General features: G+C 39.7%; 1 long non-coding RNA gene across 1 annotated transcript; it reads left to right on the top strand.

The window, feature by feature from the left end:
* Positions 1 to 36,804: 36,804 nt before the first annotated feature.
* On the top strand, positions 36,805 to 59,575 carry LOC111768424 (uncharacterized). The gene is made up of 3 exons (XR_002800789.2): positions 36,805 to 36,872; positions 52,883 to 52,962; positions 53,842 to 59,575. It is a non-coding gene; the product is annotated as an uncharacterized lncRNA (long non-coding RNA).
* Positions 59,576 to 72,089: the final 12,514 nt, after the last annotated feature.

The following is a 72,089-nucleotide window of genomic DNA, read 5'->3' on the forward strand; positions in this document are numbered from 1 at the left end:
TGGCAGCCCAGGGTTTTGCCAGTTCGGATCCTGGGTGCAGACATGGCACCGCTCATCAGGCCATGCTGAAGCAGTGTCCCACATGCCGCAACTAGAAGTTCCCACACCTAAAAATACACAACTATGTACTGGGGGGTTTTGGGGAAAAAAAAGAAAAATAAAATCTTTAAAAAAATTAATAGTTTTGGTGGGCAAAGAATTTAAGTTAATGGTTATTTTCTCTCAGTACATTGAAGACAATACTCCATCAGCCTCTTTTGCTGCTAGTGAGCAGATTGCTGTTAAGATACACAGCTATTCCTTTATAGGAAACCTGCCTTTTCTTCTGGTTGCCTTAAGACCTTATTTTAGTTTCAGATTTTCTACAGTTTCACTAAAGTGTGCCTGGTATGAATATATTTTTATTTATCTTGTTTGGTTTTCATTGTGATACCTTAATCTGAAGAGTCTTATTTTTTATCAATTATGGAAAAAATTCTTAGCCATTTTCTTTTCTATTATTACCTCTCTTCCACTCCCCCTCCTTACTCACCTCCTTTTCTTTCTCATACTCCTGTTAGGTCTATTTGTACTTTCTCATTCTACTTTCTATGTCTCTTAATGTCTTTTTCATATTTTAAAAATTTCTTGTAGTCTCTCAGTTTAGCAGTTTTGGTAATTTACTTAAATATGTATTCCTGTTCACTTTTTTTTAAAGTTGCATTCATGTTCTTATTAAGTTGCTTTATAGTACAAAGTAATTGTATGTGTGATAGGATGTTCACTGGGATTTGTGCTTGCCCTGGAATGGCCACTGAAGGATAAAAACTGATGAAAAGGAGGCATCAAGTACCTCACATTCTAAAGAGAGCTCCCCAGCAACTGGGCTTATTAGGGAGAGTCTAACTGGCTCTGCCATCTCCAGAAATACCCAGGAGCTTAACAATACAACCAGAACACGAAGGAGAAAATGAAATCATGGGAAGCATGAGTCATCAGTCGAGTGGAGAGTGCTCCCCTGTCCCTCAAAAGCAAGTGATGGGGGAAGCACCAAGCAACATTGGCATCTCGTTCCCCAGTTGGGTAGCAGACTTGCTGATGTGGCTTCGTGCCTTCCTGAGCAGGAGGTGAAGGGAATCTGGGAAAGATGGCAGGATGGAGCAGCATGGGGGCACCAGGAGGAGCAGAAGCCTTCTTCACTATTTGGTGGGTCAAATTCACTTTCGTCAAGTAGACACTGTGGAAAGTAGTCTTGACTGAATATTTTTCCAGATGCCACCTGAAAGGGAAGGCCACTGGGTGAGGAGACAGCAAGAGGCAAGAGTCAAGAGGCTGTGAGATGGATCTCCCAGGACAGAAGGTAAGATGAGTATTGAAAGATGATGACTCACCCTCAGCTGTTCTACAGAGGGTAAGGAGCCCCACAGGGCCTTCTGGAGAAGTCACTAATTCAGCAGTGCTTTGCCTTTCTGTTCTTCTCTAGAATCTTTTGTTTTTTTCTTTGATCAGTAGTTTTAAGGTTACTGCATTAGGGTAGATCTCTTTTCTTGTCTTTTTGCTCTGGGTGAATACATTTATTGCTGTTTGCTGTTCTTCACTATTTTTTATTTATTTTGTTGCCCTGTTAATCTCAACACTGGCCTTTTAACCTCATTAGGTGTATTTTGACATACCGCTCCCTGGTGTTTGATGTGATCCTTCATATTTCACATTAAAGCGAGGCTGCTTCCGTTCATCCAGCATCTGCTGCTGGCTTCCTCCTCTGTATCCAGGTGCCCGGTCACCACCCTCTCCTGCACTGACTGAGCCCTCCTTTGCCACTGTAGCCACTGTGTGTCCTGAGGCTCCTCATCACCAGCCCTCACATGCTTTCTGCGCTCCAGTGAAGGGGCCACTTGTGCAATCAGGTAGGAAAAGGTCGATTTTTCCAGAGTGATTTATACCCTCTGATAATTGAGCTATCATCGGTGACACTGCTGAGCACGCAAAAGAAAGCAGCACCTTCGGTTACAGGAAGAGCTCAGTCCTTGGAAGCATCTGGAAATGGTGACAGGATGATCTGGATATCAAAATAAAATTCTAGCATCATCAGGGGCCCTTGGGCAATATATGTGAATTTACAACAAAGAAATATTCTATATTCAAGGAAAACTCTGCTAATGAGAACTGAGCTTTAAAAAAAGGCCATGGGCAAAGCCAAAGAGGGAGTCTTGAGCCTTGCTATTAACCTCCTGTTTTTGGTGCTTCTTTTTATAAACAGCTTGTTAGGAAAGACGATGTGCTGTCCTCTCCTGTGGACTAATTTATAACATCTCAAAGTACAGAGACACGTCACCGACCATTGCAACACTGTGCAGCCCATCAAGTGCTCAGGAGCGTTGGACTTGACAATCAGAGAGGCTTGGGTTTGAATCTCACTGTTGCTGTTTGCTTGTTGTGTGAGCTTGGGCGAGTCACTCACCCTCTCTGAGCTTTAGCTCACTCTTAATAATATCTATCTTACAGAGTTGTGGTAAGGATTAAGTGTGAAACACTTGGCACCTGGCCTGTAAAGCCGTATGGTTGGCTCATGAGAATAAAACCCACATTGGAATGAACTTGGCTTTATATTTCCTTTCTCTCTGCTTTTTTATTTCCATTGACTAGAAAGTCATGCAAGTCAAATTGTTAGACAAAGGTGTGATTGCTAAGTTTTATAAATGTTAAAGATAGAAATTTAAACAGAAGTTGCAAGAAGGCCATCTTCTGTGTAAACAATGAATCATGGGGGTGGATGGACCCTTTCATATTTTAACAGGGTTTCTAGGTCACGGGTCTTCTATTTATTGTCTTACCTTAGGCTGACCCCGTTTGATGACAGCACTGAGAATGATGATTTCTTTATCCCCAGAGCAATTGAAGACAGATGAAGAAGGAGTAAATCTCTAGATTAGAGCTTTTCAGGTGGGGGGTCATCTGCCCAGGGTTGTCTTCCTGGATGGAGATATATGTAAAAGGCCAAATAGTAGAAACTTGAAACTTTGAGTTCCCTCCCCCATTGCTGGTAAACCCCACCAGCCCAGAACCTTGGGAACCTTCCTGTCTTCCCTTGCGCCCTGCAGCAGAGCCTGAATGTGGTTTAGAATGGAAAGGTCGGAGTATAGAGTATGGCTTTAGAGTTGGACAGACCTGGATGTGATCTTGCAGTGTGGACAGTGCCCTGTAAATAGTGTCTATTATTATTTTCACTCCCAATTCAGCTTTTGTACTTTAGTCACATTGATCCTTAATCTTCCTTTGAATGTTTCTGTGTAGAGGAGCCTTTAAGTGATTAGTTTTGGATTCTTAGCTTTTATATTCTGCATTTTGAATTCTGTCCATGTAGCCAACCTAGCTGTGCTAATTGCCGCCCTGTCAATAAGAAGACGTTTCTTAGATACAGGGTCTATTCCAGAGCATTCAAGGAGGATTGACAGGTCATTCTGGGCTGGGCTCCATTCTACTTTCCAAATTTAGTTGTTCTTCTGAACCTGTTCAGGAATCTGTCAATTTAAAGACCCTCACTTTAGTAGCAGGGTTTTATGTAACAATCCCCCTCCTCCCATATATTACCCAATTTGGCTGGGGAGTCTTACAGGAAGGGGTCAAGGGACTCTGACGGCTGTTTTTGAAAATGTACACATTAGTGCTTCTCTTGTCTTCATATCTGTTGATCAGAGCTTTGCCACCCTATAGCTAAGGACTCAGTTAGGATTTTTGCCAGCCTTTGTGTTGTTTCATTTTGGCATCCTTCTCAGAAGTTTCCTTTTCTCTCCCTACCTGTCATGTTTTCTCTTGGTGGACACACTTTCCTGGCCATATGTCAAGTCATCCTTCCTTTGGGATGAGATGTCATCACCAACCTAATAATAATTTCAAAGATGTTGATAATAGTAATGGGTAGGATTTACTGAGCATTCACCATATATTAGACACTGTTATAGCCACTTTCTATATGAACACATTTAATACAACTACCCCAGGAAGTAGATACAGTTATTAGCTCCAACTTAAAAATGGGGAAACTGCCACAAGAGAGGGTCAATATCTCGTACAGCTGCAATAGCTTGGCCACAGGTCTGCCTGGACATTCGGGAGCTGACTGGACAATTTCCTCTGCAGGTACCTCTAGGCTCTGGACACCGATGTCCAGGGTCCCAACTCAGACAGTCCTGAATAAGGTGCTCTCACCATCAGCAAGAACACACCGTAAAAACATTTCCTACAAAATTTACAAAATGCTGGAATAATGTGTCATTTCTGCAAATCTCTCTAAAAGCAAGTCTGCCAGACAATGTTTATGACATTACCTTTGTACTCAGAAAAAAATAGTATTATGAAGCAATAAAAAAATACTAAAATAAGGTTACCTCCCTCCTCTTAGCACAGGGCTAAGATATTTTTAGAGCTTGCTTTCCGAACAAAGGAAGTTGAGCTGAAGAAGTCGCTTTCATTTGAAAATCAGGTAAAAGTCAACAATATTGCTGCTTCTAAAAATTAAAAAACAACAATGATAATTCCCCAGAAGAGTACCTTCAGATTTAAACTAATTTCTAAGGTAAAAAAAACCAGACAAAATTCAGTCCAACAACAGGTAATTTTGAAAAGACTCAGTTGAGGAAATACCCACTAAGGAGGAGTTAGAAGGCTGCAATTACTTTTTGGTTTATTCTAAAACTGACTTGTGTAGACACAGCCTAGGCGGGGAAAGGGAACCACGATTTGAAATGTGCCACTGCCAACCGAACAATGAAATGACGAGAACAATAAACAAAGGCACCCTTTCCAAAGGCTCCCTTCATTTACATTCTGAGATTACTGGCCTCGTCTCTGCTGAAATAGCCTGGCGTTGCCGGCCGGCCAAAAGCATAATCAGGTGCTAGCGGGAGCTTTTGCTCCAGAAACTGTGCGAAGAATATTTGAATTCTGCCGAGACTATAGGTGCCTGTTTCAAGTTGTCACAGAATATGCTATAACGTGTCATAAATAAGGGAGGTATATTTATAAATCTGACATTAAAAATGTGTTCCTAAAATATCTCGCGTGTTCCCTGGCCATGTCAGCATAGAAAGAATGTTTAGTATTTGTTTATTTTACTGGACCACCCCATGAACCTGGGGAAACATGTTAGAAAAAAAATTATAGCTACGCCAACTATTCTGGGAGATACACGAGCCCTCCATGTTTATCAGGTTGAGGGCACTGTATTTTGATGTCAATAAGCAATTTTTCCAGCCCGGTCTCCTGCCCGACCCTTTTAATCCATCAATATATTATTAGAGATAAAGTTGGTGGATGCCTGCTGCAGTTAGAAGATAAATGACATCTCTGAAGTCAGGCATTAAAGACTAGATTAAGGCCTTGTGACACCGTTTTCAGTGCTCATCTGTGCACTTCTGTTCAACCTATCACACTGAGTGACAAGAAAGAAAAATAATGAACTGGGCCAGGGGAAGAAGAAGGAAAAAAAAGGCAGAAAAAGAGAGAGATTTTTTTCCCCCTAACACACAAACTACATCAGTTCATACTCGGGATTAGACTGCATTTAAAGAAAGGAAAAAAGAAAAGAAGATGGGGAATTGGGAAGGACAAGGAAGGGGCTGTTCCATAAAGATGAAAATAGGCAGGCAAAGGGACATTAAAGCCAAGAATTCCATTTCCGCCTGGCCCATGTGGCTTTTGGTCCCCCCACCTGCCTCCCAGCTTCTCCCATGCAGGCGGCTCCCAGTTGGCATCCAGCTTCTCCAGGAATCTGCTCCATCCCGTGAGTTGGGAGTGCTGACATAAATCTTGTTAAGAGACAGTGCTCAGTTCTAAATCTTAGTGAATCATGTTCTTCCATCTCCGCCAAAGGGTTTCCTTCATGCTGCTTCCATTGGTCTGGTTGAAGGCATTAAAGATTTTTGTATCTGTCTTCTGATAGTGATTTGAATATGGCTCCTGAGTTGACAAAAGAAATGTTGCATTTTCTCCAGTTGTGTAGAGAACAGCAGACCCAAATAAAACCGCCCCCCTCCCCACAGGCCATGCCATGTTCGTGAGGATAGAAGGGACACCTTCCTTGTAACCTCTTTTGCTCCCAGGGCTCCAACAGTCCTTATTAGCATCCAAGTCCATGAGACATTTTTGTGGATCATGGTGTTCCTGACATCCCCATGGTGGAGCACACAGATGCTGGTAACACACTGTTAACCCCCAAACACCTGTCTCTGACCCCATCCTCCCCCCCAAGCTCCTACTGCATGTCTCATATAAATTCTTCTGCCATCAAACACCCCCTGTTTCCAATTAAACATTAAGCTTTCTGGCCCTTGGCAAGATTCTCCTGCTGTTCATCTCATCATCCAGGGTCAATATGTTCCATCTGTTTCCAAGTCTTGGCCTTTTCTTCCCTTTCCCTCTTGCATGTCCCTTGTCCTTCCTCATCCCTTTCTTCAGTCCCAGTTTGAGGCCACTTTGTCCCAGGCTTTATCTCCCAATTCAATCTCTGTCCTTGAAATCTGTCGTGCCGGCTGTCACCAGATTGATCTTCTCCAAACTCTTCTTTGACCATGACATTCCCTGGTCAAAATCTCCCACCATCTAAAAAACAAAATTCAAATTCCTTACTGTAGCATTAAGACCCTCCAGAATGTGATCCAGCTGCTTTTCCAGTCTTTTTCTCTTCCTCCTTTAAAATGTAGGATTTAGAAAAGTAGCTCACATGTTTCAGACATGGTTATCATTTACTCATTTCTCTCTTATTGTTGTTCCTTTCTTTGAAATTTCCATCCTGGACAACTCCACCTGTCCAAATACTGTGCCTCCTGGCTCACTCTCCTCTTTTTCCATGTGGCTGTCCTTGTCTTCCCTCAGTAGGACATGGTTTTTGCCTCCTCTGTGATGCTATGTCTCATGTTGGCAGAACACTGTTAGTTGTAAGTGGCAGAACCTAGCTTGGCTCAGAAGGCCACTGATTAGAAGTCTTGGTGATCGTGGAAAAGGCAGGGTGCATCTGGGTCTCAAGGAATCCAACCAGAAGATCAGCATATCCTTAGCACTCCCTTTGTTTTGCCTTTACCTCTTTGTAAATGTTGAGTTCATTCTCTCCAGATGATGGCAAGATTCTTCCACATCAAAGGTAGGCTTGTAGGGTGGGTAAACACACTGCTGATGGCTCTAGTTTCATATTTTTCTCAGCAGAGACAAACTGATACTTGGGCTATCTTTCTCCAAAGGGAAAAGTCCTGGGCAAGATAACTGATTAACCCAGCAGTTATCAGATGTCCATCCCTGGACCAAGAAAATGAGCCTGGGAGTGGGGGATGAAGGTACTATGATTGGCCCAGCCTGGCCATGTGCCCTCCGATTTGGCCAGGGAGTTTGTGGTAGATTGCAGAAGTAGCCATGATCTTTCATGCCTCCCTGTAACTTTCTTACTCCTTCCATCAAGAGGTAGAGTCTATTTCCCCATCCCTTGAATCTGGCCTGCTCTTAGGTCTTGCTTTGGGGTCAACAGAATGCAGTGGAAATGATGCTGTGCTAGTTCTAAGCCTAGGCCTCAAGAGGCTGTGCACACTTCCACACTCTCTCTTGGAAACCTGCCACCAACATGTGAAGAAGTCCAGGCTAGTCTGCCTGATAATGAGAGACATGTGGCCCAGTAATCCCTGTCACCCCAACGGGCAACCAGCAACCACAAGAAACAGAACTGCCTAGTGCATCATCCGTACCATCAGTGCCCAGCTGAGACCAAAAGAACTATCTTGATGAGCCCAGACCAAAATGCCAACCCACAAAGTCATGAACTACATAAATGGTTGTAGCTTTAAGCCACTGTTTTGAAATGTTTTGTTATATAACAAATCTAATTGGCACAAAAGTGGAATCTGTAATGATAGCTGCTCCCCTCAGAACCAGAATTTAGAGTAGAATATTTTCTAGAAGCAAGAAAGTTGTGTTCTGGGCACGCAAAACCATGGAGGGCATGGACAGCCACTTGCCAGCACTTCACATGAGACTACTGCATTCTCTTTTCTCTCCAACTTGACAGAGGGCTCCTTAGGGCAGTGTCCAATACTGTTCATCTCCTCTGGTGACTAGTAAAAGCTAGTTAATCTTAGTGAAATCCTCAGTTAATCTTAGTGAAATGAGTAACTATATGGGATGTTATCCTACCATAATTCTAACTTGTGAGTGCATAAGATCTAAAGATTTATCATTGACTTACCATTAAACCTTAGAACTCTGAGGATATTCCTGAAAAAAAATCTTCCATGTGCTACATAAAAATGCAAATTTGGTGCCATACCTCAGCAACTGTTCTGATAAAATTCAGGAGTAAACTATCTCATAGAAAGGAAATACTTCTAACAGTGCTCACAACACAATTTCATCCATTTCCCCACAGAAATGGAGCCTACACTTTGTCCATCACTGATGAGACACCCATGGCAACCGTTGTTGAGCATCCGCCATAAGCCAGTATCTTAGTCTGTTCGGACTGCTTAACGAAAGTACCATAGAGTGTGTGGCTTAAACAACAAGCAGTTATTTCTCACAGTTCCAGATGTTGGGCAGTCCAAGATCAAGGCACCAGCACCTTCAGTGTTTGGTGAGGATTTGCTTCCTGATTCCTAGATGGCTATATCCTTGTTGTGTCCTCATATGGCAGAAGGGATGAGAGAGCTTTCTGGGGTCTCTTTTATAAGGGCATCACTCTGATTCATGAGGACTCCACCCTTATGACCTAATCACCTCTCTAAAGCTTCACCTCCAGATACCATCACATTGGGAGTTAGGATTTCAATGTATGAATTTTGGGGAGGATACAAGCATTGGGTCTATAGCAGCCAGGCACTGTGCTTACCATTGTATGTTATCTCATTTAATTTAATCCTCAAAATAGCCCTGTGAAGTGATTATTGTTTTCATTTTACAGATGAAGAAATTGAGGCTCAGGGAAGTTAAGTATGATTGGTCAACTTTACACCGGTAGTAAGTACCCAAGCAATGATTTGAACACATGGCTCTTGTACTCTATAGACCTTTCCACATTTGGATAGTGCTGCTGGGGGATGGAAGGTGACTTCCAAGTTGAGACAAAAATCTCTCCGTATTGGTCTCCTTCTCACTCTTGGGGCTATATATTCACTGGTTTCTTCATTCTATGTTTCCCTTCTTCTCTTTTTTTTCCTTTTCAAATGTGTCTTGGAGATAATTATTTGATTTAGTTTCTCATAGCCTCCAAAACACAGGGACAATCACCTGTTTAGAGTCTTGCTCAGCCATGAGTTGGCTATGAACTGTAAGTAATAGTACCCACTACTAACATGCTTGGAAAGTTATATTTAAGATATTCAAACAGATGCAAAGCTTCAATCACTACCCTTCTGCATGTAGTGAGCACTAGCTGTGCAAGTTGAAGAGGAGATCATAAGATATGACCTCTGCCTTCATGGACCTTAGAGACTGGTGGAAAACACAGACGTGGACACACTGCCCTATCAACAGGGGTGTGTATTGAATGCTAAGGGCATAAATCCATATACAAGAGTGTCACAGAGGAGGAAGAGGTGACTTCCATCTGCATGCACCAGGGAGTGTTTACAGAAGAGATGGGCACTTCAGCTGAGTCTTTGAGGACAAATGGGAGTTAGAAAGGCAGAGCTGGTGTGGCGTTCTAGTTTAGTGCTTCAGCTCAACAATTCTTAATATATCCCAGAGAGAGGAGGAGCATAGCATTATTGCCTTAGTCTTCATTACCATCAAGCATTGCGTGAGAAGGGTAGTAAGGGTGGGGGTGAGGGTCATGGCAGTGGAATAAGGGAGTGTTACAAGCTCAGGGGCTGGAAACTGGGAGATCCTCCAAGATGTTGGTTTCTGGGTCTCAGTGACAGTGGCTAGTTTAGACTGGCATATTCTGGGAGGACATACACACGTAGGCTATTTCAAGGTATTTTCTTCATTATAAGAAAGATATTTTCAGTTCTGAAAGTATGAAATAGGAGACCTATTGAAGAAACATCTAATTACAAACATACAAAGTACTGAAGGCAAATTTTAAGGAAACAAGTTTTATTAGACATAAGAAACCAATTAAAAATATTCTAGAGAGAAAGTCCTAAAAAACCCCATATATTTCTTAAGAAAATGTGGGAGGATTTAAAAAATCCTATCTGTTAAATTTAAAGTTAATGTGTGCTCTGCTTTAGTTGCTATGGGAGGTTAGAAAAATCTCTTAAATAACTGGCAATTATATTTTGAAAATGAGGCAAACAGATTTTAAATAAAGCCAAACAGTGTATGATTGTAGTGGGTTGAGTAGTGTCTCCTCCAAACTCAAGCCCGTTGGAACTTCAGAAAGTGACCTTCTTTGGAATAAGGATCTTTGAGATGTAATTATGGTAAAGTTACAGATGAGATCATACTTGATTAAGGTGGGTACTAAATCCTTGGACTGGTGTCCTTAGAAGAAGAGAGGAGAGGACACAGAGGCACACAGAAGAGGAGGAGGCCATGTGAAGACAGAGGCAGAGAATGGAGTTATGCTGCCACAAGCCAAGGAATGACAGGAGCCCCAGAAGCTGGAAGAGGCAAGGAAGGATCCCTCCTCGAATCTTCAGAGAAAGCACGGCCTGCCAATACCTCGAATTGGACTTAATCCCTCTGGAAGTGTGAGACAACAAGCTTCCGTTGTCTGAAGCCATCTAGTTTGCGGTACTTTGTTAGGGCAGCCCGAGGAAACTACCCCTGTACATTGATACCCCTGTATATTGATTAACCATCAGGCTTCAGGGAAGGAGGAGACCTGGAGCAGGCAGGGCTTCTTAGAGGAAGTCAGGCTGGGAAACAGAAGGGTTTAGGGAAGGGAAGAGGAGAGGGAGGGGTTCCCTGGCAGGAGGAACAGCAGTAGCAAAGGCACTGAGGCAGGAATGGGCAAGACTGGGGAGACTTCAGCATGGGGACGGAAATTGCCTTGACTTGTAGCTGGTAGGTGTCTCCTGGATTTCTTTTCTCTGGATACAGATACATCACTAGAAATAGTCTCATATTTAGCAATTATAAGGAGATTTTTGGTTCCCAGGTAGACCAAAGATGGAAAGAGAAAACTAGTGAGAAAGATGGTGAGAATCGAGGAGGAGGGTTTCCCAACAGGGGAACAAAACGAGGACAGTTGTTAAAGCAAATGTTGGTATATGTGTGTGAAAAGTATTTCCTAATATTGCATATCAGGATACGTATAAACAAACAAACTAAATAAGGAAAAACAAGGGAGTAGTGAGAGAGAGAGAGAAAAGAGTGGATTCAGCATATGTGCAATCTCTGGGTTGGGTAAGAAGAGGGAGGAAGTAGGGAAGAGAGGTTGAGTTAAAACTACTGGGTTAGGGGGCCGGCCCCATGGCTGAGTGGTTGAGTTCGCGCGCTCTGCTTCTGCAGCCTGGGGTTCCAACGGTTCGAATCCTGGGTGCAGACATGGCACTGCTCATCGAGCCATGCTGGGGTGGTGTCCTACATGTCACAACCAGAAGGACGCACAACTAAAAATATACAACTATGTATTAGGAGGTTTTGGGGAGCAAAAGGAGAAATAAAATCTTTAAAAAACAAAACAAAACAAAACACCTGCTGAGTTAGAGCTACTGTTCCTGGCTCCAACCACCAGGTGGCGTCATCAGTTCATGACAGCTTGGTTGCGGCTCAGAATGGCTAAGGTGAGGAAAGCGCAAGCACCTACATGCAGACATTTGTGAGCTGTGGATTAATGCAGGCTATGTACCTATGATTTAGGGAGAGCTCTGTAATGTACAAATGTTTCCTAAACTACCTGGTCTCCAATTTTGCAAAAATTAAAACTGGTTATAGATTTTCCAACTGACTAACAGAAAAATAAGGAAAAAAGAAGGTTTATTACATTTGTAAGTTAATGTGTATTGCTCTACATTATTATAAAGTCATGAAAAATTTTAGGGTTAGGAAATCTTTAGTTTACTCGTGTCTAATTTTCTGAATATTGGCTTAAGTCCTTGGGTAGATAATCCTGAAACCCAGAAACTGTGAGTTATTCGTTTTTGAACTTTCAGCAGGCACAGAATATAGGTGCTTAATCAGTCTTTGTGGAATGAATGAATTCTGTAGAATTCTGTAAATGAAACTGGGAATATGGTCAAATATGCTGTTCCTAATAGTGATGTGGTATTGCTAAAATAATTTTTATAAAGAGGTGGAATATAGGAAAATTTCACTGAAGGAGAAATCTTTGAGCTTGTATGATAAGCTTCTCAGATTTAGGATTTATTACTGCCCCCCGACTACGGGGCTTTCAATTGGCTTCTGGGGGTGCTTATTTAGATTGGTCATTCTCTTTACCTGACCTGAAATGGGATCCTTGATTGGTAAGGACTCTGCTGAAATGGGGGCTCACCTTGCTGTCTATATTCCTAGGAAGGGTCTCAATATTTCTGTGAAGGGGGAGGAATTGGGGGATAGGAAGAGAAGCCTCAAATGAGGCTTTTGGTGTCTCCTGAGCTGCAAGTACCGTCCTGCCCTGTCCCAGGATTAGTCCTAATGACCACCATTCTCTGATGTTTTGGACCAAGAGTAACTTACTGAAAAGCTCAAGGTGGTGATGGTGGGTCTTGGTGTGGCCCCATCATGGGAGAGAAGGAAGGAAAAAATAAAATTTTGTGCTGGCTTAGATCACATCACACAAATCCATATTCTGTAAATCATCCTCCGTAGTCCAATACTTCATGAGCCATGGCCACTGTGGCCCTTGAGAACATGCTGATATTGTCCCAGCCAAACATGCACACTTTAGTTCAGTATGTCTACACCAAAATAGAACATTAACCTCCCCCTAAGATGGAAACCTGGAAGGACAGCTGTGCTCGTCTGAAAGGTGGGAGCTATAAACTAATGGAAGCCAACTTCATCTATTATGCCTTTCAGAATTCTTCCTGCTGGATTTTCAACTATCTCATCTCATGCGTTCATGTCCTGGATGCTCCATGATTAGCTTACTCTGGAAGAAATGAGTTCTCAGTTGACCATGGAAGTCTTGCACACTTTTCATGAACTGAACTTGTCATTGATCGTGGCCCCTGTCCTAGATAACCTGAGTCATCAGTACCTATGTGGCAGAGAGCTGGAATTAAGGCAGGACCATGCTCAGCAGGGCAGGAATAGGGTCCTTCACCATGAATCATTTCTCTGGACAGAGGTAATTTTAACAACTAGTGCCAAGATTCCAGCAACAGAGGCAGCCTCTGCAAGTCAGTGAAGGGCAGGAGAGACCTCTTCAGAGGAGGAATGAAGCAAACATAATCAATCCTTCCATAGGCAAAGACCTTTCTAGAGCCAGTGTGTTTGGTTTGATCCTTCTGCTCTGTCAGTTCCCAGCTGCATACAAAACTGGAAACCTCTTCTGCAAAATGGGCATAATATCAACTGCTTCGCAAGTTTGTTGTGGGGATTAGAGAAAGTAATTCATTTTAATGCACTGGAACATGACAGGTTATTAACACATATTACTTCCCTTTCCTTTTCCCCTCCCCCCTGCCCCAAACTAACCCTAATTCAATCAACAGGTATTTATTGATTCCCCACTAGAAAAATAATCTCTGGAATTTGGGTATATAGAATAATTACCCTTACTATTAGGATAAAGGAACTCAGGTGCTTTGCTCTTGGGAGCTCAGACTTTATAAAATCAGAAGTAGGGTTGGGCCTCTACAGGGAAGACAAAGCCAGAAGAAGCCATTCCATTTCTCTAGGCCAAGGGGAGGCAGCCCACCACACTGCCCAAGGCAGGGCCCCCCCTTTCTCCTCTCTACCTGCATCTCCTGGGGGCCCCTGGAACCAGTCACTCTATTGTTTTGCATCTCAGTTTTTTCATCTGCTTGATTGGGAACTCAATAATGTTGACCTCATGGGCAGGAATACTAAGTAATTTTCATAAAGACATGAAAGCAAGACAGGTACACCTAAAATCCATGCTATTTGTTTTCACAGCTCTTTACAGTGCTAACGTGGCTGTGTGTGTATGCCCTCCACATGGCTTCTGATCATCGGTGAGCTTTATCTCTCGTGTCTGGCCACGGTGAGTTAGAGCAAACACACCCTCAGGTTCCCCGGCTGACATAGTCTCCTTCTCCTTCCAGCGCCTTCATCATCACTGTCTCCTTTTGAAGATTCTTTTTCAACTCTCTCTTTTTCAAAAGATTACTTTGTCACAATTATTCAGGAAAGGGTTTTGCGCCTGTAGGAAATATTAATAGACTATTATGAGGTCCTACAACTAATTTTTCCACACATATCATCTGTCTTTGCATGGTTATTAAACTTCAACAATATTTCATGCAATGCTTCCCTGCTAAATTAATTTGGTTCCTTCTTTTCTGGCTTCTTCTTTTCTGTCCACAAGCTTTAAAATTAAATTGAATCTTCATAATTATAGCTTTTTGTTGTTCTCCTTCATATCTTTTTCTTTTTTTCAATTTCTCTATCAAAGGAGCAATAAAGACATAAAGAAGCAAAATTATAACTCTAAAAGACCCAAATGGTCTGGAGTTTGATGGGTTTGAGGTTGGGTATCTTTTAAGTAGGAGGAGAGAGGGTGAAGAAATTCAGGCCTGCCTAGAATGTAGATAAATTGGCTTTGATTTATCCCGGGGCATTGGAAACAAATGAGAATTGTTCTCTCAATCATGAAAGTTTCATGGGTGCCGTACTGTTCTCATTTGTGTCAAGTGATGCTCTCATTTTTTTAAGAGTAAATATTCTCTCTTCTCTCTCACACACACACACATATTTTCACTTGTTAAATTTTCCCAAAGTGATTTGTAGCTATTAAACCTCTCTTAAAATCCTTCTCTTGGGCACCAAGGGATCTTCACTTTTACGTTGCGTATCTTGAAACTGGGGGATGAAGAATTAAAACAGCCTCAGTGCTTGGGAGTGATCCAGTTAGGGCACCAGCCAAGGGGCTAGTGGGAAGTGCAACTAGGAAGGAGACTCTAAGAGGAGGCCCTGAGAGTCAGAAGTAAGAGCCAGTTAAAGGCCATTAGGGAAGCAAACACCTGGGAAGGCACTCTTTAATCCCCCTCCACCTGACTTCTACCGCTTGGCTCACTGTTTTACCAGCTCCCCCATAGGAGAGAGGAAATTGCCAACCTGATAGGTCAGATATGTCTATCTGATTGGGCCCTGTTTCCCAGTAGGTGGGATTTCTGTGATTCAAAGGCCAGTGCTCATGCTTGGCCTTTCCTTGGAACAAAGAAGGGCCTCCTTGGGCAAGCCAGCCATCCTTGTGAGTCTACCCTTTGCATCTAAACTGTTCATTGGGTACGGAGGGGATCCAAGGCCCATCTTTGGGCTTAGCGCCACTCTCTCTCCCCATTTCTCCAGCCAAAAAGCCTCTTTCTTCAAATGAGCTTCACAAAGGAGACTTGTATTTAGAAGTATTGGCGCTGACTTAGTTATTAAGAAGGAGGTACTATGATTCCTGTTCTGTTCCTGTGGCAAGACTGAAAGGCAGGGCAGACTTTCGGTATTCCTAGGACTCTTGCCATAATGTCATAATACATCCACCATCTTGCCTCTAAGCCATAGACAGACAGCAAATATAAATATGGAATCAGGCAATATTCAGAGTTGGACAGAGATATAAATAATGGGAGGCCAGATATAGGACAGGGTTGAGTGTCCTGGACCATTACTTTGAATGTCAGTAGCTATTTGCATTTCACAGTAATGGGCTGTAGGTTTTGTGGCATGTGACATGTCAGCTGAGTTAAGGTCCAGAAATCTTCTCCATGAAAAAAAGAGTTTATCAAACAAACAATAGTGTAAATCAAATCTCAGACAAATGCTTAATTCACTTAAGAAAAGAAATTGAAACAAGGATTAAAAAACTCCCAGTTTCCATCACACTTGCAAACCAAGAATTACTATCCTCATCACAGAGGAAGGAGAAACTAGAGATGACTACTCCATTCTTCTCACATGATGAAGAAACGGAGGCCCAGAGGAGTTGGCCGGAATCAAGACCCCAAACCCAAATATATCCTACACGGCTTCTTCCCAGCACCACTCTTCTTCTCCAGCTCCTTTAGTCTGCATTTGAACAATAGCATTGTATTTCCTTCCCAAACCTCCAGAATTCAGAATTTTTACTAGTTCAGCTTCATCTGGATTAGTAAAATACTCACTAATGAAAACTACAATATTACACTCTAAGGGAAATGGCCAAAGAGGTGAGAGACTAGAGTTATTTAGAAGTTGATTTGAACAATCATTTCAATATCCTGGGTTTCTTTTGTAGTGTTTTACTTTTGAGATAACCCAGAAAAACTTCTAATGATCTAAGTAGCTTATTTGCCATGCCTGTAAATTAGAAACAGGTATAATTTCCCCCATTTTATATATGGACAAACCAATTTTTAAAGCAATTCTGTTGTTTCCAAGAGGAGGGCCATTCTACAGTAAGATGGTGGATCACCCGTAAGGCTATCTCTACAACCTCATTAACCCAATGAAGGCCATGGTGCAATCACAAGGCAGTGTGTCCAGGTAATGGATCACTCAGAAGAAGGAGTGACCCAACCCTGGGGCCCATCTGGTCACACTCCACACTGTGAGGTCGGAGCTACAGGTATGGATATCTGATTGAGAGGTAAAAGATTCAGTGCAGAGATGGAGTAGGAGGGGGCCATCAGTTACCAACAAATTTGTTAACCCTCACTGAACCCAAATCAGATGGATTTAAAAGTTCTATCAGTTTGATTCAATGGACATGGATCAAGTGTGTCCTCTGGATTGAGCAGGGGACTTACCCTGGAAGATGACCCAAGTCCTACCCCAGGTCGCTCCCCCTGCCCCTGCACCCACACCAGGCCCTAATCAAGGCAGACTGTGAGTAGTGGTACAGTAGGATTAAGTAATAATATTCTAGCCACTACTTATTAATTGCTATGTAGCAAACATTTTTCTAAGTCTTTGGACTAGATCATTTTGTGTGACAAAGAGAGAAGTGTAGGGGAAGAGAGATGATAACACACATTCATTAGCTCATCTGTTCATTCACCAAACATTGCCAGACCTGCCACTCTCTTCCAAGTACAGTAGTAAGCACTGAAGACATAAAAGTGGATAGGGCAAAGTCGATATTCAGTACAGAAATGTGTTGTGAATCGTAAAATGCACTACAAGGTTAAACACTTTGTGGTGTATGATTCTGGTGGTGGCTCTGGGAAGGAAGGTGCTTTACTGGAGGACTACTCTGGCAGCATTGGACAGGAGTGGCAAGGGCACGAATGGGCAGCGGGGAGGCCAAGTGCCCTGGAAGGCAAAGAAGCATCCTGGGTGAGAGTCTTGGATGGCTACATCCCAAGGGCTGCCTGGGAGGCACATAAGGGGACCTGGAGGCTGAGCAAGCAGTGGGGGGTGGTTGTGGGGAAGGGAAGGTTCAAAATCCCCCAATGGTTGTGAGCAGCACACGTCCCTGTCTCCACCGTCTCCCTCACCAGTTCAGACCCTCATCGTTTCTCTCCCTTTCTTCCCGTGCCAGCCACCGTCCTCTCTGCCACCAGCTTAAACTGTCTAAAGCTCAGCTCCAATCACACTAATAATAGCTAATACTTACAAAGCCCTTATTCTGTGTACGATTCTAAGCTCTTTACAGATGTAGAAACTAATTTAATCTGCACAACCCTAACAGGTAGGTACCATTATTATCCCCATGCTATAAATGTGACAACTGAGACCCCGGATGTGCCTTTCTCAGGTCACAGGGGACGGGAGAGGGGAGAGAGGAATGGAAACCAGGCAGCCTGGCTCCAGAGTCTGCACTCCCAGTAGTCAGGCCCAGCTCCACTGTCTCTTGTCATCCTCTAGTTCAAAAACTACCCTGGTTCACTCTTCATTACCAGTAAATCTAAACTTCGGCTGGTAGCCTGGCTGCACCCTGTAGCCCTGCCTCCCGCTGCCCACAGTGCTCAGTCACCCCACTCTGGCAGGCCAACAGAATCCTTGAACATCCATTAATTTTCTTGGCTTCTTATCTCTTTGCCTTTGCTTTTCTCCCCTGCACCTGGAATGTCCTTTCCTTTCCTTTCCAACTCCAAATCCTACCCATACTCAACAGGCAGCTCAAATGCCATGTTCTCTCTCAAGATTTCCTTGATTCCTGAGTTGAAAAGATGTACTCCCTCCTCTGAACACTCATAATGTTTTTCATTCATACATTTCTTGACATCCTTATATTACAGAAACTTGCATTCCTTATGATACAGCTAAGGTGCACATGCTTTATTTTCACTTGATTTGTGAGCTCCATGAGCCCTCTCCCCCTACTCTCCCCCCTCCACCCATTGAAGCTGCCTTAACTGGTCCCCACTTAAGCCCACCCCAACCCCACCACCGACTAACACTCGCTTTCATTTGGCCAGGCCCATGACACAAGGCACACTCATGGCTAATCGTCAGATGTCCTGGCTTGCTCAGGACTGTGCTGTTTAACGTCTGTGGTTTGGGTGTGGAATGGTTTTCAATGGTGGACCCTCCCACGTTCAGAGTGTCACAGTTTGGAAGACAGATCATGGTTACCCTGCTAAAGGCCACTCTCTAGACAGCGCAAAGTGGCACTGTGGTTAAGAGCTTAGGCTCTGACGTCAGACTCCTTGGGTTATAAACCAAGGTCTGCTACTTACTGGCCGTGTGACCCTGAGCAGGTGTGCCTCGGAACCTTCTGTACAGTGGGTATACCAACTGTTCCTCATTCTAGGATATTATCGACTAGGAGGATCAAATGAGTTAACCATGTAGACTTGCCTGCATGCAATACTAGCACTCACCGACAGGCGGCCCATGTGTTTGGGCACACACTAGTCAAGCTGTACTATACCAAGTGTTAATTGTCTTTGTTCATAAATCTATGTGTGACAGTTTGTTTAATATTGTAACCGTGAAATTGAATTAAATGTTACATAAACTGATGATAAGTGTGAAAAGAAGAATTGTTGCTTCTTTGAACATTAAATTGAATGCTTTGGACTCAATAAAGGTGAGTCACTAAGAAATAGCTGTTGAATTAGATGTGGGAAAAGCCACTATAAAAGACTAGGGGAAAAATCATAAACATCTAGAAAGTTTCTGCACTTAGATTGCTTCAAAAGTGACTTTAAGTTCTTGCTGTACTTTAGAGCGAATGAAATTGGAAACTGGGGGTGATGTGTTTCTACGGGTGTGGTTTGTACAAGAAAGGGAAGGCGAAACTCCGTCAGTGCATGTACGTTAAAAGAAAAGATCTTGGCCCAACATTGAAATAATGGTGAATAAATGTACATTTGTGTGCTTTAGTTAAAATAAAACCTGGAAGGTATGTTTATGAACCTTTCTTTGTTAGAGCTTCAGAGCTTTGGTGGATTGTTTTCAGTAAGCACTATCTCCTGTATGAAGAGCGTTAGATGAGACATCTCTGAGCACTTTTGGAATGAATGAGTGAACAAATGCATGCGTTAGAGGGTGGCTGAAGAAAATGCTGTTGGCTCTGGTCGTTTTCTCTTGGCCCTCAACTCCATATGTCAAGCCTGCTTACTAGGAATACGTCACACTTTCCATGTGAGAGCTTTCATTTCTGGCTGTGGGAATCACTCTGCTCACGCACAGGGCAAGTCAGGAGTGAGTGTAGGGGAGTTAATACCCAGAAATCAGCCCTCCCAATAACAGGCAGGGACTCAGCTTCCTTGCCCAGTGTGCTATCTCTGAGGCATATTCTACAGGCTCCCAGAGGTCCTCAGTTGCCCACAGTGTAACTTACTGAATAATGCAGCCTCTACTGGCTGCCTCCCCTTCTGTGCCTCACTTCCTGACTACTTTAACCATGTTCCTGGGATCATCTTCCAAATAAACCACTTGCTCTTGAATTCTTGTCTTAGTGTCCGTTTCAGGGGGAACCCAAACTAAGATGGACTCCCAAGTCTCATGGCCTGGGACAATGCCCTTCGCAGAGAACATGTACCAATGTGATCAAACCAAAAAGTACAAATTTACTCAGAACAAGTTGAAAAAAAAATCACCTGATTTGATTAAGATTGAAACAAAATATTCAAATTTTTAAGTCAACAAAATGTTACCATTTCAGTTACCAGACTAGTTACCAGACTAGTTTTTTTCTTTTTAAATCCAGTCATTTTTCTGTGTACGTGCATGCAGCCTTTGACAAGTTCAAGCTATAAGAATTAAGCTTTGGAGGCAGCCCTGAGAAAGTCCATAAGCTCCGCTTTATTTCCTGCCCTCCTTTGTTCTGTTCAAACAAGGGGGCTGTTCTCCAGGGGGTTCTGCGTGGGCCCCCTCCAGCCTCAAGTTGGTTGAGAGTCAGAGCGGTGGAGAGGTCCCTACAGGGGCCCCCTGGTTCCCAATGATGGGCCATACGTCTGGGACATAGAACTCTCTCTCAGGCTCAGTAGCCTCTTCTGATAAAAAAAAAAGGCCAACCTGAGAGGTTCTGGTGTTTATAAAAATGTTTGAAAATCTCTCACTAATTCCCCAGCTCACCCCAACCCTACCCTGAGCACATAGCTTAGATTGTGTATTCCAGGATGAGCATAAGGCCCCAGGCGCCATGCCAGGCCTGATGAGGTCTGGAGATTCATGCGAGCGGCAGCAGCTGCCTGGGAAGTTATCCAATGATCCATCAAACCTCAACAACTGTCCTGGGATGGTCGTGCTGGCTGGGATTGCCCCCTGCAGCCAGCAGAAGCCCATATACACCTGTGGTTAATCCCCCAGAGCAACAGCTCTGACCGATGAAGAGCCGGCGACATCGGGGCTGGGCATGGAAAGGTGAACAAACATTGCCCAGTGCTCTGCCAATCGCCAGTCCCCTTATTCTGGTTTTTTTTTCCTTGAGCAAATTTGGTTTCCTGAAATTAATTATTCAACAGGAGGTGACAGCCGGTGTATAGCAGCACTGTTGGAACAGAGAATAAAGAGGCACATTGGACACAGCAGCTGCACCTCCCAGACCCTGAAATTTAAGATCTTTATAAATGATCTGTTAAAACTATAGTGACGATAAGCTTATGAATCATGATCTATATTAATCAGGGCTGCTGATATGGAAAGATTAATTGAAACGTGCAGTTCTACACAAATGATAAAGTGGTAACAATTTAATATCAGACAAGAAGAGTGAAGAAATTACACTCCAAGCTTCATGCATCATTACTATGGATATTAATATTTTACCCAGCGCAACAGCATCGGGAATCATAATGAAAATCCATAAGTAGTGCACAGACATGATTAAATACAACAGTCTTTAGGAGCTGTTTGGTGGCGGCAGTTGGGCCATATTTCACTCGGTGGCTGGTGATTCCAGTGATAGAGTCTAGACGAGGGTGATTAAAAATTGTTCCTCCTAAAGGCTGTTAACCTTTTACTACTAAAATGAATTTCTTTGATTTTTAAATTATGTCATTCTCTTTGCTCTTTTCAAAACCAGACTTGATCTCAAACCCTGACAGGATGCTGGGTCCTTGGTATAGCGACAGTCAAAGCAAACTTTCTCAGCTATAGTCTCCTGTCCTAGGGTGTGGAATTAGCCAGGCCATGGAGAATGGAGGGTCGTTGTCTATCTTTTTGAGGGCTGGCTGGGAAGAGTGAATGATGAACCATGAGGGACTCTTGGGGAGTTCCCGAAGACCAGGAGTTGAGAAGACTGACTTCCTCTCCCAACCTTATTGGAGTGGGGATGGAAATGACTTCTTCAGAGATCTTGGTCTCATTGATTTAATGAGTTCATTTATTCAATCACTCATCCTACCAACAAGCAAAAAACACGCATCCACACCTGGGAAGTGAAAAAATCTCCACCAACAATCGCTTGCTCCAGTCTGAGGAGATAAAAACCCTAATCAGTGTGATGGCTTCAAGATTGGAACGAGAGAGAGTCAAGAAGAACTTCTTTGCCTGACTGTTTCTTCCACTCTGTGAAATCTTCACTCTCACTTATAAGTCCGGAGACTCTCCTGACCCCTTTTATCTTCGCTGAAACAGAGAGGTCAGTGTATATTTGCAGTAGTGGAATTTGTCACCACCTCAGGCGGTAATGCAGTCTAGTCTCTTAAGGACATTGTGTCCATTTCTTCAATGTTCTGGTTTCTCAGGTCTCTAGAGCAGTGAATCTCAAATTTTAGTGCGCACAAGTTCAACTAGCCGATGGAGGAGGTTGTTAAAAATGCAGTTTCTAAGACAGGCATGGAGATTTCTAGAATTCTTTTGCTGAATAGCTCTCTCCTTTCTGAAACTCTGCCCTGTAACTTCCAGCCGCTTCAACCTCCCCGAACTCTTTATCTCCTCAACTCAGTGACACCGCGTGCTCAGCTTGGGATCCGCTTTGCTGCTTTGAGGTCTGGAATGTGTTTTCAGGCAAAGAACTAAGGTGATCATAGAGCTCATTGTATTTGTTTTCTTTCTTACATGGATCACAGTTCTGTGCTGCTTGTTCTCCAAGGTCTGAAAACGGTCATTTCACATATTTTGTCCTAGTGGCCTTTGTTTCTGGTGGCTTATGGTGGAAGGGTAAATCTGGCCACACTTACTACTCCCTTGTAGCTCAAACTGAAAGTTGCTGCCATCACTTTTTTATCTCAGATACCGCAATGGTGTCTATATTTCCATCCCTGCCAACTTTTCTGTCTCACATTCTACCACTCTCCTCCTTCATTAGTGAGGTTCCAGCCAAAAGCCAATTTTCTTCCATCCCTTAAATACAAAGCATCATTCAAATGAAGGGCTTTACACTTACTTTTCTTTCTGCCTAGAATACACTTTTCATTCAGGTTTCAGCTCAAATATCACCTCTGAAGGTCTACCCTGACCACTTAGCTGAAGTCAGCCTCCAAGATCCCAAACTACTATATCAGACTATTTTATTTCCTCATCAACTTCATCACTACCTGAAATTATCTTGTGTATTTGCTTACATGTTTACTGTTTATCTCCCATGAGAATGAAAGTTCCATGAAATGGGAACCATGTCTGCCTTATTTACCATGTATCTCTAGGGCCTAGAACAATGTGGTAATGCTCAAAAAATACTTATTGGGTGATGACTGAGTGAATGAATAAATGTGGGAAGGTATATGATGAAGAAAATAAATCGAGGATGAATGGTGTGATGGCATTTGATAGAGAACCAATCACAAGGACAGAGAAATCTTGTTCTGGTAGAGAAACAAATTAACCTTACAATTTTGGGACTCTGGTTTAGCCAGACATTTGAGATTTCCACGGCCTTGTAATGAGATGCTTAAGAGCGTGAATTTTGAAGCTTGGATGAGTTGAGTTTCGTTCTTGGCTTTACTATTTAGAAACTGTGTGTATGAGCCTCAATTTCTTCTTCTGTAAAGAATAACTCATTAGGGTCACTGTGAGATAATGTTTGTAGAGCATGTGGTACAGTGCCTGGCTCATTATTGGATTTACCAGACACAGACCTTAAAGTAACTGTTTGGTAGGCTCAAAGAGATAAAAAGCAAGATTGAGATTTTTTTCACAAATAACTAAAAACAATTCCATATGAAATTTATAGAACTGAAAAAATTTAGTAATCAAATAAAGAACTCATTGGATAGGCTTAATATCAGAGTACACACATCTGAGAGAATCAGTGGATTGGAAGACAGATTAGAAGAAAGAAGCACTAGTGAAACATTGAAATATAGAGGGACAAGAATATAGCAAATACGGAAGAGCATGAGCGAGAGAGACAATATAGTTAGAGATTCCGACCTATGTATAATTGGAATCAGGAAAGGAGAGAATAGGTCAGAAAAAGAGCTCGCCAAAAACTGGTGAATGACATTGAGCCACAGATTTAAGATGCCCTGCAAACCCTGAACCAGAAGAGAAATCCATACCTAGGCATATAGCAAAACTGCTCGAGACCAAAAACAAATCAAACTACACAAGCTGCCAGAGGAAAAAAAGATGGATTCGTTTCAAAGGACCAACAATTAGACTCACAGCTAACCACTTAATAGAAATAATTGAAACCAGAAGACAGGGAAATGATACGAAAGTGTGAAAGAAAATAAATGCCAACTTAGAAAATTCTATATCTAGTAAAAGTATCTTTCAATAATGAAAGGAAAATAAAGACATTTTAAAACAACAAAAAAAGTGGAGAATTTGTCCTCAGGAGACCCAGTAGTAAAGGTGCTCTTCAAGCAGAAAGAAAATGATCCTAGACAGAAGCATGGAGAAAAAGGAAGAATGAAGTGCAGTGAAAATGATGTGGGTGAATAGAAATGCACACTGACTGTATAAAACCATTGTAATTCATTGTTAGGTTTAAAATATATAGAACATTAAAGTCCATGACACCAATGATATAAAATTCAGGGAGGATATGTAAATGTAACTAAAGAGTTCTAATAACCATGTAGTGCCTGAGTAAAGAGTATAATATCAATTAATATTAGACACTTGTAACTTAAGGATGCATGTGGTTATTTCTAGTGTTATCATTATAATAGTATCGTGATGCATGATTTCCAAGATAATAGTGAGAAATAGAATCATAAAAAACACTCAGAAACTATTTTTTAAAGGCAGAAAATGAGAGGAAAAGGAAATAGAACAGCTATGGTAAATTTGACTCAAACATATCAGTAATTACATTAAAGTTGATAGACTAAATGGATTAAGAAAAAGATTTTTAGACTGAATAAAAAAGTAAAACTCATCTGTATTACATTTGCAAAAGACGTATAAAACATAAGGATAAAAGATGTTGAGGATAAAAGAAAACATTCAAAAGAAAGCTAACGCAGTTGTGTTAATATCGGACAAAATGGACTTTAAAAACGAAATCATTACTGAAGATAAAGATCACTTCATAATAATAAAATGTTTAACTCATGTAACAATTCTAAATTTATATGCACTTAATTTATGGAATCAAAATATGCAAAGATTTATAGAGCTATAAGGAGAATTGGATAAGTCATGATCACAATGGGTGATGATGACATATCTTCAAATGACAGATTTTAAAAAACAGACCAGAAAGTCAGTAAAGTTATAGGAAATATGAACATCTATGGGCATTCTACCCACCGTCTATGGGAGGATATTCTTTTATTGTGGTCACATTGATTTATAACCTTGTGTGAATTTCAGGTGTATATTATTATATTTCAGCTTCTGTATAGAGTGCATCATGTTCACCAGCAATAGTCTAATTTCTATCCATCGCCATACATATGTGCCCCTTTGCCCCTTTTGCCCACCCCCTCCCTCTTCCCCTCTGGTAACCATCAATCTGTTTTCCTCATCTGTGTGTTTGTTTGTTTATCTTCCACATATGAGTGAAATCATACGGTATTTGTCTTTCTCTATCTGACTTATTTTGCTTAGCATAATACCCTTGAAGTCCATTCATGTTGTCACAGATGGCAGGAATTTTTCTTTTTTTAGGCTGAGTAGTATTCTGTTTTATATGCATACCACATCTTTATCCATTCATCTGTTGAAGGGCACTTGGGTTGTTTCCAAGTCTTGGCTATTGTGAATAATGCTCAGATGAACATGGGGGGAATAAATCTTTTTAAATTAGTGTTTTCATGTTCTTTGGATAAATATTCATAAGTGGAATAGCTGGATCATATGATATTTTTAAAAATTTTTTTGGAGAAATCTCCATAGTGTTTTCCATAGTGGCTGCACCAGTTTTCATTCCCACCAGCAGTGTATGAGGGCTCTCTTTTCTCCACATCCTGTCCCATACTTGTTATTTCTTGCCTTTTTAATAATAGCCATTCCAGGGCTGGCCCTGTGGCTGAGTGGTTAAGTTCACGTGCTCCACTTCAGCAGCCCAGGCTTTTGCCAGTTCAGATCCTGGGCGTGGACATGGTACCGCTCATCATGCCATGCTGAGGTGGCATCCCACATGCCACAACTAGAAGGACCCACAACTATAAATATACAACTATGTTCAAGGGGGCTTTGGGGAGAAAAAGGAAAAGTAAAATCTTTTAAAAACTATAATAATGATAGCCATTCTGATGGGTGTGAGGTTATATCTCATTGTAGTTTTTTCATTTCCTTAATAATTAGTGGTGTTGAACATCTTTTCATGTGGCTGTTTGTTACTGGCTCTTAGTTAATATCAGCCCTGATATTGGTTCCCCTACAGTGAACCCAGAATATATGGGTTAGAACCCAAAGTACACATTTTCAGTTCCCTAGTTCTTTAGTTATGCTCATATGTAAGCACATGTTTCTTTAACCTCTGACTCCCTGAGCTTTACAGCCAAATGGAAGTTACAAATTGTTAAAGTCCGGATGATCTCACCCTGGACTCCCACTAAAGTTGCAGCTAATCACAAGAACGTGAAGTTCTTTTACAGAGAAACTAATGTCCAGAGACTATCAAGAAACTGAAGCTTCCCTGACCCAACTTCTGGGCTTTCTGACACCAGAGTCTACCTTCCACCAGGGAGATAAACAGCCAAGGACACTCATCTGAGAAATCCTTTGTCTCCTCCGCTAGAAGCAGCCCCAAACACAGGCTGAGAGAAAACGCTGACCAAGAAGGCCATGGCCCCCCTACTTAAACCCCCAATAAAAACCTTTACCTGTTTCTTATTGGAAAGCTAGCAATTTCTGAGGCACTAGCCCTTGCTTTGCTCCCTCTGCCTGGCAAAGTAGAGCTTTCCTTTTTCACTCAAGACTCTGTTCTCATCATTTGGATTGGCATTGGGATCAGAGACCGAACTTTTGGTAACATGTTGGCCATCTGTATGTCTTCTTTGGAAAAATGTCTGTTCATATCCTTGCTGATTTTTTGATCAGGTTGTTCATTTTTTTGTGGTTGAGTTGTATGAATTCTTCATGTATTTTGAAAATTAATTCCTTTTGGATATATGATTTGCAAATATTTTCTCCCAGTTGGTGGGTTGTCTTTCATTTTGTTATGGTTTCCTTTGCCTTGCAGAGCTTTTCTGTCTGATTTGTTTATTTTTTCTTTTGTTTCTCTTGCTTGAGTAGACATAGTCTTCAAAAAGATACTCCTAAGACTGATGTTAAAGGGTATACTGCTTGTGTTTTCTTCTAGAAGTTTTATGGTTTCAGGTCTTACATTAAAGTCCTTAATCTATTTTGAGTTAATTTTTGTGTATGCTGTAAGATAATGGTCTACTTTCATTCTTTTGCCTGTAACTGTCTAATTTTCCCAACACTATTTATTGCAGAGACTTTCCTTTTTCCATTGTATGTTCTTGGCTCCTTTGTTGATGATTAGTTGTCCATAGATGTGTGGTCTTATTTCTGGGATCTCAATTCTGCTCCACTGATCTATGTGTCTGTTTTTCTACCAGTACCATGCTGTTTTGATTACTATAGCGTTATAGCACATTTTGAATTCAGGGAGTGTAATACCTCCAGCTTTGTTCTTCATTTCTGTCAAGTTTTGTTTCATGTATTTTGGATCTGTTGTTTTGTGCATACAGATTTAGGATTGCTATATATTCTTGATGAATGACTCTTTTATCATTATATTATGTCCCTGTATCTCCAGTAATTTTATTTGCTCTGAAGTCTATTTTATCTGGTATTAATTTATCCATCCTTGCTTTCCTTTGATCATGTCTTCATAATGTGTCTTTTTATTTATATCCTTTTACTCTTAACCTGCCTATATCATGATATTTGAAGTTAGTTTCTTATAGATAATATATTGCTAGATCAAGCTTTTTTAATCCACTCTGACAGTCCCTTTTAGTTGGTTTATTTAAACCATTTACATTTAATGTAATTATTGAAAAGTGAGGGCTTAAGTCTGCTCTTTTAGTTTTTTGTTTGTTCTTTTTTTGTTTTTCTTTTTTCAGCATTCCATGAGCTAGTTGAACAATTTTTAAAATTCCACTTTGATTTATTGATAGTATTCTCGAGTATATTTCTTTGCATAGCTTTTTTGGTGTTTTTTTCTGGATACTAGATTATTTATCTTTATACATATGTAATATATATTATATATATCTTATCACAGTCTATTGGTGTTGTCATTTCACCAGTTTAAGAGAAATATAATAATAAGGCTCCATTTTACATCCCATTACCCTTCCTTATTTATAAAATAACTCTCTTAAATATTTTCTCTATATACATTTAGAACTACATCAGTCAGTGTTACAATTTTTGCTTCAACCTTCAAACATAACTCAGAAAACTCAAGAGCAGAAGGAAAGCCTGTTGAATTCGTCCATCATTTTGCTTATTGTGTTCTTTCTTCCCTTCTAAAGTTCCAAGGTTCCTTCTTTTGCCATGTCCTTTGTGTTTAGAGAACTTTGTTTAACCATTCCTTTAGGGTAGATTTGATGGTGACAAACTGTCTTAGTTTTCCTTCCTTTGAGAATGTCTTCATTCTTTCTTCATTCATGAAGGATATTTTCACTGGATATGGGATTGTGGTTGGCAGTTATTTTCTTTCAACACTTGAAAACTGTTATGCTACTTCCTTCTGGACTCCATGGTTTCTGATGAGAAATAGTCATTCTAACTGTGCCCTCCCTTTGGGTAATGTGTCTTTCTGGCTGCTTTCAAGAGATTTTCTTTATCTTTTGTTTCAGAAGTTTAATTATGATAAGTCTTGGTGTGGACGTTTTTGGGTTTACTGTATTTGGAATTTGCTTACCTTCTTAAATCTGTAGGTTTATGTCCTTTGCCAAATTTAGGAAGTTTTCAGTTGTTATTTCTTCAAGTATTTTTTTCAGCTTGACCCTCTTTCTGGGACTCTGATGACACAAATGTTAAAACTTTTGTTATAATCCCATAGGTCCCTGAGGCTATGTTCTAACAGAGATTCATGAGAACCTTACATCTATAAATCCCAAGTCAAGCTGCTATGCAAAACAATCAGTTTTGACCAAGTATAATTTATTCCAGGAATGTAAGCCTATATTTTCTTTATGAAATTATTAATGAAGATCATTTTTTAAGAAATTAAAAAATAAAACCCTATGATCATTCCAGTAGATGCCAAAACAAACATTTGATAAAATTCAGCACGTATTTCTTATTGCAGAAAAATAAAGATAAATCAGTATAATGCTCATAGAAATAGTGGTCATAGTATGGTGTAGATTTTGAAGCATTCATTTTAAGGTGAGAACAAGAGAAGATAGGATTATTACTGCCACTTTTCAACATTATTCTGGAAGTACTAGATAATGCAATAAGACATGAAAATAGGTATAATTATTGGAAAAGGAGAGATAAGACTGTTGTTATTTGGAAATAGAATTATTATCTACCTTAAAAACATAGAAAAACATATAAAAATCATTAGAACTATTAAAATAGTTTGATAAGGCATCTGAATACAAAATCACCATATAAAACCCAGTAACTTTATTACAGATTAACAATAACCACATAGAAGATGCAGTGAAAAAAAGTGCCATTCAGAATAGCAACAAAATACTTAGCAATAGACCTAATGAAAAAGGTGTAATATCCATACAAAAAAGGATAAAACTTTATTGAAAAACTTGAAGGAAATGTTGAATAAAGACATACCAAGATTTGAAAGGAAAGACTTGTAATTGTAAGCATGGAAATTCTCCAGAAATTTAATTTTTGAATGCAAATAAATGTCAATCAAAAACCCCAAATGATATTTTATGAAACTTGAAAGGATGATTCTAAAATTTACCTACCAGAGAAAGTGCATATGGAGGAACCAAGAAAAGAATGTTAAGAAGGAGAACAATGAAGAAGCTTTTGCCTACCAGATATTAGCACATTTTATAATGTCATAGGAATTTAAATACTTTGGTGTTGGTGCTAAAATAGACAATTTAATAAAAGAATACAGCAACAAACCAAGGGACATTATACTTAACAGACTTTTCTCTACCCCTTCTAAGAGGCTTGGATTGACTTGACTCCCCTTGTCAGCAGCAGGAAATTCAGGCAGGTTGCAGTTGCTACAATCCCTGGTCAGTGCAGACAGGCTATGAGAAGAATGAGTTCTGTGTTCTTCCCTGAAGAAATACTGGTAGAGAGAACAGATGAGGCAACATGTGAATTTGAAAATCCTGATCAAGTCAGAAGGAAAATGGTAGGTATGTGCAGTATCCCAGAATTTTGAATACCACCAAAGTCCATCTACTTCTGAATTCTTTCTTTGTTTACTGTCCAGCCCAAATGTTTTCAGTGCCTTCCCCAAGGTAAAAGTGACTAAACTGCATGGAAATTTGTCTTTCACTAGTGTTCATTTAATTTTTTTAATAGATTTTATTTTTTAGAGCAGTTTTAGGTTCACAGCGAAATTGAGCAGGAAGTGCAGAGTTCGCAGATAACCTCGGTCCCCACACATGCCTCTCCCACTATCAACATCCTGGTCCAGAGTTTACATTTGTTACAATCTATGAACCTATACTGATACGTCACAATCACCCTAAGTCTGTAGTTCACATTAGGACTCACTCTTGGTGTTGTACATTCTCTAGGTTTTGACAAATGTATAATGACATGTATCCATCATTACAGTGTCATACAGAATCATTTCACTGCCCTCAAAATTTTCTGTGCTCTTTCTATTCGGCCTTTATTCATTTCATTTTTTATTTATTTTTCAATTATTTTATTGAGGGCATAACGGTTTATAACATTGAGAAATTTCAGGTGTACATTATTATTTGTCAGTTTCTGTATAGACTGCATCGTACTCACCACCAGTAGCCTAATTTTTATCCATCACCATACATATGTGCCCCTTTACCCCTCTCCCTTCCCCCAGTCTCCTCACCTTCTGGTACCACTAATTTGTTCTCTTTATCCATGTGTTTCTTTATCTTCCACAAAGTGAAGTCATGCAGTGTTTGTCTTTCTCTGTCTGGATTATTTCACTTAACTTCTTACCTGTAAGGTCCATTCATATTGTTGCAAATGAGACAATTTTATCTTTTTTATGACTGAGTAGTATTCCATTGTGATAAACACACACACACGTGTGTATATATATATATATATATATATATATACACCACATCTTCTCTATCCATTTATCAGTTGAAGGGCATGTAGGTTGCTTCCATGTCTTGGCTATTGTAAATAATGCTGCAGTGAACATGGGGGTGCATAAATCTCTTTGAACTATTGATTTCAAGCTCTTTGGATAAATACCCAGTAGTGGGATAGCAGGATCATATGGTATTTCTATTTTTAATTTTTTGATAAATCTCCGTGGTGTTTTCCATAGTGTCTGCACCAGTTTGCATTCCCACCAGCAGTGTATGAGGGTTCCTCTTTCTCCACGTCCTCTCCAACATTTCTTATATTTTTGTCTTGGTAATTATAGCAATTCTGACAGGTGTAAGGTGATAGCTCATTGTAGATTTGATTTGCACTTTCCTAGTAATTAGTGATGTTGAACATCTTTTCATGTGCCTGTTGGCCATCTGTATATCTTCTTTGGAAAAATGTCATATCCTCTGCCTATTTTTTTGTTGGGTTATTTTTTTATTGTTGAATTGTATGAGTTCTTCATATATTTTGGAGATTAATCCCTTGTCAGATATATGATTTGCAAATATTTTCTCCCAGTCTGTGGGTTGTCTTTTCATTTTGCTCATGGTTTCCTTTGCCTTGCAGAAGCTTTTTAGTCTGGTGTAGTCCCATTTGTTTATTTTTTTTGTTTCCTTTGCCTGAGTATTCATGGTATTCAAAAAGATGCTGCAAGACAGATGTCAAAGAGTGTACTGCCTATATTTTCTTCTGGAAGTTTTATGGTTTCAGGTCTTACATTCAAGTCTTTAATCCATTTTGAGTTTATTTTTGTGTATGGTGTAAGATAATGGTCTATTTTCATTCTTTTGCATGTGGTTGTCCAGTTTTCCCAACACCATTTATTGAAGAGACTTTCCTTTCTCCATTGTATATTCTTGGCTCCTTTGTCAAAGATTAGCTATCTGTAGATATGTGGTTTTATTTCTGGGCTTTAAATTCTGTTCTATTGCTCTGTGTCTGTTTTTGCACCAGTACCATGCTGTTTTGATTACTATAGCTTTGTAGTATAACTTGAATTCAGAGAGTGTGATACCTCCAACTTTCTTCTTTTTCCTCAGGATTGCTTTGGCTATTTGGGTTTTTTTGTTGTTCCATATAAATTTTAGGATTCTTTATTCTATTTCTGTGAAAAATGTCATCGGGATTATGATTGGGATTACATTGAATCTGTAGATTGCTTTAGGTAATACAGACATTTTAACTATATTTATTCTTCCAATGTATGGGCATGGAATATCTTTCCATTTCTTTATGTCTTCTTTAATTTCTTTCAATAATGTCTTATAGTTTTTAGTGTATAGGTCTTTTACCTCCTTGGTTAAATTTATACCTAGATATTTTATTCTTTTTGTTGTGATTGTAAATGGGATAGTATTCTTGACTTATCTTTCTGCTAGTTCATTATTAGTATATAGAAATGCAACTGATTTTTTTTTTTTTTCTGAGGAAGACTAGCCCTGAGCTAACATCTGTGCCAATTTTCCTCCACTTTACAAGTGCTTTGCTGCCACAACATGACTGATGAGTGGTGTAGGACTGCACCCTGGATCTGAACCTGTGAACTCAGGCTGCCAAAGTGGAGCATGCTGAAATTAACTATTACACCATGGGGCCCACCCCTATATGCAGCAGATTTTTGTAAGCTGATTTTGCAGCCTGCAACTTTGCTGTAGTTGTTGATTATTTCTAATAGTTTTCTGATGGATTCTTTAGGGTTTTCTATATATAGAACCATGCCATCTGCAAACAGTGAAAGTTGCACTTCTTCCTTCCTATTTGGATACTGTTTATTTCTTTTCTTGCCTAATTGCTCTGGCCAAAACCTCCAGTACTATGTTGAATAGGAGTTGCGAGAGCAGGGACCTTTGTCTTGTTCCTGTTCTCAGACAGCTGGCATTCAGTTTTTCACCATTATGTATGATGTTGGCTGTGAGTTTGTCATATATGGCCTTTATTATGTTGAGGTACTTTTCTTCTATGCACATTTTATTGAGAGTTGGGTTTTGTTTTTATCATAAATGGCTGTTGGATCTTGTCAATGCTTTCTCTGCATCTATTGAGATGATCATGGGATTTTTATTCCTCATTTTGTTAATGTGGTGTGTCACATTGATTGATTTCTGGATGTTGAATCATCCCTGTGTTCCTCATATAAATCCCACTTGGTCATGGTGTATGATCCTTTTTTTTTGGTGAGGAAGATTGGCCCTGGCTAATGTCTGCTGCGAATCTTCCTCTTTTTGCTTGAGGAAGATTGTCGCTGAGCTAACATCTGTGTCGATCTTCCTCTATTTTGTATTTGGGATGCCACTACAGCATGGCTTGATGAGCAGTGTGTGGGTCCGCACCCAGGATCTAAACCTGTGAACCTTGGGTCACTGAAGCAGAGCATGTGAACTTAACAACTATGCCACTGGGCTGGCCCCTGTATGATCCTTTTAATGTATCGGTATACTCGATTTGCCAATATTTTGTTGAAGATTTTTGCATCTATATTTATCAGCAATATTGGCCTGTAATTTTTCTTGTGTTGTCCTTGTCTGGTTTTGGTATCAGGGTAGTATTGGCCTCATAGAATGAGCTGGGAAACGTTCCATCTTCCTCAATTTTTCAGAATAGTTTGAGAAATATATTAACTCTTCTTTGAATATTTTCTAGAATTCTCCAGAGAAGTCCTCTGGTCCTTGGACTTTTGTTGTTTGGGAGGTTTTTGATTGCTGTGTCTATCTTTTTAATTGTGATTTGTCTATTCAGATTCTCTGTATATTCTTGATTCAGTTTTGGGAGGTTGTATGAGTCTAAGTATTTATCCATTTCTTCTAGATTTTCCAATTTGTTGACATATAGTTTTTTACAGTATTCTCTTATAATCCTTTGTATTTCTGTGGTATCCATTGTAATTTCTCCTATATCATTTCTAAGTTTACTTATTTGAGCCTTCTTTTTTCCTTGGTGAGTCTGGCTAAAGGTTTCTCAATTTTGTTTATCTTCTCACAGAACCAGCTCTTAGTTTCATTGATCCTTTCTACTGTTTTTTTAAAGTTTGTATTTCATTTATTTCTTCTCTAAGTTGTGTTATTTCTTTCCTTCTACTCACTTTGGGCTTCATTTTTTCTTCGTTTTCTAGTTCTGTTAGGTTTAGTTTAAGATTACTTATTTGAGATTTTTCTTGTTTGTTGAGGTGGGCCTATATTGCTATAAATTTCCCTCTTAAAACCATTTTTGCTGCATCCCATAAAAGTTGGTATGTTGTATTTTCATTTTCATTTTTCTCCAGGTATTGTATGATTTCTCCATTGATCCCATGGTTGTTCAGTAGCATGTTGTTTAGTCTCCATATATTTGTGACTTTCCCAGCTTTCTTTTTGTACTTGATTTCTAGTTTCATAGCATTGTGGTCAGAAAAGTCCATATGATTTCAATCTTCTTAAATTTTTATTGAGGCTTGCCTTGTTTCCCAACATATGATCTATCTTTGAAAATGTTCCATGTGCACTTAAGAAGAATGTGTATTCTGCTGTTTTGGGATGGAATGTTCTATATACATCCATTAAGTCTATCTGATCTAGTTTTTCACTTAAATCCAGTATTTCCTTGTTGACTTTCTGTCTGGATGACACATCCATTGATGTAAATGGGGTGTTGATGTCCCCTACTATTACCGTGTTACCATTAATTTCTCCCTTTACGTCTGTTAATAGTTGCTTTATGTACTTTGGTGCTCCTGTGTTAGGTGCAAATATATTCACAAGTATTATCTCCTCTTGGTGGAATGTCCCTTTTATCATTCTATACTGCCCCTCTTTGTTTCTCTCTTTTTATCTTGAGGTCTGCTTTGTCTGATATAAGTATGGCAACATCTGCTTTCTTTTGTTTGCCATTTTCTTGGAGTATCATCTTCCATCCCTTCACTCTGAGCCTATGTTTGTGTTTAGAGCTGAGATGTGTTTCCTAGAAGCAGCATATTGTTAGGTCTTGTTTTTTAATCCATACAGCCACACTATGCCTTTTGATTGGAGGATTCAGTCCATTTACATTTAGAGTGATTATTGACATATGAGGGATTAACACTGTCATTTTATTTCTTATTTTATGGTTGTTATGTATTTCCATTGTTTCTCTTTCCTTGTATTTCTGACTGCCATTTCAGTTTGGTGCTTTTCTCTTTATTCTGAATTGTGGATCTGCCCTGATTTTTTATTTAATGGTTATCATGAGGTTTGTATAAAAGATCTCATAGATGAGACAGTCCACTTTCTGATAGCTTCTCATCTCCATTAGCCTAAGTAGTTTCCTTCCTTTTCCTCTTCCCCTTCTGAGTTATTGTTGTCACAAATTATTCTGTTCTGTGTTGTGAGTTTGTGACTAAACTCAAGTGTTTGTAGTTATTTTTGATGCTTTACTTCCATTTATGTTTTAAGTTATGATTAAGTGTTTGCTAACTTGTTCTGATAGAGAGCTGCAATTTTCTGATTTTGTCTGTTTATCTCCTTGTTCAAAGCTTTGTAAACCTTTTCCTTTTTGTTTCAGGTATGAGGGCTTCTTTCCTCATTTCTTGTAATGGAGGTCTAGTGATGAACTCCCTCAGTTTTTGTTTATCTTGGAAAGCTTTTATTTCTCCATTGTAACTGAAGGATAATTTCACTGGATAGAATATTCTTGGCTGAAAGATTTTGTCTTTCAGTATTTTGAATATATCATTCCAGTCTCCCCTAGCCTGTAAGGTTTCTGCTGAGAAATCCATTAAAATCTTGATGGGGTTCCTTTGTAGATTATTTTCTTCTGCCTTACTGCCCTTAATATTTTTTCTTTGTCACTGACTTTTGCCAGTTATACTATTCTATGCCTTGGAGAAGGTCTTTTTACATTAATGTAATTGGGAGTTCTGTTGGCTTCATGTATTTATAAGTGCAGTTCTTTCTCCAGGTTTGGGAAGTTCTCAGCCTTTATTTCTTTGAAGAAGCTCTCTGGTCCTTTTTCCCTGTCTTCTTCCTCTGGAATATCTATAATCCTTATGTTGCTTTTCCTAATTGAGCCAGATATTTCTCAAAGAATTCCTTCATTTTTAAAAGATCTTAGTTCTCTCTCTTCCTCTATCTGAAGCATTTCTATATTTCTATCCTCTAAATCACTAATTCTGTTCCCCACAATGTCAGTTCTGTTTTTTAAGGATTCTAGGTCATTTTTTAAATCTCATTAGCTGTGTTTTTCATATCCAGAATTTCTGGGTTTTTTTTTTTTTTTTTTACAGTTTCACTCTCTTTGTTGAAGTATTCCTTCTGCTCATTACTTTTATTCCTGAGTTTATTGAACTGTCTCTCTAAGTCTTCTTATAAGTCATTGAGTTTCTTTAAGATAGCTATTTTGAATTCTCTGTCATTTAGATTGTAAATTTCTGTGACTTCTGGGTTGGTTTCTGGAGATGTGTCATTTTCCTTCTGCTCTGAAGTGTTACTGTAGTTTTTCATGGTGTTTGATGAACTGATCCTTTGCTGGTGCTTTTGTGGTAGCATCAGGTTGCAGATTCCACCTGTTACTGCTGGGGCAACCCAGGAGCTGTGTTTCTGATCCCACCCTGCCTGCCGGCAGTTTTGTGAATATGGTGGGCCCTCCTGCAGGCCGGGATAGTGTTTGCACATGAGACAGGCTGCTGCTGCCTCTGCTTATAGCCAAACTGGCTGCTGTGCTTGGTAGCTGGCCTTCTTTGTGAGGTCATTCGTTGGGTCACAGTGGCACAGTGGGTGTTCCTGCAGGCTGTGATAGCATTCCTGCACATGTGCAGGCCTGCTGCTGCCTCCTCTTACAGTTGTGCTGAGGTATGTTCTCACGAGAGGGGCTGCAGTGGCACAGTGGGCACTCTCACAGGCTGGGATAGCATTTGTGCATGTGTGCTGGGCTGCTGCTGCCTCCTCTTACAGTTGTGCTTGGACGCATTCCCATTTGTGAGGTGGCCGCAGCATGGTGGGAGCTCCCACAAGTTGGGATAGCGTTCATGCACAGTCTGGGCTATCCCCACCTCCTCTTAGAGTAGCACTGGCTGCTGTGTGAGGACCCATGACCTGGCTCATTGCAGCTGGGAAGGGGTAAGGGAGCACTCACCTATCTCCACTGTGTCATGGGGATCCAGTCCATCCACCTTCAGATGTATAGCTCTGTGGGTCTCTCAGGCATCCTGTTGTGCTGTGTGGGTATCCTCCATTAGTCAATGAATGTCGGTTTAGTTGTAATTCAGAGGAGGAGAGACAAAGGAAACAGCTCACTCTGCCATGTTGCTGTCATTACTCAGTGTTCATTTAATTTTTTCCTAGCCTTCTTCTTATAATTAACATGAAGAAGGATGCCTCTAATCAGGATACTTAAGAGTGGACATTTTCCCTAGATAGTGTCTGCTTTCAGCTTAGTCTTCTGTGTTTGAAAGTGTATGACATCATGTGGTCTTCTCCCTCCTTATCTTATTTCTGTCAATCAAGTATATCTTGATACCAGGACAACTACACAGAGTGATTGAAAGCAACCCTGTCCAAAAAAATATGTTTCCCCTTGTTGAATGGCTTTACATCCAAATGCAATCATACACATTTCACTACATACTACTATAATTTTTATTCGAATACAGTAGTACTCCTTCAATTGTTCGGATCCCCTTTGTAAGAGAAGATAGTATATGATTAATATATCATTTAAAAAGTAGTGGAGAAATGATAGATTGTTTAATAAATGATGTTTGGACAATTGATTATTATTTTTTTTAAAGTTAGATTACTCCCTCACACAATAATCAAAACTAATTAGAGATGGACTAAAGAAATAGATATCAAAAACAAAAAATTTAGGGTTCCAAAAATATAGAAAAACATTTTTACAGTCTTTGAATGGTGTAGCACAGGATACAAATGTAGAAAATGGAGACTGCACTAGTTATTTTAAGCAGAAAAAGATTTAATGTAGACGATTAGTTGCTTCCAAAATCTATAGAAAGACTGGATGGGGGGAGCGGTGTCTAATTTGGTCCTCCTGGAACAGCACCCAGAACTGGTCCTCTCAGGAAGCTTCCACATCTGTCACACTCAGGAAAATGGGGCGTCAACGCCAGGAATTCACCATCTCAGCTGTGACCTATAGTGAAGGAAACTGCCTTTGATGCATCTGTGAGCACATAGATGCCTGTGCCTATCTATTGATCCTTATTAATGTAGTGACTAGATAGCCTAGCTTCCAAATCATCTATGAGGGCATCTCATTGGCAGAACCTAAATCACTCCTGGAACTCAAGTTGCAGAGGAGTTTAAGAAGGAAGGCACACTGGAAAAAGGATGAAATGGTTAATATATAGATATAGAAAGACTTCCTAAACAAAAGTAAAGCTGATGTTTTCATTGCCCACCCAAAAGCCATTGTGCCCTTCTTCTTTGCTGGTGTGGCGGACACTGATGATTGTTTATCCATTCTTCCCATTCCCCTTTTGTATAGAATCCAAATATTAGTCTCAGCAGCCATGGGCTCAGTTAAAAGTCTAATTTTCAGCCTTCCTTGCAGCTAGAGGTAAACAATTCAAAGTTGTTATTGTTAGGTGGAGCTTTTGGAAAAAGGCACTAACTCAATTGCAAGTGGCGCCATTTTTCCCTTCTCCCCTTTCTTCCTGAGTGAAACATGGACATAAGGACTAGATCTCCAGCAGCCATTCTAGACACGGGGCAACCTTGGGAATTGAACTCAGGACCAAACATGGTAGAGCAGGAGCCTAGAAGGAACTTGACTCTCAAATGATCACAGAGCCACTTTGCTGGTACTGGAGTGCCTGCCTTTTGGCTTTCTTTTTATGGGAGAGAACTAAACTTCTATCTTTTTTTAAAAAAAATGCTCTTTATGTAGGTGTTTTATTTTATGCAGCTAATCCTAATAGTGACACAGTAGCTGACTCCTGATTTTGCAGCATGTCCATTTCTCCTCCACATGTATCAGAGATAAGTCCTAATTTATCTGTCAATAATTTAAGCCAATTCCCTTCATTAGTAATTGTTTTGGACATGGGCATGTAACCAAGTTCTGGCCAATTATACATGAGGGATGGAGTCGGGAAGCATCGTGAGAAAGGTTTCCTTACTCTTTGGTGAGGAAGAAGCTGTTCCTCTTCCTCAACTGGATGTTGTATCCAGGCATGATGCCTATAAACGTGACAGCTGACCTAACTATAATGGAAGCTTACCCGTGGACCTGGACAACATGCTGAGGATGGCAAAGGGGAGAAACTCCCAAACTTTAGCTGATATTGTTGAGCCACTACATTAGCCAACCCTAGAGCTGCCCTACCTATGGACTTGTTATTTGAAATAATTCATCTTGGTTATTTTGAGGCCATTTTTTTAGTTTGGTTTTCTGTTTCTTGCAACCAAAGATATTCTAAATGATATCTAACTCACATTTGACAGATGTGACTATATTGAAATGTACTTTTTAATATGACATGCCAATCATAAAACTCATAATAATTGCAATTAATTGAGCACTTCCAATGTGCACTTTCCATATATTATCTAATTTAATTCAATGATCTGGGTACTACTGTAATCCCTACCTTAAGAGGGCAAAGTAAGTTTTAAAAAGCTTAAGAGATTTTCCCAAGGTTGTATAGCTAGCAAGTTGAAGAAGTAAAATTTGAACCTAGGCTGTCTGATTGCCTGTGACCTTTCCACTACAAAGATGCCATAAGCAATAATAAAAACGAGTGACAGACTGGAAGCAAATATTTGTAACCTACATAACAAACACAAGATTTCATATCAATAATATGTAAAGAACAGCTACCAATCAGCAGTGAAAAGGCAAATTACCTGATAGAAAAATGAGTAAAGTATTTCACAGAACAATAAATATAAATTCCCAATAAAGACATGGAAAAAAACCTCAAAATCATTAGTAATTCAGTAAATGCAAATTAAGCAAGTAAATGCAATTTACAGTAATGATGACATGCCAGCCTTTTACTGTTCAGCTTATCAAATTAAAAATATTTTTAATATCCAGTGTTCATGTGGATATAGACAAATAGCCACTGTGATATGTTGTTGGTGAGAAAGCCAGAAGGGTGTTTTTTAGAAGGGAAATTTGCAATATAGATAAAAAGAGAAAAGTTAAAATGTTTCTACATTGTGCCAGCTATTATGCTCTTGGGAATCTCTCCTACAGAAATAAACCCATTCCAGCAACACGGAGTTAGCATTATTTAAATAATTAATTGTAAGAATTAATTTAACAATTTTAATAATTAATTTTAATAATTAAAATAAGCAAATTGAAAAACAATATAACTGACCTATAATTGGGGAGTGGTCAAAGAAGTGATGGCCCATCCATAGTGTATTTGTCAGAGTTCTCCAGAGAAAAAGTCAATATAAATCTCTTTACTTATAAATTTATATATAGATTTATTATAAGGAATTGGCTCATGTGATAAAGAGGCTGACAAGTCCCAAGACCTATAGTCAGCACGCTGAAGAACCAGGAGAGATGATGGTGTGGTTCTGGTCTGGAAGCTGGCCTGCTTGAGACTCAGAATAGGTAGGAAAACAAACAATGTCCAAGCTTTAAGGCAGTCAGGCAGAAGGAATTCTCTCTTACTCTGCTGTTTTGTTCTATTCAGGCCTTCAGCTGACCAGATGGGGCCCACCCACACTGGGGAGGGCAATCTGCTTTGCTCAGTCTATGGATTCAGATGTTAATCTTATCCAGACATACCCTCACAGAAACACTCAGAATAATATTTGACCAAATATCTGGGCCCCATTAAGCTGACACATAAGATTAACCATCACACACAGTATGAAATATTATATTGTCTTTAAAAAGAATGAGTAAATCTGTATATTTTGACTTGGAAAGATCTCAAAGCTATTCTTGAATGAAAAAACCCACTGAACAATAATAGAGTATTATTCTTTATGTGTATGCATATGTTTGTTTTACATATTTGATATATGTATATGTTTAAATACAAGAAAAATGTCCAGAATCTTATTACTTTGGACTCTTTTTCATGCAACAAACACTTACTTCTGTCTAATGCAGTGAATTTGGGTTCTGGTAAGTGGGATCCAGGGCTCAAATAGTACGAATGGGGCTTTCCCCCTTTCCATCCCTCAAATCTTTCCTCTCTGTGTGTGATTCCTCTGGGGCTGGGGAAGATGGTCATTGACAGTTCCACATTTATACATGAGAAAATCCTTCTTGGTACTCTAAAGCCACACCCCATACAGCCCTAAATGCGTTCTGCTATCTTATCCACTAATACTAATTTATTTCCAATTAAGGATGAACAAAGCTCCCTAAGCAGCTCCCTGATAAGTAACTTACAAGGCAAATGGACATGAAGATAATCAGAGGAGGTAGGGCATCACTGACAGGACAACAGGGCGATGTAAGTTTCCAGGCAACAGTGCTCAGAAGGTAGACCCAGGGACTAGTCACAGCGAGGTCAAGGAATGTGCTGTGGAGGAAGGCCTCCTGCATAGCTTCCTGCTCCAGGACATTCAGAAACTGTGGGCTTAGAGTGAGGGTGGGCCCAACAGGCCGTTGCAAGCTCTTGCTGCTAAATAAAAAATAGCGGAGACTGCAGAGCAAGGCACAATATCTTCTGTTGCTCCAGACACACCCCCAAAACTGTTTTCTTGACCATCTAACTTCTAAGATGTACTAAATTCCCTATTATTTTAGGAATGTAGATGCTGGGTGTTTGCTAGTCATTTTTCACTTTAATTGTTCTCTGGCAGCTACCCACATTGAAAAGACTAGGCATGAAACTGCTCTCTGATAAGAGAGTTGAGGTTACTAAAGAAACTCCTCCTTGCACCGGAATATAACTTTAAACTCACACTGAACAGAACCTGGCGGAGCTTTTAAGTAGAGATATAAAATATCTTCATATTCCATGTATGTGGGCTTCTAGGTCTCTGGAGCATCTGACTAATTGCTGCTTTAATGCCATCCTTTCTGGCTTCAAAACGTTGGCTCTCTTTATCTTACAGATGATTTTCTAGCCACTGCTGCTCGCTCTTCTCTAACCCACTGGAAATCAAAATTTTAAGAATAGAAATGTAACTGAGCACCTTCAATGTGCCAGGAATTGTGCTTTACATATGTTATTACATATATGCCACCCACTATCCCAGCAAAGAAAGAAAATCTCATTTTACAGATGAGGGGGTTGAGGAATTTTCTCAAGGTTATGTGTCTAGACTGTGGTGGAGCCTAGATTCAAACTGATCTCCCGGTCCTTCACTTCAATCTGTACACCGTGGATCTCTTTCCTCTTTCCTTTCTTTGGCTCCTGACCTCTTCCCTTTTATCATTTATTCATTTTGTATTCATTCATTCATTGACTATTTACTGAGGATCTATTACATGCCAAGCGCTGAGGATAAATGGTGAACACCACAGGTGGTGGACTACACCAGGTGACTCAAAAGGACAAGTTAACCCTCCTCTCTTCCCTCACAACCAATCACATTCCTGAAACTCTTCCGATGGGCTAACAGTACAAGATAGAATTAACTAACATGTTCCAATAAATACCCGTCCCCCAAGAGTCCTGAGGTCAAACAAGTTTGAGGGAAAGTGCGCTCTATGACCCCATCTTGGAGATTCACAGTATAAACTGGCATTAAAAGTTCTAGGAAGGTGCCAGCCCCATGGCTGACTGGTTAAGTTTGCACACTCCACTTTCGCAGACCGGGGTTCGCCAGTTTGGATCCTGGCCTCAGACCTACACACTACTCATCAAGCCATGCTGTGGTAGCATCCCACACAGAAGAACTAGAATGACTTACAACTAGCATACACAACTATGTACTGGGGCTTTGGGGAGAAAAAAAAAGAGAGAGGAAGATTGGAAATAGATGTTAGCTCAGGGCCAATCTTCCTCACCAAAAATCATTAAAAAAAAAGTTCAAGAAAATGCCTCAGAGGACATGAGAATCATGGCTCTGAATTGTCTTAAGTTTAGAGTGGAGGCTGGTCTTGTGAGGATAAAGCAGTTCTGGACCTGGGTCCATACACAGTGCTCCTTCCCCAGCTGTGGGCAGATGGTTCGCTGTTCCTGCTTCTGGAAACCTCTAATTGGTGTGTAGGTGGGTCTATCAGAGCCTCCACTGGTGATGCGTGTGCCAATTCTGTGGCTAATTACTTGCTAAGAGTTTGCTCATTTTTTTTGATCTGCAAGTTTCCTCTTAATTTTGAGAGGTATTTGTTCCATCTATCTGGTGGTGGGTCTACAGAGATTTTCCTCTTACTTTTGAACATAGCTATTTATTTCTTTCCCTCCTTTTTTTAAAACCTCAGGTGCCCAGAACTAGATTAACCACAGTCTTTCGTTCATGATACATTTTCCTCCTTGGTCCACTTACGTGTGTGTGTTGTGTGTATTTCATCCCTCCTTTCCTTCCTCTCCTTCCTCTCTTCCTTCCTGCATTCTCCCTCCTTTCTTTTCTTCTTCCTTCCCTCCCTCCCTTCTAACCCACAACACCCCAAAAGCTAAACATTTGACCGTAACCTATATCTAACAGTGTGGTTTCCCTCACCAACCCATCCTCTTGCCTCCACTCACCTGAGGTACACATATTCTTGAATCCCATCTTTACCATTTCTCTGGGTTTTTTTTTACATATAGTTTTCATGTATCTATACATATAAAGTATGTTTTAATTTTTTTAACTTTGTGAAAAGAATATCATTAGTGTGCATAATCTTTTGGGACTTTTTCACTTTCTTTTATTTATTTTTTATTTATTTTACTTTTTGCTGAGTAAAGTTAGTCCTGAGCTAACACCTGTGTCAATCTTCCTCCACTTTATATGTGGGTCACTGCCACAGCATGGCTGATGAGCGGTCTAGGTCCATGCCCAGGATCTGAACCTGCGAACCTGGGCTGCCTAAGCCGAACATGCTGAACTTAACCACTAGGCTATGGGACCGGCCCCTTCACTTTCTTTTATATTGATGAAATCCACCTTTACCATTTTGGGTCACTGTAGTTCATTTGTTTGGACTACTGCATAATATTCCATTTTGTGACTGTATCATTGTTTATTCATCCACTCTCTCATTGATAGCATATGAGTTGCTTCCAAGCTTTTGCGGCTGTGAACAGTGTTGCTATGAAATTCTTATGTTGTACATCTGCAAAGGATTTCTCCCATGTGTTTAGGAATAGAATCACTAGTCATAGGGTATATGAATGCTCAACTTTCGGCGGTAATGGAAAAATACTTTCCAAGGTGATTGCGCCAAATCACACTCACACAAGCGATGTATAGAGAGAGCCTATGAATCCATATTCTCCTTTACACTTGGTAATATCAAACTATTTTTTTGCCAATTAAGTGAATGCATGTTTTAGCTTAAAAAATATTTTTCTATCATTCTAGTGTTTGGGATGGAGAGTGAAGTTGCTGCCTGTGCTAGTTGTTCCATCTTGATCTAGAAGTCATTCTGAGTTAATACAATGTAGACTGAAAAGCATAACAGTGGAAGATGGACATGGTAGAAGGAAGGAAGAGTAGGACAGGGAGACATTCCTTTTTTTACCACCCTCAGAGGCCATACCCACATTCCTCCATGAATTCAGCAGTGTGTAACTTTTTCCTTCTTCTTTCCTTCTCCTGGAATCAGCCTTAGCATCTTCGCTAGGTAACCTTGGGCTTTAGTCTCTCTCTCTCTCTGGTTCGAAAAGCTCTACTGACTTTCAATCTCAGTTAATCTTGTCATATTTAGTATGATGTATGAGTCAGCTTGGGCTGTCATAACAAAATACCACAGACCGGGTAGCTTAAACAGCAGAAATTTATTTCTCACATTTCTGGAGGCTGGTATCTCCAAGATCAAGGTGCCGCCCAGTTTAGTGTCTGGTGAGGATTTTTTTCCTGGCTTACAGATGGCCACATTCTCCCCATGTCCTCACATGGCCTTTCCCTGGTGTGTGTGTGCATGGAAACAGAGAGAGTGAGTGAGCTCTCTTCTTATAAGGACATTAATCCTATCAGTTGAGGGACCCACCCTTCTGATTTCATTTAACCTTAATTACTTCTTTAGAGGCTCCATCTCCAAATATAGCCATACGGGGGGTTAGGGCTTCAACATACGAATTTTGGGGGTAATACAAACACTCAGTCCATAATATTACGCTCCTGGTCCCTGCAAATTCATGTCCTTCTTGCACACAAAATACATTCCTTCCTTCCCGAAAGTCATTCCAGTATCAACTCTAAAGTCCAAAGTCTCATCTAAATCATCTGAATCAGATATGGATGAGACTCAAAGTATAATTTAGCATGAGGCAAAATTCCTCTCCAACTGTGAGATTGCGAACAAGGCAACTTATGTGTTTCTGAAATACAATGGTGGGACAGGCACAGGATAGACATTCCCACTCTGAAAGGGAGAAATCAGAAGGAAGAAAGGAGTGACAGGTCCCAAGCAAGTCCAAACCATAGCAAGGTTCCATTAGATCTTAAGGCTTGAGAAGAATCCTCTTGGATTTGATTATCTGCCATCCAGACCCATTTGGGTGGCAGTGTCACTCCCATGGTTCTGTGGGTCAACTCTGCCTTCCCCTTTGGCTCAGGGGAAGCACCTCCCTCGTGAGGCACTGGGCAGGGGTGGGGGAGTGTGGGGGTGTAGTGGGGGGAGCAGCCTGGCCTTCTGAAACCAAGGAGGGAGCCCCTCTCTGTGAGAGTGAGGAGGTAACAGCCTTGTCCCCTAGGCCTGTGGTGGGAGTGGCATCTCTGATGATCTCTGTATTACTTTTGGGGTCATTCTTCCCTTTTCTTCATGTATAAAGTGTGTGCTCAGACAAATAGCTCTATTGTCTCATCCCGTCCCCTTTGGTTCAAAGTGGCAGTGTTTCTATGGTATAATCTCATCTTTATTCCTGGCTTCTGCTGAGATGGCTGGTTAAATTCATAGTTCATATCCACACTAGTTTTATCCAATGGTTATTCAGCCACACCCTTAGCTTTCTCTCCAAAACAGGCTTTCTCATTTTTTTGCAACATGGATAGGATGAGAGTTTTCCAAAACTCCAACTTCCGGTTCTTTTTTGATTAACAATTCCTTCAATTTATCCCCCTCCTCTCATGTTTTACTATAAATTGTAAGGAGAAACCAAGCTGCTCCTTCAACACTTTGCTTAGAAATCTCCTCAGCTAAATATCCACTTTCATTGCTCTCAAATTCTATCTTCTGCAAAACATTAGAACACAATTCAGCCAAGTTCTTTGCCACTTTATAACTAGGATTGCCCTTCCTCCAGTTTCCAATAACCTGTTCCTCATTTCCATCTGACATCTCACCAGACTGGCCTTTAATGTCCATATTTCTACCAACTTTCTGTTCATGATGGTATATGTATTCTCTAAGACAATAGAGCCTTTCTTTCCAGCTCTCCTCTTTTCTTCCTGAGCCTCACCGGAATTGCCTTTAATGTCCATACGCCTACCAACAGTCAATTCAAGGCAATCTAGGCTTTTTCTAGCATGCACTTCAAAACTCTTCTGGCCTCTACTCCATCACCCAGTTCCAAAGCCACTTCCACATTTTAAAATATTTATTACAGAAGCACCCCACTTCTAGGTACCAAAATCTATGTTAGTTCAGCCTACCTTAACAAAATACCGTAGACTGAGTGGCTTATACAACAGAAATGTATTTTCTCACAGTTCTGGAGGCCATAACTCCAAAATCAAGCTCTGGCAGAGTCAGTTTCTGGTGAGAGCTTTCTTCCTGGCTTGCAGACAGCTGCCTTTTCCCTGTGTCTTCACATGGCCTTTTCTCAGTGCATGAAGGGGGAGTGGGTGGAGGTGGGGGGAGAGTGAGGGAATATTAGTTAGCTCTCTGGTGTCGCGTTTTATAAGGACACTAATCCTATTAGATCAGGGCCCCACCCTTATGACATCGTTTAACCTGAGTTACTTCCTTACTCCAAATACAGCCACACCAGGGGTTGAGGCTTCAAATTATGAATTTTGGGGGCACACAAACATTCAGTTTATAACACATGGTCATACTCTGGACTCGGCCATTAGCTGGCATGAAGCTGGTACTTCATTCTTGAACCCCAACCTTCTAATCCCTCTTGACATTTGCTGCTCCATCATTTGTTTTTTAACAGCAGACCTGATTAGCTCCTCATCAGCTCTGAAGTATCCTGACTAAATTCCAATCATTTTGATAGGCAAAGGTTAGGTTATGATTGCACAGACCAAAATGCCAGGCTTTCTGCAGGCATGGGTAGCCAAGGAGCAGAATGGTAGCATGTAATTCAGGTAATTTTACATCATTTTCTATAAAAGTACTCTTAGAAAACTAATGTAAGCAAAAGGAAGAAAATAAAAATCGTTAAGTTCATCATCCAGAGTTTAGCTACTTTTGACATTTTGGGGCAGATCAGCCCCATCTTGTGTATCTAATATGTGTGTATGTGTTTATTCCGTAGATGGTCTATAAGGCGCTTTTCAAAACTAAAAAAATATCTCCAAGGATGTAAATATTCTATCTGCAGGGTTGCCTAGTTTATTTGATCATTACCCTGCTGTTTACTTCTTTTTTATTATTATAAAACACACCACAATGAGTATCTCTTTAGCCAAATCTTTGTACACATCTGTAATTATTTTCTTGGAATAAATTCCTAGGGGTAGAGTTATATCTATATCAAAGAGTAGGTTTTAAAAAAATTTTAATATATATGTTCAAAAAGCCATCCAGAAAGTTGTATTAACTCTCCTGCAAACGGTGCACAAGAATGGCTGGTTCTTTTCATCAGCACCCTCACTGGTGATTGGCATTAGAAAATATCCTTGCCAGGTTGGTACACGAGAATGGATATCAGGTGTTTCTATTAAAATATATTTTCCTCTTCCTCCTTCCTCCCTCCCTCCTTTCCTTCTTCCACTCTTTTCCTCCCTTACTTCTTTTTTTCTCCTTCCTTCTCTCCATCTATCCCTCTCTTCCTCCCTTCCTTTCTCTTTTCTTTCCTTCCTCTTTCCATCCCTCTCTCCTTCCTTTCTTTCCTTTCTTTTTTCCAAAGTTGAAAATTTTTATCTATGCCACCAATTTATTGAGCAATTAACCCCAAGAGGGTATAAGTAAAAGTAATTTTATTCATTTTCCCATTGTCCATTCAAACCACTCTGCAGACTCATTCTCCTGTGAACCTTGGAGGACTCCTCTAGCAGGTTCCATAACTTTTTAAGTAGTCCTTCCGTCACTTCCTTTTCCAAGAACAGCTTCAAAGAACAAATTAAAATATCCAGTCCAGTGTCATAGGCATAACTCTACACTCCTTTCCATTCTAAAACTTCATCTCCCCCATTTTGGAATTGCTGTAGGCTGGAAAGCCTATGATTAGAGGGAGAGCGTGGCTGGTTTCCCACCTACAAATTAGTCAATTAGTTAAAAGTAAAGTTTTTAGTAAAAAGTACAGTTTTTTGTTGTTTTTTACTTTATGAATGAGTAAAAAGTAGTTTGCCCCAAACTTGGTTTTGCTACAACTCCAGAAGAGCCAGACATGACCTGATGCTGATTCTTTCCTGGTGTCCTCAGAGATGCTCTGCTGGGCCCACGGACAGAGCTTCTTCATTGGCTGGCTTCTTACGCACCCTACCTGCTTCTGCATCCAGAACCTCCTTCTGCTCAAGTTGTCCAGCTCCTGGCAAGAAATCCACTTGGATGAAGTCTTTTACAAAAATCCTCTTGCTCCTTTCCTTGGACCTATTTAACCCACAGTACACCCTACCATTGCTGGAAGGAACTAACTCCTGATATAACTCTCTTCATTCTGTAGGCTCTGTAAGCAGCTCTCTGCCCTTAGTCTTCTCAGACAGATAAAATCCAATCTCCATGTTACTGCAGACTTAGGGGACCACAGGTCAGACTCTCTGGGAGATTCCCTTAAATGACCTCCCAAATGATTGGAGATGAGGAGGAAAAGTGGGAGAAAGGAGCGGGGGAAAGAAAGCACAGTACACTGACAACTCTTTTCAACTGGCCTTTCCACTCACAGAGGTGAGTGATCATCAGAGCTGGCAGAACGGGTTCCACAGTCACTCAGCACATCCAGCATTGCTTTGGACTCTGGGAATCCCTGGCACCTGATTTTTTATTTATTCCATTTTAACATTCTGTTACTCGTATATCTTTTTAGTCATGTGGATTGTTCTTTTGTGGAATGCCTATGTTTTTTATTGTTAGCCTATATCACTATAGAGATGTTTTCTTTTTAGTTTGTAGGAGCTCTTCTTATAAAGAAGATATTGTCTATATGTTGTAAATAGATACTAAACTATTATACATGTTGCAAGTAAAAGAAAAATTTTGTGAACTATTTAGCTATTTCTGATTATTGGTTTGCACACCATTTGAGGATTTAAATGCACATATTTAAGGAAGATGCCATTTAGAACAAGATTTAAAGAAATATAAGCAACAGGTTTTCCTCATTATCATCTGAAAATATCATCATTTATTCATCAAATCCTAGATTTTCTTGCTCTGCTTTAAAAAATTTCTCTTCCTTACTCTCATATACATATTAGGTATCAAAAACTTGTCTAACGTCATCTTAGGTTGACAATTTTCTTCCCTGTCAGTGTTAATTGCCATGTGCTGGCCTCTAATTGCTGTTTTCAGGAACCTTATCTTTAGCCTTCTTAAACTAATCTGGGGGATTTACATTTCCTGCACCTTCTTTGCACATGAGGGAACTACTTTCTTGCAAGAAGCTTTTCTATGCTCCAAGTGGTCCCTCGATCAGAAAGATTTCTCTGTTTGGGACATTAATGCACGTGTGCATAGCAGCGGGAAGAATTTTCATTTTTCTCATCAGGAGACGACTTCCACTTTACCTACACATCTTTTTCCAAGCCGAAAACTTACTCTTTAATTACTTAAATCTATATACAAAGCACTCTTTCTATATGAGCTATTCAGCTGTTTCGCTAGAAGGTGAAAGATGTGGAAGGAACTTTCCTGGAGCTTTCCTTGCAGAAGACAGACCTTCTCCAGCTCTTCACTGTGCATTTCTGGGAACAATGAAGGAGAGGAGAGGCCTGGCGTCAATTTTGGAAACGAGCCTAGTTTCCATGTTTCCTCATTTTAGCTTTCTATCCACGTTCTGGAGTTTTTTCTGGTACTGCACTTCACTTAGACTTTTCCTAAACACTCATTTACTCCCTATACCACTTAGCACAGAGCTAAACACATGGCAGATTCCCTACTGACTGACTAGGAGGTAAGGGCTGATCTTTGCCTGACCTGGACTTAGGCACTTCAGGGGTGACAAAGAATACTGGCAAGGTAGCAAGGAAAGTGGACAGCAAAGATCCTGAATGGTCCAAATGAGGAAAACCTGAGGCCAGATCACTGTAAGATGACTCTGAGGACTGCATTCACATTTTTCCTCTCAAGTTTTATTCAATCAGAAAGAAGTTATTAAATTCTGCATGGTTTACCTAATATTTTTGTAAGTCAGCTCAGTGGAGGTAGTATGGAATAGTAATTAAGGGTAGGAACATTGAAATCAGGCAGATAGACATCCCAGCTCTGGCTTGGAGAAGTCCTGGTTTTATAACCTTGGGCAAGCAAACTCTAAGTCACAGTTTCTTTATTTGTAAATTGGCTATAATAACAGTACCAGCTCACAGCATTGTTGCAAGGACTAAACGAACGCTTAGAAGAGTTTCCAGACACAGTAATTTCTTTATAAATCACACACACACACATGCATACCCTACACTACTAGGCCTGCTCAATCAAATTCGCACAACCAGGAAAGTCACTGAGAAATGAAATCGCCAACCAGCTCCCAGATGACTACAGGTAGACCTAAACAACTCTAGGGTTTCATTTTAAAATAGCCTCTTATTCCACTCACTGATAACCTATGACAGAATGCTGTTAATTGGCATTTGCACCCTCTCTAAGCGAGTGATGCTTGCTCTCGTGGTGACCTCCCTCCTGTGTCATCATCGATTTAGCCCTGTCTATTTAGCTTTAGTGTTAAGTGAATTATATTGTATTCTACTATTTCTTTTAGAAATTGGTAACCCAAATAAAGCATTTTGAGCAATCATCTGTAAAACTGAAAACCTTAGTTAAAGAGAACCCATTCCATGACCAGGTTAAGAGTTATATAGACCAACTGCTGAGAAATCTTGTTATGACAACTGTTAGGTAAAAAGTAACTCTTGCTTATTGACAAATGGAATTATTTTCAACATTGATGACTCATACTTTCCATTAACTGAAAAATATTTCCATTTGATTCAATTTGCCAGACATTTATAGACCACCCACCACGAACCATCACAGTTCTCAAGGATCTCATGATGTGGGGGAGACAGACATGTCATTTAGAATTTCCATACTGTGTTATCAGTGCTGTGATGGAGACAACACGCATACTAGAAATGTCTTGACTTTTACAATTTTTGTAATGAAAATAATCTGGCAAGCCTTCAATTTTTAAAGTGCTTTTGGAGAAAATATCCATCTTTGTGTTTAACCTATTTCATTTTACAGTTTGAGATTATTTCAGGGTCACTAGATTAGATAAGTGATGGGCAGGTAACCCACAATAGAGGTACAGTGTGTGTGCATGACTGCAACTCCCATAAACTCCCCTGCAGAGAAGTCCTGGAAGGATTCTCGGGACGAGACATTGGCATATGTCTCCCGGAATCAAGGTGGTGCTGGGCACCTGAGGAAACCAGTGGGATGTGAAGAAGGGGCTTCCATGGCACTCCCCTAGGCTGGGCTGGAGCTTCCGTCTCTGCAGGATGACCACCATGCCCCCAGCCCTCCGCCTCCTCTGTCAGAGCACCCACCTCACCGAGGTGTCGCTGCCTATCTCTAGTCTTCCTCTCCTGCCAGACTGTGGCGTTCCAGAGGGCAGTGACCTTTTCCTGTTTATCTGCAGATCCCCAGTGCCTGGCACAGCACCTGGTGCACAGGGAGCGCTCAATATGTACGTTTCTTGAAACAAAAATAAACAAATGTTATAGGCAAAGTGTGTAATCCAGGGATTGTAATCAACTCCAAGCTAATTCCTAGTCAATTCCTAGAAGTGGCTTATGGTCATATTAAACCTTGCCTTAGAATGATTTATGAGGCCTGGTTTAACACAATGACAATAACATAATGAAGTAATAAATGAATTGTGTTTTGGGCATGGTCAATTGTCAAACTAGGAATTGATTTAATTCAGAGTTTCTGTTTTAATCATTAATACTATCACATGGAAATATTTGAGGAGCTCAGCTTCATGCTATAGAATTCAGACACACTTAACATTCAAGCAGCTTCTATTTACTAAAGGCCTTTAATTGAGGAACAACCCTTTCTTCAATTAAACATTTAGCTTCAGTAAATGTGGTTTATGAATTTACTCCTTGTTTTTAATTGCTGTAGACATTTGCTCAACATCTGGTTTTACAGCCATTTAAATAAAGAGGTTTTGCGTAATGTGTTCATTTGTCTTGAGTGCGTAACATTATTTTTTATGGGAGTGTATCTTGTACAATGCAATTAAAGGCTTCTATAGCAACTGTCTTTTAAAATGTATATAAAGATATAATCCCAAGAGACACTTGTGTAGAAAGATGTGAATTGATAGAAATATATGAATTTAGAGAAATCAAAATTATTTTCTCCTTGGAACCCTGATAGAATTTCTATGATATCATTTGCAAACTTTCAAATGCTTTGGGGAAAAAAAGAGGTAATTTATAGAGTGGTACAGCCTCCTTGTCCCTCATGTCACCTTGTCTCTTCTGCTTAGCCTGGTCCATCTTCATCCCTGCACCCACGCGAGGATATCGTAGTCACAGACACACCTGAGGATTAGCTAACAGAAAAATGGTAAGCTTTATTATTTTCCATTTCTGCTAATTTAAGTGAGGAAGGGCTGGTAAACTTAAAAAATAATTCTGAGTAGTATACTTTAGGTGATTTTTAGATGTTGAAATATGTGTGTATATGTACATATATGCACATGTCCACTTGCCTGGATACATTGAAAATCATTTCCAGAAATCCTCCATTTTACAACCATTTATTGGGCTCACTGTCTGCTCCTGGTATTTATTATTCCTTCTACAGCTTCCTTGCCTAAGAGAGCACACATGCCAGCAGTAAACTCATTTGGTCAAATTCCCGTGAAACACAACTAAAGCTTCAACAGTAGGACTCTAATAAACACTTAGCTGCTTGAAAAAAAATACGTATGACTGACCAAAGTGATGGTTTTCTACCGGAGAGAAGTGGTGAGTTAGAAAAGAGAGTAACCTTCTAAAGAGAAGAATACATTTTAGAGACATTGCTTAATGTCTATTTGCATTCCTGTTATCCCTCCTTCAGACCCCAGGAAGGGTTTCCAGGTATTCTTCGTAAAGCAGTTTAAAAGTATCCTGAGGGTTCTGATGAGCGATCTCAAGAATCTGTCCCCCAGAACAATCTGCATGCACATGAGAAAAGATGGAGATTGGTACCGTTAATTGAGAAAAGAGGAACACGAGTTTGGCCACACTATGCTCTCTTTCTTTTTTTTCTTTTTAATGGTTTCCTCAAGCCCCTAAAACTTAGAGTGTTTTAATTGTAGCCTCTGTAAAGGCTCCTTTTATTGTATCCGTTAGCTTGTGCTGCCTTCTGCCTTGTTCCTGAAATTTATGCTATTGTCAGAAATCCTAGATTAAAAATCTAGGAGTGTGGCTAGATACACTTAACTCTCTTTCTCTCTAGGTGTTCGACACCCTTATCAAGGGTCTATCTCTTCATCTGGCGATCTGTGTCTATGTAGATGTGTGCGAGTCACACATACACACGCAGACACACATACACGCAGAGCAGAAACTGACTTCAGTGCCATTTTGCATCATCACCCCTATTAGGATTATCAGAGTATTGGAATTGTGGGTAAAAGAAGATCTATTTCTTTTCCAAAGGGTGAGAAAAATGGGAAGATGTCAGGGAGAGGGAAAAGAGAGAAAATAAAGTGTGTGTGTGTGTGTTTTGGGTGGGAGGAGGGAGAAGGAGAGAGGGAATATGAGTGAGTGTGGAGGGAGGAGGGGAAATGAAAGGATATTATATATTTTTTTGTATCTGTCATTTCCCTGCTATCTCCCATATGACTTCTTAATCCATCAGAATGCTGGGAAGATAATGTTTTGGGCGAAATAACATGAGAGAGAGGATAGACTCCCAAGGACCAATATCTTTATTGCTTGGAGGATAAACGGATTATGTCAGCCATTTTCTGTTGCTGACAGCTTTTCTTATTAACCGATTTTATTTTTTAATCTTCCAGGGAAGAAATATGGTTTTATGTCACAATAAAACGCCGGTCACATCTAATTCTGCCCTCAAACAAACAGATTTCTGAAAGCCTTGCAGAGAAATTTGAAATAACTTTAAAGAGGGGGTTTTTGGATAAAGTCTTTATCCAGGGGCTTGTTCAACTGCAGTGTAAAAGGTTTAGAGAGAGAGGAGAGGAGAGAGAGAGAGGAATAGAAGGAGGGAGGGAGAAGGGAAGAGGGAGAGAAGAAAAGAAGGAGAAAGGAAGACCCACACAGCCGTTCTGCTTGCTGATCTCTCTTCAAACACGCTGGAGCATCGTCAAGAAAATGCAGTTTGGATGAAAGAGGCTTGGGAAGGGGAGCAGACGGACGGTGGGCTTCCGCTGGGGCTTTGGGTGTGGGAAGTTGCTTATGCACACCCCTCTGAAACAGACACTTGTTCCCCAGTTGTTCTGGAACTATTAGTAGTTGACGGCACGTCTTTCAAGAATCATAAACAAATCAATGTCAGTTCTGTGAGGCCTTTGGAGCTCAGAGGCAACTCTAGTCTTTTTTTTTTCTATGATTCCTTTGCCAGGAGATTTCAACCTGCTTGAGGATTTAGGTCTTGTGTTCCCCCTAAGAAAATCTTCTGTCAAACACCGCAGACAGCTCTGGCCTTTGCTCACATCCGTGGGCTCACGGCAAGCACATAACCATCACTAACATAAGAAACCACTCGTTTCTTCTCTTCTGTGTGGCACAAAGCAATTTAGCCAGACAGGGCCCTGCCCACCAGGGGCTTAGCCCAGAAAATGTCCTTAATTTTTGCCTCTCGCTTTGTTCAGGGCCCGGCTCATGGCAGACCGGGTACCTTGATTGATAATGATGGCCGAGTCTTACATGGTGCCCTGCTGGTGAGTATTGGTGATTTCAGAGCACTTTAAGAATCTGTTAGAAATAAATCGCTTGGATTTTCTAAGGTGTTTTGTATAAGAGTAACTGGCTTTTCAAAAAAGCATGCTGAAACCTGGGGCAGTTTGGGAACTTAAAACTTGTCCTAAGGCAAGTCCGCCAGGCTAAGTACCTCCAGCCAGCTGTGCAAAAAGGGAGATTTTGAGGAACAGACCGAGCCAAACATCTGACCTGGAAGCAAAGAGTGGACTTTCCTGCCTCATTTCTTTACCTGAAGAGATAGAGAAGTGGTAGAAATGGAGAGAGAAGGGTCATTTGAGGTCCTTCCATCCTGTAGTGAAATGACTGCCAGGACTGAGACAGAGGCACGAGAGGCCTAGAAACTGCTTTAACCCAAGACAAGTCTGAACTGCTGGAAGTGCTTTTGACTCTAAGCGGTGATTTAGAAAAAATCTTTTTAAATGCATAGATCTTAAGTGAACAGTTTTATTGACTTCGATGTAAGTATATACCTGTGTGACCAACACTCCAATTAACGCTCAACATCTCTGTCCACCTGGATCTCAATGAACGGTGTCCTTACAGCCTCCAAATGCACCATCTGTGGAGACATGCGGTGGCCCAGTAGGCAGGTGAAGAGATGCTGGCGCGCAGGTAATGAGCAGATTATTGGACATGGCAATAATAACTATGATATTTGGCTTTTCAGTTTGCCAAACACTTTCACATACTTTGTCTTAGCGTATCCTTCCAGATGATGAAGATGATGAGGATAATATCATCAATAACAACAATACTCGTAGACACTGGGATATGTTCATGTTGTGTCAAGTACATATTTATCATGACATTTAATCCTTTCAACAATGCTTTAAGGATGGTATTATTTTATAGTTGAAGAGACTGAAGCAAAGAGAGGTTGAGTAATTCACCCTAGATCACACAGGGAAGTGTCAGAGCCTGAGAATCTGCCTCCAGAAACGGTGCTTTTAACAAAACGCGTGAGGCCTGGAAAGGGCAGATGACATTAACAAGGGTCACACGGCCAATTTGGATCCTCTGCTAGGCTTTTTAAGCCTGCCTCAGCCTACCCCTTCAGCCTCATTCTCAATATCTGCCCCCACCCTGTACACCTACCACTCTATGCCTCAGCCCCACGGAGCTAATCGTTGGTCTCTGAGCTTGCCATCACCTTTCAGGCCTCTGTGCCTTTGAACGTGTTCTTTCTTCATCTCCTGTTGGGCAGATCTCACTCGTTCTTCAAGGCTCAGCTCATTAATACCTCCTCAGTGAAGCCCCCTTGCACCTCCATGTATGTGGTTGGCTTCCTTCTTGGTATCCTCATTCATCCCATTGGCCATGTCCTTGTCTTTCCCAGTAAACTATGAGCCTCTCTAGGGCAGAGACCATGTTTTTGCCTCCCTCTATTTCTGGTGCCAGCACTGTGCTTGTCTAAGTGCCTAGTTGAGTAGTTTTCACCAGACTGTGTTAAGACTTATAGCTTCACTTTTAAAGGAGAAGATGTGCTTGTGTCCATCTCAAGCCTCTGGTTTATGCCTCACCCCTCAAAACCCAGGCTGTGAGACCCCTGCACCAGGTGGTGGCAGCGTGCCTAGTTTAGGAGTTCCTTTTCTAAAGAATAAATGCTATCTTTTCAAAACTTGTTAGAGTTGCTAAAATTCCTGACTAGAAGTTACAAGAAATATCTCAATGCAAGATGATTTTTATTTACAATTATGTAATCAAAAGAATATGGTCACACCTCTTTGGCATCCTTAAAGACCCAAACTTCTGCCAATGAGCCTTTCCCCAGACTTTGCAATGTGTGGTCAGAACTCTCTTCCTAAAATGCTCCACACCATTATCCTGCTCCTCACTTTCATGTGAGCATCTCTGGGATGCTTTCAAAATGTACTTAACTCAGGATTTCATAACTGATGTCCTACATAGACTGTTCTATAGGAATAGGTAATTGAGAGAGAGAGAAAGAGAAATATACATACAAGGTCAAACAAGCATGGAAAATGCTGTTTAAATTGATTTCTTGAGAGCGATACTTCACAGAGCCTCTATTATGCAATATTTCACGTATTTATTTATTTATTAAAATAGGGAACCCATTTTGGAGAGGCTCCAATTAACATCTCCTATAAATACTGTGCCTGTCCATAGCTTGGTAAGCATTCTTCAAGTGTTAAGCATAAACATCTTTGACTCATTTTCCACCTTAAAATATATTTCTAATTGGTGCTTTCATATATAAAAAGATGTTGACCACAACCTGCATTGGCTTACGCAGTCTCAGAGGACTGGAAAGTTCCAGACTCAATTAGAAATGCCAGTATAAATTGTGGGATCCTCAGAAACACAAATTGACTGGCAGGTGGTGCAGGCTGGGTCCTCATGCTGACCTATAAAGGGAATCTGCTGTGAGAATGACTGACTCTCAACACGTACTAGGATCCTATGCTGTGGGACATGTAGAAGCCAAAAGTCCTGGGCCATGCCCACAGCAGCCAGGCAAGTTTGGCATGAGTCTTCGATGCATTTACAACAGGGAGAACTATTTGGGCCTTTTCCAAAGACTGAGAAGCAGATGGCTGTCACTAGATTCTCTAGCACCTCTAACTCAACAGTCCAAAAATTCATCATTGGTTGAGAGCTTCAGTTTTCTCTTTGTTAGAAATGGAGATGATCAGGATAATAGTACTATTTCACAGGGCTGTTGAGAGGACTGAATGAGATAATGTCTTGAAAGCCCCAAGTGTAGGACGGGACATGTAATAAGTTTTCAATAAATGGTGACATTTTTTGGGGAACACATCTTTTGGGGGAACACAAATCAATCCATAACAATTACTACCTCTAGACTTCTTAAGTAAGAAAAATGATAAATCTCCCTAGGGTTTAAGCCATTGTTAGGTTTCCTGTTACTGGCAGCAAACGCATTCCAAGTGCTATAACCTGGGAAGGACTGGAGTGGTAAGAGCACTCTTGGGACTAGGTCCAAACTATGGCAGGAATTAGGATGAATCAGACCTGAGACATGTGCCCACCTGTCACCGGGGCTGGAGGCAGGGGGATGCAGGAGGCAAAATACTGAGAGTGACCACCAGAACCACATGTGAGGGAAGGGAAGGACAGTTCTCCAAAGGGAAGGCAGGATGAGAGAATGTACTTACCTGAAGAAGGAGGAAAGGATGCTTAACAGACCAAAGCAATATGCACCAACGCAACAAATTAAATGCCTAACTTGGGGGGAATGATGCTGCCTCTTCATGGAATATTATCCAGCCATTAAAACTGTGTTTACGCACATCTCTGTAATAACATGCAGAAATGTTTATAATAACATTGATAGAAAAGTGTATCCAAGATTGTTTTCCAGATATTCTTCAAGAAAGATGGTACTTTAACCAGGAAAGCTTTAAAACACTAGATAAAGAAGATGAGACAATCTTGTACTAGCTGTTGTAAGAAGTAAATATGTTATTTTTGTTGGGATCACACTGAATGATTTATCTAGAACAAAGAATTGATACCAAAATTTATGCAAGGCTAAACTTGCGAGTGAGACATGTGACATGTGAAAAGGAACTTAAGGAAATGAAGAGATGTCAAGAGCAAGAGTTTTGATTGGCACAAAAGGGAACTTCTTGGAAGACGGTGGATTAACGGCAGGCCCAAGTTCCTCCTCCTGGCTGCTGTGAGAGAAGGACATAGCATCGCGATAAAAAAATCAATAACCCCCAGTGTAGGCTGAGGAAACAAGGAACACATCCAAGCAAATGCAGTGACCCTGAGTCAGTTCAGCACTTCTGCAACACCAGCTGAAGAAGCTCCCGGAGAGGCAGGATCAAGTCCTGAAGGAGGAGCCGATAAGCTTACAAGAAATAAATGAGGATTACTAAAAATGAAACAAATTGCAAAACTGAAGGACTCCAAAAAATGTGGAAATACTGTAAAGAGTAAAAAAGAGTCACAGGAGGCTAAGAGCAAAATCAAGCAGAGAAGCCCAAAAAAGTAAGGATGTCTAAATATCCCATGAAAAGAGGCAGGAAACCATGCAAATGGAGGAAATTCATCAATCAAAGGGGCCTGGGAGGAAACGGGAAAGCCCGATCCCGTGGACACTAGAATCAGGGCTCCGAGGAAACAACAAGCTCATTACATGAGAGAAACTTCATCGTACAAACTGTAAAGGTCCAGAGAGTTCTATTTAAGAATAGTCCTCAAAGAAAGAAGGATTGTTCTTTGAAACATTACAGCCAAAGACAAGTTATCAAGAAGGAAAATGAAAGAAATGGCAAGGTGACTTGCATGTTTATTCTGAGAGCTGACATTTAAAGGTGTGAGAATAAGCATGACTTTATTACTGCAACCCTCAGATTTTGAAGAAGAGAAGGACTTCAAAATGGTGTGTGTGCTTGTGTGTGCTCAGGCAGGTGCGTGCACCTGGTTTGAAAAATCTATATAAAGCCAAATGTAGAATTATCGAAATGTGGTTATCTCCCTACTCACCTATTTGATGGCTTTTTCTGAGGGTTGAAGAATAGTACTTCACATGTGAGCCCCAAATACAAATGGAGTTTTGTCCTTGCTCTCTCCCACAGTGAGAAAGAAAAGTGGTTTGTGCAGCTGTGTAGGTGGGCGGGGGAATTGGCTGGCGGTTCTGGAAGGACTCCTGCTTGTGTTGGTTTCCTAACAATCACCACACACTGGATGGCTTTCAACAACAGAAACTTACTCTCTCACACTTTGGAGGCTAGAAGTCTGAAATCAAGGTGTTGGCGGGGCGTGTTCTTTCCGGAGGCCCTAGGGAAGAATCCTTCCTCTCCTCTTCCAGCTTCTGGGGCTGGCCGGCAATCCTTGGTGTTCCTTCCTTGTAACAGCATGACTTCGATTTTTGCCTCCATCCTCACATGGCCATCTATCCTCTGTCTGTGTGTCTGTGTCCCACTTTCCCTCCTCTTATAGGACACCAAACATTGGATTAGGGTACCCCCGAATCCAGTATGATTTCATCTTAACTTGATTACATCTGCAAAGACCCTATATCTAAATAATGTTGCGTTCAGAGGTTCTAGGAGGACATTAATTTTGAGAGGACATTATTCGACCCAGTACTACACTGCTATTGAGACATTTCAGGAGAATCTGAATGAATTCTACCAACAGGGAAACAGCACCAGGGGTGGTCCATGCTCCCCGGTGGATGAAGCCGAGAGCAACAGGCAAGGGGAGGAGTGAGGAACCTCCAGTAGGAGAAGCCAGGATGGTCAAACGCACCCCTACTCCTAGACAAGGATAGTTATGGGGGGGTTATGAGGGATTTACAATTACGCTGCGTTCCATTTCTTTCTGCCAACTCAAGACCTCAATATGGGCATTGTCCTCTCAATCTCCTGGATCCGCAACTGTTTCCTCTCTCCAGGCTTATTTGCATCAAGATGGAGATATGACGTAAAAAACGCTACGTACGTGTGTGTACATACATACTTAAAACTACAACGCAGTGCTGTGGTTAAGAGGGCAAGGTCTCAGATTTGAATTGGAATTCTGATTTTAGCATTTTCTTGTTGTGTGACCTTGGGAAAATTACTTAACCTCTCTGGGCTTTAGTGTCCAGACTTTAAAAATGGAAGGAAAGATAGGAACTCCCTCAAAGGGTTTTCTGAGGATTTAAAAAATTATACAGTCATCTTAAAAGATGCCTAAGGAGAAGTTAATACAACTCAGCATAAATTTTGTAATAAAAATAAGAAAAGTTAGGAAGTCTTTTTTCTTAATATGACAAAGAGTATTATTTAAAATAAGACATAGAGGCCACTCAGAATGCCTCAATATTACAAATCACACGCATTCCCTAGTTAATTAAGGAAAAAGAGAAACATACATCACTAAGGAGGAATGAAACAGCAGATGCAAATGCATTAGAAACACTCTCTAAGCTACACACTTTTCTAGTACAATATTACGTGATTGCAATTTACCTGATTAGAGGCAGAAAACCTTAACAGTTCAATAACTACTAAAGAAGAGGCAGCGTTTTTATTATTGGCCGGTGATGATTGTCTCTTTGGAAAACCCCAAAGAATCAAATTTAAAAAACTGTTAAAACTATTACAAATGCTAAAAAAGGGCTTTTTGAACTTTAGTTCTCTGCAGAGCTCTTTTTAAAAAAATATTTTTTATTTTTTCAATTGCACTAACATTGGATTATAACATTATATAGCTTTCAGGTGTACACTGTAATATATTTCTAATTCTGTGTAGATTACATCATGTTCGCCACCCAAAAACTAATTATAGTCCATCCCCTCACATGTGAGCCTAATCACCCCTTTTGCCCTCCCTGATTCCCCTATGGTAACCACCAATCCGATCTCCATTGCTATATGTTTGTCTGTCATTGTTTTTATATTCTAATTACGAGTGAGATCATACGGTATTTGACCTTCTCCCTCTGACTAATTTCACTCAGCATAATATCCTCAAGGTCCATCCGTGTTGTCACAAATGGCTGAATTTCATCATTTCTTATGGCTGAGTAGTGTTCCATTGTGTATAAATACCACATCTTCTTTGTCCATTTGTCTCTTAATGGACACCTAGGCTGCTTCCAAGTCTTGGCTATTGTGTATAATGCTGCAGTGAACATAGGGGTGCATGTATCCTTTATGCCTTTGGCAGTACGCTGTTTGACATCGGTCTTAGCAGCATATTTTCAAGTACCATGTCTGACCAGGCAAGGGAAACAAAAGAAAAAATGAACAAATGGGACTACATCAAACTAAAAAGCTTCTGCACAGCAAAGGAAACCATCTATAAAATGAAAAGACAACCTAACAATTGGGAGAAGATATTTACAAACCATATATCAGATAAGGGGTTAATATCCAAAATATACAAAGAACTCAAACAGCTCAAAAACAAAAAAACCAACTACCCAATTAAAAAATAGGCAAAAGATCTGAACAGAGATTTCTCTAAAGAAGATATACGGATGGCCAACAGGCATATGAAAAGATGCTCAACATCATTAGCTATCAAGGAAATGCAAATCAAAACTACAATGAGGTATCACTTCACTCCAGTCAGAATGGCTATAATTAACAAGACAGGAAACAACAAGTGTTGGAGAGGGTGTGGAGAGAAGGGAACCCTTGTTCACCGTTGGTGGGAGTGCAAACTGGTGCAGCCACTATGGAAAGCAGTATGGAGTATCCTCAGAAAATTAAGAATAGATCTACCATATGATCCAGCTATCCCACTGCTGGACATTTAGCCAAAGAATCTGCAGAGCTCTTATTTATAAACTGTACAAAAACATCAATAACTTTCCTATAACTCTACAACGACCAAGTGAAGGTAGAATTTAAAATGGCCTTTGGGTAGGGTTGTAGCAGAGAAGGTGTTGATAAGTAATTGGATTCAGGATATATTTTGATGGAAATGTGATATAACTTGTTGGATCGTATGAGGGAAACAGAAGATAAACATAAGTTTAATAAATGACAATCTATACAGTACCATATGGACCAGATGGTACCAACGATGCCTTTTGGAAAGATGCCACTTCTCCCCAAGTTGATCCATAACTTTAATTTGAAAAAAAAAAAATCCTAATATTCACATGAGAACTTAGGTTCAGGTAACTGATCGGAGGCTTTTACCTCTCCTTCCTCCCAGGGCTTCGTTGAAATACCAGGGGAAAACATTTCATAATATTTCTGGAATCCTGCAAAGCTATGAGAGGCACCAAAGCTATAAGAGCACATTTGAAAATTAAGAAATGACCATAAAATATAAAAAAACAATTCAGATTGATGGTGACACTCCGCAGAGCTGAGCAATCCACAATTAAATACAAGAGAAAAAGTTTTCCAAACTAGTGCATATTTCCACAAAAAGTCCCAGATCTGAGGTAATGGGGCCAGGAACAGAAAGGAAGATGCGCAATTTCAGAGTTATGAATGGCTGCTCTTTGTTCCTAGAGGGTCTGATTGTAGCATCTGGTACTTGGTTAAATCCATGAGCGAAGTTCTTTAAACAATGTGGGAGATTTTCCCCTGTAGATGTCAGGAGTGAGTATGGAGGCCGCAGAAAGAAGCAGGGACGTGCAGCTGTAGCACACGGCCTGCTAGAGAAGAGCACGTGTGTCCTGAGGCAAATTCAGAGCAAGAAAGGAGTTAGTAGCCCTGAGGGGCTGAGTGAGTCTGTGCAGTCCCTTCTGCCAACCTCCCCAATCAGATAGGCACACCCTCCTCCTGTGCGGAAGTTAGTGAGAGGGAAGGAGAGAGGACTGGAGTCATCACAAAGGAAATAGTACTTATTTGAATAAGTAAAAAAGAAAATGTTAAAAATTGTGAATGGCAAAATACAACACATAGGAGAATAAGTGCAAGGAAAAACTATTTTTCAAACATATAGCACTGACAAAGGGTCAACGTTGCTAATGACATCAAGATCCTACACACTGACGAGAGGAAAACAAGCAGTCCACATGGTTCCCTCTGTCTGCGCTGAGCTTCTTTTGGTCATATGTCATGTAGCTGACTTCCCTCCTCTCAGGTTGCGGCTCACGTGCCACCTTCCTGACCAACCTGGCTAAAGCGGGAACCAGTCACTTCAACTACACAGCCCGTATTTTAATTTTCTGCATGCTTCTTATCATTAGCTGGTATCATTCGAATTTACTTTTTCTTATGTGTTGTCTTCTGTCCACCTCTGTTAGAATGTAAGTTTTATTAGGGCAGGAGCATTGTCTTGTTTACAATTGTTTCTCCTGCACCTGGAATTCTTTACCTTATCAAAACATCTTTCAAAAATGATGGTGAAGGGCCAGCCCCGTGGCCAAGTGGTTAAGTTCACACGTGCTCTGCTCCAGCGGCCCAGGGTTTCTCCAGTTCAAATCCTGGGTACAGACATGGCGCTGCTCGTCAAGCCATGCTGAGGCGGCGTCCCACACAGCACAACTAGAAGGACCCACAACTAAAAATACACAACTATGTACCAGGGGGCTTTGGGAGAAAAAGGAAAAATAAAATCTAAAAAAAAAAAATGATGGTGAAGTGACTTTTTCAGATGTACAAAAGCTCAAAGAGTTTTCAACGGCACACTTGCATTATGAGAACTATTGTAGCAGGCCAGCCCTGTGGCCGAGTGGTTAAGTTTGCACTTTGATTCTGCACCCCAGGGTTTCACCAGTTTGGATGCTGGGTGTGGACCTAGCACCACTCATCAAACCACACTTAGGCAGCATCCCACACGGCAGAACTAGAAGGCCCCACAACTAGAACACACGACTGTGTGCTGGGGAGCTTTGGGGAGGAGAAAAAGGAAAAAGGACTATTGAAGTTTTTCAGGCAGAAAGAAAATCAGATCAGATGAAAATCTGGATCTACACAAGGGAATGAAGAAGTGGTAACTATATGGGTAAATATAATAGATTTTTTTCTTATTATTTAAAGCTCTTTAAAAAACAGTTGACCAGTTAAAAAAACAGAGTGTGGGGACTATAACATATGTAAAAGTAACTGTGTCAAAACAACAGGACAAAGTTTGAGAGGGAAAAAGGGCAGCATACTTTCATAAGGTTCTTACACTAAATGTGAAGTGGCATAACATCTGTGAAGGTAGACTTTAATAAGTGAACGATGTATACTGTAAACCCAAGTGGTTTTCAACTGGGACGATTTTGACTCCCTCCTTTCCTGTGGAACACTTGGCAACGTCTGCAGACATCTTTGATTGTCACAAATGAGGGAGTGCTACTGGAATCTAGTGGGTAGAAGCCAGGGATGTGGTTAAATATCCTACAATGCATGGGTCAGGCCCCCACAACAAAGAATTTTCTGGACCAATAGGTAGGTCAATAATGCCAAGACTTAGAAACCCTGCCCTAAAACAACCCCGAAAACATAAGCCAACAAGGGAAAAAATTGAATTATAAAAAATATTCGATTAATTTTTTAAAAGCAGAAAAAGAGGGGAAAAAAGTGGAACAGATGGGACAAATAGAAAATAATTTCCAAGAGATTCATGTCAATAATTGCATTGAATCAATTAATCACATGCTGCCTATGAAAAATGCACTTAAATATAGGCGCGACTAAAGTAAAAGGATAGAAAAAGATATACCATGCTAACAATAATTGAAAGAACGCTGGACTTGCTGTGTGAATATCAGACAAAGGAGATTTCAGAGAAAAGATCACCAGGAATAAAAAAGGTCATTTCATAGTGATAAAGTGGTCAGTTCATCAAGAGGATATAACAATTCTAAATGTTTATAGACCTTAGAACAGAGATTCAAAATACATGAAGCAAAAATTGATAGAACTGCAAGGAGAAACAGGAAATAACTCTAGTTGGAAATATTACTACAGAAGATTTGACCACCACTGTTAGCCATTTGAACTAACTAACATTCATAGAACACTCCACCCAACAACAGAATGCACATTCTTTTCAAGGGCGCATAGAACGTACCTACATCTTTGGAAATTAAATAACACACTCCTATATAGTCTAGGGTCAAAGATGGAATAAAAAGGCAAATCAGAAAGTATTCTGAATTGAACAAAAATGAAAGCACAACATATTAAAATTTGGAGAATGCTGCTAAAGCAGTACTTGGAGGAAAATTTCTAACAGTAAATACCTATAGTAGAAAAGAGGAAGAGTACCAAATCAATAACGTCACCTCTCACCTTAAGAATGTAGTAAATGAAGAGCAAATTAAATCCAAAGTAAGCAGAGGAAAGGTCTCAAATCAATGGCTCAGCTTCTCTCTTAAGACACTAGAAAAAGAACAAATTAAATCCAAAGTAAATAAAAGAAACAAAATAAAAAGATCAGAGCAGGAATCAAATGAAATAAAAAAGAGGAAAAACAAAGAGAAAATCAAGGAAACCAAAAGGTGGTTCTTGAGAAGATTAAAAAACTGATAAATGTGTAGTTAGACTGATTAGGAAGAAAGGACAAAAGAAACAAAGAATATCAAGAATGAGAGAGACGATATCATTACAAATTCTGCTGATATTAAAAGGGTAATAAGGGAATATTATGAGCAACTTCGCAAATAAATTCAACAACTTAGGTGAAATGGATAAATTCCTTGAAAGATAGAAAAAAATCAAAGTTCAATGAAGAAAAAATAGACAACTTAAGTAGCCTATACCTATTAACTAAACTGAATTGGTACCTAAAAACTTCCCTAAAAGAAAACTTCAGACTCAGATGATTTCACTAGTGAATTATCCAAAATATTTAATACCTATTTTATGTAAACTCTTCCAGAAAATTAAAAAGGAGGAAATACTTTCCAACTTATTCTATAAGGCCAGCATTATCCTGCTCCCAAAATGTGAAAAAGACATTACAAGAAAAGAGAACTATGGACAAATACACCTCATGAACATGAGGCAATGATTCTAAACAAAATTTTAGCAAATTGGATCCAAAAATATACAAAAAGCAAAATACACCATGACCTAGTGCAGTATACCCTAGGAATGCAAAGTTGGTTTAACATTTGAAAATGAATCAATGTAATTTACCATATTAAAAAAATAAAGAGACAAGCCATAAGATTATCTCAATAGTCACAGACAAAGCATTTGATAGTATCTAAAATCACTTGTAATAAAAATTTCCAGCAAAGTAGGAATAGAAGGAAACTTCTTCAAACTGATAAAGGGCTCTACCAAAAACTCACAGCTAACATTATTCTTTATGGTTAAATACTGATTGCTCCCCCCACCTAAGGCAAGGAAAAAGTCAAGCATGTCCACTCTCACCACTTCTATTCAACACTACAGGAGGTTGCAATAAGGCAAGAAAAAGAAATAAGAGGCATCCAGATGGGAAAGGAAGAAATAAAGCTGTCTTTGTTCACAGATGACATTATCATCTGTTTAGAAAATATGATTGAATATAAGGAAAAAAGCTACTAAAACTAAGTGAGTTAAAAAAGACTGCATTATACAGATTCTCCATGCAAAAATCAATTGTATTTTTATATATTAGCAATAAACAATCAGAAATTGAATTAAAAAGTACCGTTTACAATAGCATGAACAAATATGAAATACTTAAGGATAAATCTGACAAAAGATGTTCAAAGACTGTGCACTGGAAACTACAAAACATTCCTGAAAGAGATGACTAATTATCTCCCTTAATAAATGGAGAGATATACTGTGTTTATGGGTTGGAAGACTTGACATTGTTAAAATGTCAGTTTTCCCCAATTTTATCTATAGATTCAATACAATCTCAATCAAAATCCAAGCAGGCTTTTTTTGGTAAAAAAATAATTGGAAAATGAAAGAAAAAATAGCATATGATAGCACCAGTGGCATCAAATGATGCAAATCTAAGAAAATATGGGCAAAACCTCTGCATTGAAAACTACAAAACATTGTAGAGAGAAACTAAAGAAGGCCAAAATAGATAAGGAAAAAATCATATTAATGGATTAAAAGGCTTAATATTGTTAAGAGGTCAGTTCCTCTTAAATAAATCTATAGATTCAATAGAATCTCAATAAAAATTTCAGCAGTTTTTAAAATGGAAATTGACAATCTGATTCTAAGACTTCTATGAAGGCCCAGAGGACCTAGAATAGCCAAGGCAATCTTGAACCAGAACAAAGTGGAAATACTTACACTAACATATATCAAGATTTATTGTAAAGCTACAGTAGTTGAGATAATGCCACGTTGGTGCAAGAATAGAGAAATAGAATAAAGTTTCCAGAAACTGATCCACAGATATATGGCCATTTGATTTACAACAAAGGCACCATTACAATTCGGTGGATTAGGATGATCTTTCCAATAAATGGTGCTGAATCAATTAGATATCTACATGAGAATAAATGAATCTTTTCTTCTACCTCATGCCATGCACAAAACTTAATTCAAGATAGATCATAGATATACATGTGAAAGGTAAAACAATAAAGCTTCTAAAAGAAAACAAAGAAGTGTATCTTCAGAATTGAGAGGAAGGCAAATATTTCTTAAAATAAAACACAAAAGATCATAACTACAAAGAAAAGATTGATTGGATGTGATTAAAATTCAGAACTTCTATTTATAGAAAGACAATATGAAGAGTGTAGAGAGGCAAGCTACAGACAGAATATATTTTTAATACATATCAACTGAAGACTCATAATTGCAATATATGAGTAATTGAATGAATCAATTCACTCATTCAACCTATGAATCAATAAGAAAGAATGACAACCCAAGAAAAAAAAAAGAGTAAAAACTTGAATGGTCACTTCACAAAAGAGGATATCCAAATGGGCAATAACACATTAAGAGTAGTTCAACATTATTTGTCATCAGAGAAATAAAAATAAAACCACAATGAGTTAAGACTACCGCTAGTCAGGAAGGATGAGATGGAAAGAGTGACAAAACCCAAGGTTGATGAGGATGCATGGCAATTATAACTTATATATTGCTAGATGTAGTGTAAATTGATAAAAACATTTTGGAAAATTCTCTATCGCCATCTGCATACTATTAAAATGGTACATACACCATCTACATACTATATACGCTATAACCCATAAATTTTACTCCTGAGCATATATGACCAGAAAATTAGAATCAGAAAATCAGAAAAAGAAAATTACTAATTTTTTTCCTACCAAAAGACATGTACAGGAATGTTTATAACATTCTTATTTAAAATAATTAATGACTGAAAGTAACTTAATGTCTATGATCCATAAAATTGATAAGCAAATCATGGCATATTCACAACAATGAAATCTACTAATATATTCAATGACATAGATGAATCTCACAGATATAATATTGAACAAAAGAAGTTGGACACAAAGAGTACATACCATGTATAATAGTTTTCTACTGTTGCTGTAACAAATTACCGTAAGCTTCATGGTTTAAAGCAACAGAAATTTATTACCTTACAGTTCTGGAGTCAGAAGTCCAAATCAGTTTTACTGACCTAAAATCAAGGTGTTGACAGGTCTGCGTTCCTTCTGGAGGCTGTAGGGAAGAATCTGTTCCCTTACCTTTTCTAGTTTCTAGAAGTTGGTTGCATTTCTTGGCTCCTGGCCCCTTCCTCCATCTTCAAAGCCAGTAGCATAGCATCTTCTAATTTCTCCCTCTCTCTCTGACTTCTGCTTCTATTGTCATATCTCCTTCTTTAACTCTAGTCCCTCCCTATTTCCTTTTTATGGACCCGTGTGATTACAGTGGGCCCACCCACAAAACCCAGGATAATATCTGCATCTCAAGATCCCTAACTTAATTACATCTGCAAAGTCCCTTTTGCCGTGTAAGGAAATATGTTCACTGGTTTCAGGGATTAGGACATGTCCATCTTTGAGGGGGCTGTCATTTTGCCTACCACACTGAATGACTCAATTTATATGAAGTTCAAAACAGGCAAAATTAATCTATGGTGATAGAGGTCGGAATAGTGGTTACCTTTAGAGGCATCAACTGGAAGAGACAGAAAGGAGTCTAGTAGGGTGCTGGAAATGTTTTATGACTTAATGTGAACAGTGTTTACATGGTTATATATGTATGTACTTATGTATTATTAAGATTTTTGCACTTTGTCTTATATAAGATGTGCCTGATAAAAATAAAAATAAATTAATAGAGAGTATAGAATAAAAAATAGATTAGGGGACTGGTCCCTTGCCTGAGTGGTTAAGTTTGCATGCTCTGCTTTGGTGGCCCAGATTTCACCGCTTCAGATCCTGAGCGTGGACATGGCAATGTTCATTGGGCCATACTGAGGTGGTGTCCACATAGCACAACCAGAAGGACCTACAACTAGAATATGTAACTATGTACTGAGGGGCTTTGGGGAGAAGAAGAAGAAGAAAAAAAAATGATTGGAAACAGATGTTAGCTCAGGTGCCAATCTTTTAAAAAAAAAAAAGAAAAGAAAAACACCTTTTTTAAAAAAAAATAGATTAAATCTTGTAGAATATAGAATAGCAAAAGTACTTATAAGATATAGACAACTATAAGCATTAGGGAAAAGTTAAATGACAAAAGGACCAGTTTTAGAAAGGCAATATTTATTTATTAGGAATTCCATAAAGAAAAAAGAGAGAATATATATATATAGGAGGAAATATTCAAAGAAATTATAAAAAACAATATCTCAGAGTTGAAGAAAACATGAGTTTTCATTAAGAGGATACCTGAGTGCTGAACGTGATGATCACGCATACCCTGATTATGTTTCGTGACATCAAGGATAAAGACCTTGAAAGATTTTAAAGACAAGAAATCTTTATAGTTTAGAGAATTATCTATAAAAATCATTTTTCCATCAGTAGCATTGGATTTACAAGGCAGTGGAACAATAGCTTCACACTTTGAGAGAAAATAATATTGAATCAGAATTTTATACCCAGCAGAACAATCGTTCATGCAACTTTTCTCTAAAAAACAAAAGAAAGTGAGACGTTAGTTCCATGAAATTGAAAATAACTTAAGATAAATGTTCCAGAATTATTGGCATGCAGTAGATCAGAAATCAACTGATTTAAATTAGAATAGGAAGTCACAAGGCTCCAAAAGCTTGTCTTCAATATGGAAGTCAATTGTACTCAACAAATGATTAAGAAGTTGGAGGATGCTCATGATGTGTACAGGTTGCATCTCTTTTCTCAAAAAAAAAAAAAAACCCAAGATAATTTTAAAACTCTAATTAAGTATTATTTATTGGCTTTCAATTCTTGGAATCTATCAGAGAATAAAAGGGGAATAGAAGTTGAGGGTAGTGCAGGAGGATTAATGTCATCATCCAACCTAAGGGATATTAAGAGATAATGTCTGAAGTTGATAAAACAAGAAAAATAATTTAATGTATGTCTTTTACAAGTTATACAAGCACAGGCATTCTTGCTTTGTATGGTAGTTTGGAACCAAAACATGACTGTGTGAGAAGAAATCGTACAAAGTGACCTTTATCAACTGGAAAAATTATGTTTGTTCCAAGACCTCTAAAAGTTTTTGTCAAAACATTAAAATCTCCCTTATTGTTGTTTATAAATGTATTGGGAAATAAAAAATAGTAAAACTAATATTCATTTAGACACTATAATTTAAAACATTAAAAACATTGAGAATTAAAGTGTTTTAAAAGTCTTAAAGAGAAGTTTGAATAGAGATTGCCTTCTCCTACAACACAAAGTGAGAATCTTTTCTATGTCTTGACAAATTGTCATATTCCTTTCTCAGTTTGGGTCAGCTTCCAACATTTTATCCATTTGCTTTTGATGTCTTGAAATATCTCTGAGAGTTCCTTTAGTGGAAGTTTTTGCTGGGATCTTCTGGGACATCTTCATCCTTTTCATCACAAATACCCATTTATATCCATAAGTTTGCCTTCTTTAAGTTCCTCTGGCAGCATATTAAGAGTTTCTTGAATAGCAGTACTGTTAACATTTTCATGGTCAGCTATTTCTTCTTTGAGTCTGTTTACTCTTGATTTGAATTCTATTTTCAATATTACTACTTTTAATTCCTTGTTTTCACTTTTGTCTTTGTTGGCCAATTCATCTTTGATTATTCATTTTTGTAGAATGTCATGGGTTTATCACTGGGACATGAGGAAGCCACACAACTACATGCTTTGTTGTCTGTGTGTGAACAGTGCATGACCAATCAGACAGATCTTGAAAAAAGTGATGCACATTACGTAGCAATTTGTGGACTGAAGAGCAGCAGCCATATTTCTACTTTAGGTACTTACTCCCAGGAAGTATTTAGAAGGCAACATTTA

Source organism: Equus caballus, chromosome 16 (assembly GCF_041296265.1).
Source record: "Equus caballus isolate H_3958 breed thoroughbred chromosome 16, TB-T2T, whole genome shotgun sequence".
In the NCBI taxonomy this organism is placed as follows: Eukaryota; Metazoa; Chordata; class Mammalia; order Perissodactyla; family Equidae; genus Equus; species Equus caballus.